Source organism: Papio anubis, chromosome 2 (assembly GCF_008728515.1).
Source record: "Papio anubis isolate 15944 chromosome 2, Panubis1.0, whole genome shotgun sequence".
Lineage (NCBI taxonomy): Eukaryota > Metazoa > Chordata > Mammalia > Primates > Cercopithecidae > Papio > Papio anubis.
In genome coordinates, this window is record NC_044977.1 from 122,096,116 (window position 1) to 122,168,204 (window position 72,089).

A 72,089-nucleotide genomic window follows, 5' to 3' on the forward strand; every position below is an offset into this window, starting at 1 on the left:
ACGTGTCCCCAGGAGTCTCTCATTGTGCGCCAACCCACGCAGTTTTCTGGTTGTATCACATCAGACAGATGTGACTTATTGGGGGAATATTCTAACCTCTTGACAGGTCACAGTGTCCTGGGCCTTCCAGTTTGAACCCTGCTTCCTACATTATAGAATTTCTTTTAAGATGAACAAACCCTAGACTGTATTCGTCTCATACATTTGAGAAGTGACTATAGAAAATATTACCAATGGGCAACAAGATGATATCTAGAAACACAATGGAGTGGTTTCAAGTCCCCTATCTTTGAACCTGTCTGCTCAGTCATGCATTCCATAGACATGATTAAGTAACCATAGGACCCAGGTACTCAAAGTCTGAATTTAAACTGTTTATTCTTCCCCCAAATGATTCACACATCACCTATCACTGCAGAGTTGCCAAACTCTATGGTTTTCTTGTCACACATAAATTCAATAGCTGACCACAGCCAGGGACAGAGATTTCTTATAAATCAAATAACTACAAACATTAGAGAGAGAGGGAGGGGACTCACTGCTACATTTCAGTCAATCAAAAATATGTGTAATGAGAGTCTACTTTGTTTAAGGTGCTGTGCTTGGTGCTATGAGAATATTTAATAAAATATGACTGGCCCTAACTTTGAAGCAAGGGAAATATCTACCTCACATTGGTGCTATGAGGATTATATGCAATTACCCAGCCCAGTGCCTAGCACATAGTTGGTGACAGGTAAATGGCCACTATTATCTTTTCTAGTAATGTTATATTTAGGCAATATTTAAAAAATAAAAGAGATGCCCAAAATGGAAGAGATAATGGATTACAAAATAGTTGACCAAGACACTGATTGTTTCGAGATCAGAAAAAAAAGGAAAATTCTTGGAATCGAAATAGGTTTGCTTCATGCAAATTATATTTTAGCCCTAATTACAATTTACCATTTTGGGAAGCTCAATAAGTTCCAGATGCTAGGCTGAGCTCTTGACAATTTCATTTCTTTCTGACTTTCACAACCAAATGATGTAGATATGATCACTCCTATTTTACAGATGAGAAAATGGGGCTCAGAGAAGCTTAGTCACAAAGGTCTGACACTGATGCACACGGTTTTTCCACCTAATCAAACTGTCTCCATCACAGAATTATAGTCTATTAGAGCTAGAAGGAAATGCAGAGGCCAGCTTCTTCTAATTGCTAACTTGACAGGTAAAGAAGGAGAGGTCCAGAGAAGAAAAGTGATTTGCACAAATTCACACATTTAGTGACATAACTGAAATTAGAAACCAAGGCTTTTGGTTCCCAGTTGGTGTCATTTTCAATATTTTCACATTTTTTTCCCAATGAATCTTAAATCAATAGCACTTATAAAATGCAAATATAAAAAGACTGTGCTGAGAAAAATCTTTGTGCTTCATGTCAATTTTACATGACCTGTCTTCTTGTCTGGGTAAATACTTAATGATTTCCTATTTCTGAGAAATCATTCTCTACCTCACAATCCACTCCATTTCACCAGCAGCACACCCCCAACACTCACAAGACACACGCCCTATTTTAATTCAGAAGGTAAAATGCAGGCTAAATTTATATCCCAGCATGTGGGGCTTCTTTTTAAGCCCAGGCTTAATTGAACCATTCCCTGCCCAAACTCACTTTTCTTCGGGATTTGGAGCTAATCTGTTTACTAAGAACTCAGCAACCTAGGACAAGTATGAAAAATATCTACTAACAGATATTAATAATTGATCACAGAATCCTTTTACCCTTCTCTCATGAATGGTCCCAAACTCAGTCAGAATATCAGTCAATCAGATTGTCAAGTGAGATGAAAACTTTTTGTTCTCCCTAATCCTTTTCCTTGGTCTCAAATAATTATACTGCTTTGTTCCTCTTTTGTTTCTGTTATAGTGCTCTACCATTTTCTAAAGTTTCCTTAAGCACAAAAGCAAATCCAAAAATCAGTAGTTGATTTGCTTTATCTTATCTTTCAGTTCTTGAATTCAATCCTTTTTTTACTTTTAGGAAAGTGCAAATGTTTGTCAGAAAGCAAACACCTGTGTAACCCTCAAGACTAGCAAATAAAATATTGTCAGTGTCCTTTGTGTCCCCTCTCAATCATGGGCCTCTCAAAGTTACCATTACTGTGAATGGTAGGCAATTGCTTTTGTTTATACCATCTAAGCTGGCATTGTTAAACATTTCATTTTGTCCTGTTTTTGAACTAGATTTAAATTGAGTCTTACTATACATATACATATATACACACACACATAAACAGATGCACACGTGCGCGCACACACACACACACATATATATGGCTTCATGCACTCAACATTATTCCATGCACTCATGGATATTCCCCATGTTTAAAAATTCTACTATTAAAGACATTGAGTAGTTTCTAGTTTTGACTATGGTAAGAAACGCTGCTATGAACATTTTTATGCGTATCTCCTAATATAAATGTTTTGCATTATCTTAGGTATATATTAAAGAGTAGAATTATGAGGTCATAACCTACGTGTATTTTCAGCTTTAGTAGACACATTTTTTCCAAAGTGGTGTAGCAGTATACAACCTGATCTCCCTAATATTGATTAGTGGTATTTTAAAATTTAGGCTTTTTGTATAGGCGGTTTTCATTGGCAGTTTCCTCATTACTAATGAGGTTGAATATCTTTTCCTATATTCTGTGTCTTTACTCCATATTTGTCTATCATTCTGTGTGTGTGTGTGTGTATGTGTATGTGTGTGTGTGTGTGTGTGTGTGTGTTTAGTGCCTTTTCAGTTGTCTTGTCCTTTTTTCTATTGGGTTGTCTGCCTCCTTGCTATTCACATATGGAGTTCTTTATATAATCAGGAAACAAGTTCTTTGCCGGCAATATGTGTTGAAAGTATGTTTTCCCTCTTAGTATTTTTGCCTTTTCACTTTTTTATTTGCGCGGTGGCACAATTTCAGCTCGCCGAAATTTCTACCTGTTGGGTTCAAGTAATTCTCCTGCCTCAGCCTTCTGTGTAGCTGGGACTACAAGCATGCACCACCATGCCTGGGTAAGTTTTGTATTTTTAGTAGAGATGGGGTTTCGGATGTTGACCAGGCTGGTCTCAAACTCCTGATCTCAGGTGATCTGCCCGCCTCGGCCTCCCAAAGTGTTGGGATTACAGGCGTGAGCCACCACACCCGGCCTCCTTTCACTTTTTTAATGGTATGTTTCAACGAACAGAAATGTCCAGTTTTTATACATGAGCTGATTTATCAATCTTTCTCTTAAAGTTAATAATTTTGCTTCCCATTTAATAAATTTTTTGCCTGTAGAGATATTATGACTATATATTACTATATTATCTCTTAGATGCTTTGTTATTTTCCTTTGCATATTTAAATTTTTGATACATATGGAATTGATGTTTGGGTATTATGTAAAGCAGGGATCAAGCTTCTGTCATTTGTCTCTTTGCATTGTAAGTTTTCCCAGTACATTGTTAAAAACACCACCACACCACCATATCCCTAATATTATAGTATCACTACTGTTGTAAATCACTTGTCTCTCTCTCTGTGTATATGTGTGTGTGTGTGTGTGTGTGTGTGTGTGTATCAGTCTGTGGATGGGTTATTGATCGTATTAATTTGATTATTTATATCTTTATAAACCAACACCATGCCCTTTCAATTACTGTAGCATTTTAAGTTTTGACATACAGTAGAGCAATGCCAACCATTAATGGTTAGTTAAGGTGGAGATGAGTCTGCAGAAAATACAAAGAAAGAACATCAGAGAAAGAATGAAATATCCAGGGCTCAATCCTTGGACCACTTCTCTTTTATGCCTACACATTTTCTAGGTCATCTCATCTAGTCTCATGGTTTGAAATGTCATCTGTATACTAATGGATCAAAACTTTATTCCTGGACTTCTCTGTATTCTGGACTCAACTCTCCCAGAGCCTAAATAGCCACTTGGAAATCCAAGAGTCATCTCAAATTTAACATGTATCAAACTGCCTCCTCATGTCTACCTCTCTCTAATAAACTTTTAGCTCTTTGGCAGTCATTTCCATCTCAGTTAAATAACAATTCAATTATTCCATAAATCTTGGTGTCATTTTAAACTCTCTCTTTCTCACAGTCCACACCCATTGCATCAGCAACTTCTTTTTGTTGTGCATGAAATTATATCCCAAATTAACGACTTCTTCCTACTCCTACTGCTGACACTGTGGTCTAAACCACCATTTTCTTTTGCCATCTTCTAGCTGGTCTCTCTGCCTCTGCCTGGAGAGAAGTCTCCCATAATCTATTCTCTACGCAGAAAACCTAATTATTATTGCATTATTGTTCCTTTTGAAAATAGCTTAATGAATTTTACTTAGAGTAAAAGCCAAAATACTCATTACGTTAAACAACCACCTAAATAATCTGATTCTCTGATATCTCTTTGATTTCATGTATTAACATTTGTCCTCTTACTCTCTCATTTCCAGCTACCTTGGCCTCAGACATTCCACGCATGTTCCCTTCTTGGTGCTTTCACTTGAGTTGTTCCCTCTGCCTGGAACATCATCAGTTGTCTCCCTGCAGATAGCTATGTATCTGAATTCCTTATTCTGTTTTGTCCTTTACTCTAAAGTTATCTTCTCAGCAAGACCATTCCTGGATACCCTATCTAAAATTTCACAGTCTGACATCCTTTCATATTTATTTCTATGCCCTATTTTTCTCCCAAACACTTGTGACATTTAACATATTCTCTAACATGCATATTTTACTTATTTATAATACTTATGACCAGGAGGGGAATATGGTAAATGTCCATCATAAGTGAGTTTATGAATCTGGTTGGTTGAGAAGTCCATAATCTACTCGATAGAATGTGCCTAGATGCTGCTACATAGTGTCTCCAAAAGGTATGGCTGGGAAGACCAAATTTCTTTGAACTAGGTTTTGAAAGAATTATTCCTGATTGTTCACTTCTGTGCTTTATGAACGTATTTGGACACTTTGTCTTTTAAATATAGTTGAAAGTGGGGACGATGAAGAGGTAGAACAGGGACAAGAAGATAAAAATATGCATATGCAAGTCCAATGTAAGCTCACTTAAGCTTAAAAATTCTTGGCAATTTAAGAAGTAGTTGAAAGTTATATCTATAGATTTAGTTATGATGGTGTCAGTGCAAATGTAGTAAAGCCTGAAATCTGATTGGCTTTATAAAAGGCCCAGATAGTTAATTCCAGGTCACTCGCAGTAAATATAAGTTACAGTGTTGTTAGAAAATATTAGCACTATCCAAGCACTACCACTCTCCTATGAGGCACTCAATGAGTGAGGTGACTTTCTAGATGAACAAATGGACATTTTGGATTCAAAGACTGTCTGTTACGGATTAAGTAATGTCTCCCCACCAAAGATGTTGAAAGTATTATCCCATTACCTGTGACTGTGACCTTTATTTGGGAATTGGGTCTTTGCAGGTGATCAAGTTAAGAGAAGGTCATTAGAGTAGAGCCTAATCCAATGTGACTGGTATCTTTATAAAAAGGAAATTTGGACACAGACTGACATGCACATGGGAGAATGCCATATGAAGATGAAAACAGTGATCAGGGTGATGAATCTACAAGCCAAGGAATGTCAAAGATTGCCAGCGAACCACAAGAAGTGAGGCAAGAGGCATGGAACAGACTCTTTCTCACAGCCCTCAGAAAGAACCAACCCTGCCAACACTTTGATCTCATACTTCTATCCTCCAGAATGGTGAGACAATAAATTTCTGGTGTTTAAGCCACCCAGTTTGTGTTACTTTATTATGGCAGCCCTAGGAAACTGATACAGTCCCTATTCTATTATAGGACAACTTGAGTAAATAACATTTGACGTGACCATGTTCAAAGGAATATAATTTTCATCAAGTAAGATTGCCAAGCATTGAAGAGTCATTATTTTAAAAATAAACTTTCTTTTGTAGAACAGTTTTAGATTTAGATAAAGATTGCAGGCTGGACACGATGGAGTGCACCATTGCACTCCAGCCGGGTCAACAGGGCAAGACTCTGTCTCAAAAAAAAAAAAAAAAAACTTGCAGAGATACTACAGAGAATTCCCATGTCCCCCTAACCACATAAACACATACATTCGCCTATTATTACCATCTTACATTAGTATGGTATATTTGTTATGACTAATGAACAAATATTGACACATTATTATTTACCCTTATGAATGGATTAGTGCCTTAAGAGCTGTAGGCAAGTAGTTTAGGCTCTTTTTGCTCTTTTGCTCTTCTAAGAGCATGGCATTCCTCGCCTCCAGAGAGCGCAGCATCTTGGAAGCAGAGAGCAGTCTTCGCCCAGCATGCAACCTGCTGGTGGCTTTAATCTTGGACTTACTAGCCTCCAGAACTGTGTGAAATAAATATTTTGTTACACCAGCACAAATGGACCAAGATATCATGTTACATTTAGTTGTCATGTCTTTTTAAGCTCCTTTTGGCTATGACAGTTCTTGACTTTTCTTGGTTTTGATGACCTTCACCATTTAAAGGAGTACTGATCAGGTATTCTGCAGAATGACTCTCTATTGTGATTTGGCTGTTGTTTTTCTCGTGATTAAACTGAGGATTAGTCTTTTGGGAACAATCACGGAAGTATGTCACCCTTTTCATCACATTGTATAAAGGGTACATACTATCAACATGCTGACATAATTGTTGATGTTATTCTTGATCACCTAGCTGAAGGAATATTTATAAGAGTTCTTCACTGTAAAGTTACTCTCTTCATTCCCTCTTTCCATACTGTATTATTTGGAAAGATGTCACAATGAGCAGCTCATACTTCAGTAATGGAAAGTTATGCTTCACTTCATTTAGGGTGGAGAATATACATAAATTATTTAGAATTTATCTGAATGATAAATTTATCTCTTTTAGTCCACTTATTTATTTATTTAACAATGTCTTATATCAGTGTAGACTCATGGATGAACATTCATGAGTATATTACACAACATTATTATAGTTCAGTATATTATAGTTTGAATATATTATAGTTCAGTCATAATTCAACACTGGTGATTTTATTGTTGAAATTGTTACACCTTTAGTCATTGGAAATCCTTTCAGTTGCCTTCTGTGTTCTTTTGACTATTAAAATTATCTCTTTCTTCTTCAATGAACTTATCTCTTTCTTCTTTAGTTTTTGCCTTTCAAAAAAACGGTCCATTGAATCTAAGTTATCAAATTTGTGGGCATAGAGTTGTTTGTAGTATTTTTTCATTATTCTTTTAATGTCAGTAGGAACAGTAGTAGTTGTGACCCCTCTTTCATTTCTCATATTGTTAATTTTTGTCTTTTTTTCTTGATTAGATTACTTAAAGGTATAGCAAAGTTATTGATCATTTCAAACATTTGTGCCCTAATTTCTATTATTTCATTCTATTTGCTTTAGGCTTAAATTGCTCTTTCTGTATTTTCCTAAGTCAGAAGTTTGATTATTTATTTGGGATCCTTCTTTTTTTCTAATTATTTGCATTTTATGCTATAAATGTCACTCTAGGCCGGGCACTGTGGCTCACACCTGTAATCCTAGCACTTTGGGAGGCTGAGGCGAATGGATCACTTGTTGCCCAGGCGAGACCAGCCTGGGCAACATGGCAAAATCCCGTCTCTACAAAAATTACAAAAAATAGTCAGGCATGATAGTGGGCACCCGTAATCTCAGCTACTCAGGAAGCTGTGGTGAGAAGATCATCTGAGCCTGGGAGGTCAAGGTTATGGTGAGCTGTGATCATGCCACTGTATTCCAGCCTGGGTGACAGAGTGAGACCCCGTTTAAAATAAATCAATAAATCAATATCAATAAAGTCATTCTAAGCACTGCTTGTTTTGTATCCCATCCTTTTTAATATTTTATTTTCATTTTTATTCAGTTCAGGATATTTTTTATTGCCCTTAAGACTTCTTTGATCTATGTGTTATTTAAAAGTGTGTTGTTTAATTTCCAAATACATTGGCATATTCCATCTGTCTTTCTTTTATTGATTTCTAGCTTAATTCCACTGTGATCTCAGAGCATCCTTATATGATTTCTGTTATTTTAAATTTATTAAGATGTGTTTTGTAACACAGAATATGGTCTATCTTGGTGAATTTTCCAAGTAAGCTTGAAAAGAATGTTTATTCTGCTGCTGTTGGATGAAGTATTCTATCAATGTCAATTAGATGCAGTTGATTGATGCTGTCAAGTTAACTATGTCCTTACTTTCTGGCCTGTTTGATTTATCAATTACTGAAAGTGGTGTGGTAAAATCTTCTATTCTAAGAGTAGATTGTCTATTTCTCCTTGCAGTTCCATAAATTTTTGCCACGTGTATTTTTATACTCTGTTGTTAATTGTATACACATCAAAGATTGTTATATCTTATTGGAAAATCACCCCCTTTACCATTATTTAAGGCCTTTCTTTATCTCTGACATGTTTTCTTGTTCTGAAGTCTGCTTAGTTTGAAATTAGTATAGCGACTTCAGCATTCTTTTGATTAGTGTAATGACATATCTTTCTCCATCTCTTTAGTTTTAACCAATCTGTGCCATTATATTTAAAGTGGCTTTCCTGTAGACAACATATGGTAGTGTTTGCAAAAAAATCCACTCTGACAATCTCTGTCCTTTAAGTGGTGTATTCAGATAATTCATATTTATTTATTTATTTTAATTTTTGCTTTTTTTTTGGTAACTTTTATTTTAAATTCAGAGGGTGCATGTGCAGGTTTGTTATCTGAGTATATTGTGTGATGCTGAGGTTTGGGGTACAAATGATCCCATCACCTGGGTACTAAGCATAGTACCCAAGAGCCTTACAACTCTCATCCGCCGTTTCCCATCTAGTAGTCCCTGGTCTACTGTTACCATCTTTATGTCCATGAGTACCCAAAGTTTAACTCCCATTTATAAGTGAGAACGTGCAGCATTTCAGATCATTTACATTTAAAGAGAGTATTGATGAAGCTAGATTAGTATCTACCATGTTGTAACTGTCTTCTATTATTTGTATTATTGTTATTTGTTCCCACTCATTTTATTTTGTGCTTTCTCTAATTTAATTGAGAATTTTATTTAGCTCCATTTTATTTCCTCTCTTTTCTTGAAAAAAAAAGTCAGCGGTTACCCTAGAGTTTGCAATATATATTTTTAATGACTCTAAGTTTAACATAAAATAGTACTCTACCATTTCACTTGTAGGGGAAGTACCTTGTAAGAGATTATTCCCAATTCCTCTTCCCATTTTCAATGACATTGCTATCATTCATTTCACTTATTTATATGCTATAATCATTCAGTAATTTATTACTATAATTGCTTTAAACAATTATCTTTTAGATAAATTAAGGATAAGAAAGATAAAAGATTTTATCTTACCTTCATTTATTTCTCCTCCAGTGTTTTTCCTTTATTGATGTAGTTCCAAGTTTCTGGACCAATGTAATTTTCCTTTTTATTTGTCTGAGAATGTGCTTATGTCTCCCTCACTTTTGAAGAATGATTCTGGTGGATACAGAATTCAAAGTCGGTGGTTTTATTTTTTCAAAACTTTATAAATATTTCACTCCACTCTACTCTTGTTTGCATGGTTTCTGATAAAAAGTGCATTATAATTCTTATCCTTGCTCCTCTCTAAGCAAGGGTATATTTCCCCCCTCTGGCTTCTTTTTCTGTATTTTTTTAATAGAGTGTTGCTCTGTTGCCTAGGCTGGAGTACAATGGCCCGATAATAGCTCATTACAACCTCCAGCCCCCGGGTTCAAGTGATTTTCATGCCTCAGCCTCCTGAGTAGCTGAGATTACGGCATGCACCACCACGCCTGGCTAATTTATGTATTTTTAGTAGAGATGGGGTTTCACCATGTTGGCCAGGCTAGTCTCAAACTCTGGCATCAAGTGATCTGCTAGCCTCGACCTCCCAAAGTGCTGGGATTATAGGCGTGAATCACAGTACCTGGCCCCCTCTGGCTTCTTTCAAGATTTTCTTCTTGTCCTCAGTTTTTTACAGCTCAAATATAATATGTAAAGTTATATATTTGCTGTTATTTATCCTGCTTAGTGTTCTCTAAACTGTGTCTGCCATTCATTTTGTAAAATTTTCAGCGATTTTTACTTAAAATATTTCTTCACTTAAGCTTCTTTTTTTTCCCTTCTGGTCTTAAAATTACCTATACATTATACCTTTTAAAATTGTTTCACAGGGCCAGGCGCGGTGGCTCAAGCCTGTAATCTCAGCACTTTGGGAGGCCGAGACGGGCGGATCACGAGGTCAGGAGATCGAGACCATCCTGGCTGACACGGTGAAACCCCGTCTCTACTAAAAAATACAAAAACTTAGCCGGGCGAGGTGGCGGGCGCCTGTAGTCCCAGCTACTCGGGAGGCTGAGGCAGGAGAATGGCGTAAACCCAGGAGGTGGAGCTTGCAGTGAGCTGAGATCCGGCCACTGCACTCCAGCCTGGGCGACAGAGCGAGACTCCGTCTCAAAAAAAAAAAAAAAAAAAAAAAATTGTTTCACAGTATTTGGATGTTCTTTTCTAATTTATTTTTCTATCTTCAAGTTCACTGATTCTTTTCTCAGCTGTTCTTGGTCTGTTCATGAGTTCATCAAAGGCATTCTTCATTTCTGTTAGTGTTTCTGCTTTCTAGGATTTCCTTTTGATGATTTCTTAGGGTTTTATCCCTCTGCTTGCTTTATCCATGTGTTTCTGAACATTGTCAACTTTTTGCATTATAGCCCTTTTGTATTATTTATAGTTGTTTTAAAGTTCTCTGTCTGGTACAGGTTGAGCATCCCAAATCTGAAAATTCAAAATACCCCAAAATTCAAATCTTTTGAGTGCTGATATGATGTTCAAAGGAAATGCTCATTGGAGCATTTTAGATCTGGAATTTTCAGATTTGGGATGCTTAACTGGTAAACATAGTGCAAATATTCCAAAATCTAAAAATATTTCTGCCCTAAGCATTTTGGTTAAGGATATTCAAAAATCTATGCCATACTCGAGTCAGATTTTTGATGTTTTTCTTGTCTGTTCAGATTGTACTTTTTCCTGCCTTTCAGCATGACTTGTAATGTTTCTTTTTTTTTAAAAAAAAAAAAAAAAAAAAAAAAAAGGTGTGTCAGGTAATGGAAAGTAAGGTGAGTATGTTTTAGTGTGAGGATTTATATTAGTCCAGCTAGGAGTTGGGCTTTATTTAATATTTGCTATGGCTGTGCATTCCAGAGGCTTAAAACTTTTATAGTGTCGTTTTTTTGTCTCCCCTATTTTCTTTGGACTTTTCTTAAGAAATTCTTTGATAGAGTCTGCATCTTGCAGTTATTTCAGCTATAACCCACTGTTATTAAACGGAGTCCTGTTGGTATGGTTGTAAAATACTGAAGAGGGGAAGCTTTCTATAATCTTATGATTACATTTCGGTTCTTTTAGTGGGCCTGTATCCCTGGCCTGTGTCCTTCACAACTGTTTCTTAGCTTTTCACATCCCTTAAGCGACACAGGAAGGCTGGGGATAAGGGGGTAGGCTAGGAGCAGGGGGTAGGCTGGGTTGGAGTCAGGAAAATGCTTTTCCCTCAGGTGATTTTGGCAGAGGTTTTGGCAGACTATTTTCATCCGAAAAGTAGGCTTTTGTTATGGAGAACACTCAGAGCATATTTCACGATGATTACTTTTCACCTCAAATTCCCAGAACCACAAAGTGATCTTTCTTGGCTCTTTACCATGAGAACCTGGTGGAATTCCTAGAGGTCAAACCCACTACAGTGTTGAGGCCCTCATAGGACAGCGATTGCCCCAGGAGAGAGAAGCTAGCAGCCATAGTTTAAATACAAACACTCCTTGACTTACAATGAGTTGAGCTCTATTGTAAGTTGAAGATATCATAAGTCAAAGATGTATTTAACACACCTAATCTACCAGATGTCATAGATTAGCTTAGCCTACCTTAAACATGCTCAGAACACTTCCATTACCCTACATTATGGGAAAAATCTAACACAAAACCATAACAGAACTACTGTTCACACTGAATGCATATCACTTTTGCACCATTGTAAAGTCAAAAAATTGCATGTTGAACCATCATAAGTTGGGGACTATCTGTATTCCTAAGGGTAAATTCAGTGGAAAATAGAGTTTCAATCCCCACCAGGACTCAGACAAAGCCCCTAGGTTGATCTGTTCTAGAAATTACAACTCTGTCTCAGGAACATAATTGGGCAATTGTTCTATTATGTGGTATGGGTTTGGTGCCCTATTCTAAGATATTCGTATTTAATTTGCAGATATCTTTCACAAGCTATCATGCATAATTAAAGATTCAAATCAAATCAAAATGTGAAAGCCATCATTTAAAATTTCATAAATCTGTACAAGTAACATCTATTGTTATTTGGTATTACCTACTCCATGATCTTTGAATACAAATAAAGACTCAATGCAAATAAAGATTCATTTCTTTTATTTCTCAATCCTTACCATTCTTCCCTTACCAGATTAATTCTTAGAAGCAATGATCCATCTTTTCTTCTTGAAACTCTCTCTCCTTCTTGCTGCTGTTGTTTTAATAGGTGTTATATTTTAGAGCAGTTCACAGAGAAATTTAGTGAAAGGTACAGAGTTCCCATATACTCCTTGCCCCCACACATACATAGTCTCTCCTACTATCATCATCCCATATCAGAATGGTTCATTTGTTACAACTGATCAACTTACATTAATACATCATCAGTCTTTATCTATAGTTTACATTAGGGTTCACTCCTAGTATACATTTTATGGATTTCACAGATGTAGGATGACATGTATCCATTAATATAATATCATAAAGAATAAAGAATAGTTCCACTGGCCTAAAAAGTACTCCTCTAATTCATCCCTCCTTCCCCACATTCCCCGACAACCACTGATTTTTTTACTGCCTCCATAGTTTGCTTTTTCCAGAATGTCATGTAGTTGTAATCATACAATATTTAGGGTTTTCAGACTGGCTTCTTCCACTCAGTAATATGCATTTCGGGTTTCTCCATGTGTTTTAATGGCTTGATGGTTCATTTCTTTTAGTGTTCAATGATATTCTATTATGAAAATGTACCACCATTTACTTATTCCTTCACTCTACTGAAGGATATCTTGTTTGCTTCCTAGTTTTGGCAATTATGGATAAAGCTGCTATAAATATCTGTGTGAAGCTTTTTGTGTGGATGTAAGTTTTCAATGTTTTGGGTAAATACCAAGAAACTCACTTGCTGGGTCATATGGTAAGACTACTATAGCTTTATTGTAAGTCTTAGAGTTGGGTATTACTAGTCCTTCAACTTTGTTCTCTTTCAACATTGTGTTGGCAAGTCTCTTGTTGTCTCTCCACATAAACTTTAGACATAGTTTACCAAAATTCACAGAATGATTTGCTGGAATTTTAACTGGGATTACACTGAATATAGATCAAGGCGGGAAGAACATCTTGACAATATTATATTTGTCCTAATGAATGTGGAATATCCATTTATTTAATTCATTGATTTCTTTCAGCAGGATGTTTTATGTTTCATCATATAGATCTTGTACAAAATGTTGTCGGATTTATTCCTAAGTGCATACCTAAGGTATATTTAAGGCATAACTTGTTTTATTGTGTTTCACTTTATTGCACTTCACAGATACTGTATTTTTTACAGTTAAATATTCATGGCAATCTTGCATCAAGCATGTCTATTGGTGCCATTTTTGCAACAGCATGTGCTCACTTCACGTCTCTCTGTCATGTTTTGGTAATTTTCACAATATCTCAAACTTTTTCATTATTATTATGTCTGTTTTCGTTATCTGTGATCCGTGATCTTTAATGTTACTATTGTGATTGTTTTGGTGTGCCACAAACTGTTCATATGAGATGGTTAACTTAATCAATGAATGTTGTGTGTGTTCTGACTGCCCCATCATCCAGCCATTTCCTTGTCTCTCTCCCTTGTCTTGGCCTCTCTATGCCCTGAAACACAAAAATATTAAAATTAGGTCAATAAATAACCCTACAACGGCCTGTAAGTATTCAAGTGAAGGGAGAGTCACATGTTTCTCACTTATTTTTTTTTTTAACTCTTAAGTTTGGGGTATATGTGCAGATTTGTTACATAGGCAAACTTGTATCATGGTGACTTTTGTACAGATTTTTTCATCATCCATGTAGTAAGCTGTTTCTCACTTTAAATCAAAAATTAGAAATGATTAAGTTTGGTGAGGAAAGCATGTCAGAAGCTAAGATAGGCCAAAAGCAAGGGCTCTTCTGGAAAAGATTCAATTGTCCACAATTTTCCTTTGCATTGTGAACTCTCTTTAATTCTATAAAGATTGAGAGAGGTAAGGAAGCTACAGAAGAAATGTGTGAAGCAAGCAGAAGTTTGTTCATGAGGTTTAAGGAAAGAAGTTCTCTCCATAACATAATGGTGGAGGGTGAAGCTTCAAATGCTGATGTAGAAGTGACAGCAAGTTATCCAGAAGATCAAGCTAAAATAATTGATGAAGGTGGCTACACAGAAGAACATATTTTCAATGTAGACAAAATAGTCTTATATTGGAAGAAGATGTCATCTAAGACTTTCATAGATAGACAGAAGTAAGTGCCTAGTTTCAAAGCTTCAAAACATAGGCTGACTCTCTTGTTAGGGGCTAATGCCATTGGTGACTTTAAGTTGAAGTCAATGTTCATTTACCATTTTAAAAATCCTCGGGCTCTTAACAATCATTCCCAATCTATTTTGCTTGTGCCCTATAAATGGAACAACCAAGACTGGATGAGAGAGCATGTCTGTTTACTGCATGGTTTATTGAATATTTTAAGACCACTGTTGAGACCTACTGCTCAGAAAGAAAAGATTCCTCTCAAAATATTATTATTCATTGAAAACACACCTGGTCACCCAAGAGCTCTGATGGAGATGCACAGGAGATTAATGTTGTTTTCATGCTTGTTAACACAGCATCCATTCTGCAGTTCATGGATCAAGAAGCAGTTTTGACTTTCAAGTCTTATTATTTAACAAATACATTTCATAAAGCTATGGTTTGCATAGATAGTGATTTCTCTGATGCATGTGTGAAAAGTAAATTGAAAAGATTTACTGTTCTCGATGCCATTAAGAACATTTATAATTCATGAAAGACGTCAGCATATTAATATAAACAGGAGTTGGGAAGAAATTGATTTCAACAAACATGGATGACTTTGAGAAGTTCAAGACCTCAATGGAGGAAGTAACTGCAGGTGTGGTAGAAATAACAAGAGAACTAGAATTAGGAGTGGAGCCTGGAGATGTGACTGAATTGCTGTAATCTCATGATAAAACTTGAATGGGTGAGAAGTTGCTTTTTATAGATGACAAGGAAAGTGATTTCTTGAGGTGAGATCTATTCCTACTGAGGATTCTTTGAACATTGTTGAAATTACAAGACAGGATTCAGAATATTACATAAACATAATTAATAAAGGAACAGCAAGTTTTGAGAGCATTGACTCCAATTCTTAAGGAAATTCTACTGGGGGTAAAATATCATTAAATAGCATCTCACATTACAGAAAAATCTTTGGTGAGTAAAAGAGTCAATCAAGGCAGCAAACTTCATTGTTGTATCATTTTAAGAAATTGTCATAGCCATCCCAATCTTTTCTAAACATTACTTGGATCAGTCCACAACCATCAACTTCGAGGCAAGATTCTCCACAAGCAAAAAGATTATAACTTACTGAAGTCTCAGATGACTGTTAGCATTTGGAAGCAACACTGAATTTTTAAATTAAGGGACATATATTGCTTTTTAGACATAATGCTATTGCATACTTAATAGACTACATATAATGTAAACATAACTTTTGTATGCATTGGGAAACCAAAACATTTGTGTGACTTGCTTTATTGCAATATTTGCTTTATTGCAGTGGTCTTTACCTGAACCCTCAATATCAAGATGTTGAGATATTTTATTTTTTAGGGTGCTAATGTAAATGGTATTGTGTTGTTAATTTCAAATTACACTTACTCATTGCTGATGTATAAGAAAGTGATAGACTTCCGTATATCAATCTTGTATCCTGAAACCTTTTAATATTTGCTTATTAGTATCAGGAGGTTTTTTGTTGGCTCTTTCAGGTTTTCTACATAGACAATTATGTCACTTGTGAATAAAGACAGCTTCATTTCTACCTCCCTCTTGGTTTTGAGACCTCTTTCTCTTGGTTTTGTCCTTTTGTCTTCTTGATCTCTTCTCTTAGCAAAATTTATTGTCTAGAACATATGTAATTCATGTACAGTAGTAATGCTCTCTCTACCAAGATTTCTTTCCTATGCACTCAACTTAGTCATGTATTGACTTCCAATTAAAAAAGCCTGAAACCCACACGGGTATTACAAATAATCTTAGACCATTTTCTCTTGCTTTCATACATTTAACTTATATACAATATGAAAAAGAATTTATTCAAACCACAGCCAAGAGTGTTTCTGATTAAAAAATAAAATTTTTAAAACTCATTTTCAGATATCCATGGTAATTCAACATATTTTATGGCTCCAAGTAATCAATGAAATAATCTGGATTATAATTACCTGGAATAGGCTAGGCACAGTGGCTCATGCCTGTAATCTTAGTACTTTGGGAGGCTGAGGTGGGCGGATTGCCTGAGCTCAGGAGTTCGAGACCAGCCTGGGCAACACAGTGAAACCCTGTGTCTACTAAAAATACAAACAAAACAAAACAAAACAAAACAAAAAATTAGCCGGGCATGGCAGCATGCACCTGTAGTCCCAGCTACTCAGGAGGCTGAGCCAGGAGAATTGCTTGAAGTTGTGAGACGGAGGTTACAGTGAGCTGAGATCACGCCACTGCACTCTAGCCTGAGTGACGGAGCAAGACTCTGTTAAAAAAAAAAACAAAAAAACCCTGGAATTCCATTAAAATGGAATAACCATTTTAATACCCTGAAAATAAGAAAACTATTAAGAAAGAATAATTCAAAATGTTTACTGTATAATTTCTCTTCAACACAAAACAAAACAATATCAGCATTTTATTTATAACAGAGAAAATATCTTGCAAAATAATAGCAATATATATTATTATTATATGTATATTATTATACAAATAATAATAACTATATATATTAAAAGGCTTCCTTTGATCATACAATATGAATTTTTCTCTAATTCTCAACATGTATTCTCAATTATCAAGAACATAAAAATGGATACTTCCTGATAGGCAAAAAACAAAACCCCCCAAAAAAACCCTTAGATTCTTAGATACAACAATGGTGTTTGATTTTCAAAGGGCTAAATAATTTAAAGAGATACAGATTAGACCTGTGGTATTAACATTTCTCGGAGGAGCAATTATGAAGAAAATATCCAAAGGGGTGTCTTAGTGCGGCAATACTGGATAAAAGATTGAGAAAAATTACTTGAGGATTATCTCAGATGCAATTTGTTATGAGTTGAATAACGTCTTCTCCCAAAAGATATGTTGAAGTTCTAACCCCCAGTACTTCAGAATGTGACTTTATTGGAAATGGACTGATTGCAGATGCAATTAATTAAGATAAAGTCATACATACTAGAGTAGGTTGGATCCCTAACTAAATCTGATTGATGTCTTTATAGGAAGATACCCATGGAATGAGATAGAGACACAACATGAATGTCGTGCTAGCCATGCTATGCATCTGCATCGTAAGGCAGGTCAAAGATTAACAGCACACCACCAAAAGCTAGAAAAAAGATTCTTCCCTATAGGTTTCAGAGGGAACATGGGCCTGCTAACACCTTAGTTTTAAATTTTCATCATACAAAACTGTGAGACAATAAATTTTTGTCTTTTTGAACCACCCAGTTTGTGGTACTTTGCTATGGCAACCCTAGGTAACTGATACACATTCTTTCATGCATTTATTCATATGCTAATCCACAAACATGTTGCCTTCTCTTCACCTCCATCTTCTCATTAGCTTATTCCTTTCAGTACACCTCCTCTTCCCTTCCAATGCAAGAAGCAGCATCATTGCTAGCCATCTTGAGGTGTTTGAACACCTGGAGTATTTTGGGTCACAAAGCAGTTGATATGGTTTGGCTCTGTGTTCCCACCCAAATCTCATGTTGAATTGTACTCCCATAATTCCCACATGCTGTGGGAGGGACCTGGTGGGAGATATTTGAATCATGGGGGTGGTTCCCCTGTACTGTTCTTGTGGTAGCGAATAAGTCTCACGAGATCTGATGGTTTTATCAGGGGTTTCCACTTTTGCGTCTTCCTCATTTTCTCTTGCTGCCCCATGCAAGAAGTTCCTTTCACCTCCCACTGTCAGGCCGCTGAGCCAAAGCCTGCACATATATATCCAGATGGCCTGAAGCAACTGAAGAATCACAAAAGAAGTGAAAATTGCCAGTTCCTGCCTTAACTGATGACATTACCTTGTGAAATTCCTTCTCCTGGCTCAGAAGCTCCCCCACCCAGCACCTTGTGAGCCCCGCCTCTGCCCACAAGAGAACAACCTCCTGTGACTGTAATTTTCCACTACTACCCAAATCCTATGAAACTGCTCCACCCCATCTCCCTTTGCTGACTCTCTTTTCAGACTCAGCCCACCTGCACCCAGGAGATTAAAAAGCTTTATTGCTCATACAAAGCCTGTTGGTGGTCTCTTCACACAGATGCACGTGACATTTGGTCCAGAAACGAATTTTCCCCTGCCCGGGACTGGCAAACTGACTTTACTCCCATGCCCCAAGTCAGGAAGCTAAAACACCTCTTGTCTGGAAAGATACTTTCACTGGATACGTGGAAGCCTTTCCCACAGGGTCTGAGAAGGCCATTGTGGTCATTTCTTCCCTTCTGTCAGACATAATTCACTTTCTTGCTCAGCCCCAACTTCGTCCCAGACAGCAGCCCCCTAGGTGACTATCTTCCAGTCCTCCAGCAGGCTAGACAGGAATTTCGCCAGGCTGCTAATCTTCTCTTGCCTACTCCAGATTCCCAGGCATATAAAGACACCCTAGCTGGACAACCAGTTCTCATTAAGAATCTGACCCTTCAAACTCTACAATCTCAATGGACTGGACCGTACTTAGTCATCTATAATACCCCAACTGCCGTTTGCCTGCAGGACGCTCCCCATTGGGTTCACCATTCCAGAATAAAGCTGTGTCCGTCAGCCAGCCAGTCTGATATCTTCTCTTCCTCCTAGAAGTTGCAAGTACTCACTCCTACTTCCCTTAAACTCACCCACATTTCTAAAGAACAGTAGTAAGCCTTATGAACCTAATACATCCTTTCCCTTTGTTAGGTCTATTCATCCTTACCCTACTCTGCAACAGGGCTTTACGCAGTCACCCCCACTACTTAGACTGCATCCTAAAAACTTTTCATCCCTGCTATCTTGTGTCTAGTAATACTGTTATTATTTGTTCTTACCTATCCATAAGTGCCCTGCCCTTGTCTACACTACTGGCTTATATTTTTTCTCCAAACCATCATAGCTGGCCCTGGTCTTATCCCCTAACCACTACTCTTAACTCCCCCTTAGAGTGGATAAATGACCTTTGCTGAAAAAACACACTGCAATTCTTTCACCCACTTTACATTTCCAGTTTTGCCTTACACAAGGTCTCTTCTTCCTCTGTGGCTCCTCCACCTACGTGTGTCTACCTGTTAATTAGACAGGCACATGTACACTAGTTTTCCTTACCCCCAAAAATCAATTTGCAAACATGACCAAACAGCTTTCCATTCTTTACCAACACTTTATCACTATCTTGTTTTGTTTTTCTTATTATTAATATAATAAGACAGGAATAGGCCTTGATTTACTGCTGAAAAAGGAGGACTCTGTATATTTTTAAATGAAGAATGTTTTTACCTAAATCAACCTGGTCTGGTATATGACAACATAAAAAAACTCAAGGATAGAGCTCAAAAACTCACCAACCAAGCAAATAATCATGCCGAACCCCCTTGGGCACTCTCTTAATTGGATGTCCTGGGTCCTCCCAATTCTTAGTCCTTTAATACCTGTTTTTCTCCTTCTCTTATTAGGACCTTGTGTCTTCCCTTTAGTTTCTCAATTGATACAAAACCATATCCAGGCCATCACTGATCATTCTACATGACAAATGCTCCTTCTAACAACCCCACAATATCACCCCTTACCACAAAATCTTCCTTCCGCTTAATCTCTCCCACTGTAGTTTCCCATGCTGCCACCAATCCCACTTGAAGCAGCCCTCAGAAACACCACCCATTGTCTCTTCATACCATCCCCAAAAATTTTCGCAGCCCCAACACTTCACCACTATCTTGTTTTGCTTTTCTTACCAATATAAGAGGACAGGAATGTCAGACCTCTGAGCCCAAGCCTGCACATATACATCCAGATGGCCTGAAGCAACTGAAGAATCACAAAACAAGTGAAAATGACTGGTTCCTGCCTTAACTGATGACATTACCTTGTGAAATTCCTTCTCCTGGCTCAGAAGCTCTCCCACTGAGGACCTTGTGACCCCTGTCCCTGCCCGCCAGAGAATAACCCCCTTTGACTGTAATTTTCCACTACCTGCCCAAATCCTATAAAACTACCCCACCCCTAACTCCCTTTGCTGACTCTTTTTGGACTCAGCCCACCTGCACCCGGGTGATTAAAAAGATTACTCACACAAAGCCTGTTGAAATTCTTTTCACATAGACATGCATGACATGATTCTGAGGCCTCCCAGCCATGTGGAACTGTAAGTCCAATGAAATCTCTTTTTCTTCCTAGTCTTGGGTATGTCTTTATCAGCAGCATAAAAATGGCCTAATACAGTAAATTGGTACCAATAGAGTGGGGTGTAGCTGAAAAGATACCTGAAAATGTAGAAGCGACTTTAGAATAGGGTAACAGGCAGTGGTTGGAACAGTTTGGAAGGCTCAGAAGAAGACAGGAAAGTGTGGGAAAGTTTGGTACTTCCTAGGGACTTGTTGAATGGCTTTGACCAAAACCCTGATAGTGACATGGAAAATAAGGTCCAGGCTGAGGTAGTTTCAGATGGAGATGAGGGACTTGCTGGAAACTGGAGCAAAGGTGACTGTTGTTATGTTTTAGCAAAGAGACTGGCAGTATTTTGCCCCTGCCCTAGAGATTTGTGGAACCTTGAATTTGAGAGAGATGATTTAGGGTATCTGATGGAAGAAATTTCTAAGCAGCAAAGCATTCAAGAGGTGACTTGGGTGCTATTAAAGACACTCAATTTTATAAGGGAAGCAGAGCATAAAAGTTTGGAAAATTTGCAGACTGACAATGTAAGAAAAACCCATTTTCTGGGAGAAATTCAAGCCGGCTGCAGAAATTTGCATAAGTAACTTGGAACTGAATGTTAATCACCAAGACAATGGGGAAAATGTCTCCAGGGCGTGTCAGAGGTTTTCACAGCAGGCCCTCCCATCACGGGTCAGGAGGCCTAGGAGGAAATGTTTAGCGGTCCAGGTCCAGGGTCCCAGTGCTGTGTGCAGCCTAGGGACTTAGTGGTCTGTGTCCCAGCTGCTCCAGCCGTGGCTGATGGAGCTTGGGCCATGGCTTCAGAGGGTGCAAGCCCCAAGTCTTGGCAGCTTCCACGTGGTGTTGAGCCTGCGAGTGCAGAGAAGTCAGGAATTGAGGTTTGGGAACCTCAGCCTAGATTTCAGAAGATGTGTGGAAAAGCCTGGATGCCCAGGCATAAGTACACTGCAGGGGCGGGGCTCTCATGGAGAACCTCTGCTAGGGCAGTGCAGAGGGAAATGTGGAATCCGAGTCCCTCCTGGGTCCCTGCTGGTCACCCCCCTACCCGGAGGGGCCACAGAGTCCTTGATGGGGCACCACCTAATGGAGCTGAGAGAAAAGGGCCACCGTCCTCCAGACCCCAAAATGTTAGATCCGCTGACAGCTTGCACCATTCACCTGGAAAAGCTGCAGACAGTGCCAGCCCATGAAAGAAGCTGGGAGGGAAACTGTACCCTGCAAAGCCACAGGGGTGGAGCTGCCCAAGACCACGGGAACCCAACTCTTGCATCAGCGTGACCTGGATGTGAGAATTGAAGTCAAAAGAGATCATTTTGGAGCTTTAGAATTTGACTTCCCCCCTACATTTTAGACTTTCATGGGACCTGTAACCCCCTTTATTTGGACAATTTCTCTCAGTTCGAATGGCTGTATTTACCCAATACCTGTACCCCCATTGTATCTAGGAAGTAACTAGCTTACTTTTGATTTTATAGGCTCATAGACAGAAGGGACTTGTCTTGTCTCAGATGAGACTTTGGACTGTGGACTTTTGGGTTAATGCTGAAATGAGTTAAGTCTTTGGAGACTGCTGGGAAGGCATGATTGTTTTTGAAATGTGAGGACATGAGACTTGGAGGGGCCAGGGTGGAATGATATAGTTTGCCTCTGTGTCGCCACCCAAATCTCATCTTGAATTGTACTCCCATAATTCCTATGTGTTGTGGGAGGGACCCAGTGGGAGATAATTTAAATCATGGGGGCAGTTTTCCCCATACTGTTCTTGTGGTAGTGAATAAGTCTCACAAGATCTGACAGTTTTATCAGGGGTTTCTGTTTTTGCATCTTCCTCATTTTCTCCTACTGCACCATGTAAGAAGTGCTTTTCACCTCCTACCATGATTTTGGGGCCTCCCCAGCCATGTGGAACTGTAAGTCCAATTAAACCTTTTTTTCCTCTCAGCCTCGGATATGTCTTTATCAGCAGTATGAAAATGGACTAATACAATAGTAAAGTTGGTAGGAATATTTAAGGTCATTTAATTTAAGTGTATTTTTACCTGTGGTGAAGCTGAACCTCAAACAGATTATGATAATTTATCATAATGTCCATGATAATTTTAAGACAAAAAGTTGTACTAGAACATGGAGCTCCAGACTACAGGTTGGTTTTTTGTTTGTTTGTTATTCACAATATGCTGGTTTTACAGTAATTGTGAATTTAATCTAACTTTATTCACTTCAGCAAAGGCAATTTATTATTTGTTTTACGTGTATTTATTTGATAGTATGCTTTTATTATAAATACATTTCCAAATGTATTTGGAAATAACTGCTTTGTCAGTACTTTTACACAGATTTCAAAGGATCGGACTAGATTAATATAACTATAATACACTCCCTTCTGATCTTATTATTTTACCCTGAATGTTACATTCAGCATCAAATCACTTTTGGCAGTGCTTAGAATAAAGGGGGAGTATCTTCCATGAAATATTATTTCCACAATACATTTACCCAGGATCTTCATTCATTCATTTTCAGTTGTAATAATGCATTTTCTTTCCTTATCCTCAAGGAAACAGTCAAGTTGAAAAAGTCTCTATACTCTTCTCAAGGAGACAAATAGTTCTTCCCAATCACAATATTTATTATGGGAACACAAAATGTTTTAACTTCTATTGTCACATAAAAGGTTTCATATCCTTGCTCATCACCCAATACTGCCCTTGGTTTATGTTTATACTCTTCCTGAGGTGGAATAGAGGTTGGGGTGAGAGGGAGAAAGTCTCAAGCTTAATCCAAGAGGGTAGGCTATGTCACTAACTATGGGTATGAGTCAAGTCAGATATTCTAGATTTTGCCTTCCAAAGCATGGAGTTGCACTTCTCACCTTTTTTTCTCAGACAAAACTGATAAAGTGGTATTATGGAAAAGTTCATGCTTCAGGGAACATAACACAGCACATTTAATGCATCAGTTTTATTCATTCAGCAAACGTTTATGGAAGGCCAGCCATGTGCAAAGCACTATGCATGGTCCTGAGGAAACAGCACTAGGAAAGCATAGATAGTTTACTTTGACATAGTTTTAAACTTGGTGAAAAAGACAAGAATTGAGTAAGAATTTAAAATGTGCTGAGTCAAATAAAATTAGCGTGCTAAGAGGACTTAAAATGTGATCAGGGAGTGTGTTGGTAGCATGGCTGCTTTGGTGCAGAGAAACAGAAGGCTTCTCTGAGAAAATTGTGTCCAAGTAAAATTTCCTGGATGCACAGGACCCGAGTAAGCATCTAGAGTCTATTTGGGGAAGATTATCATATTAAATTATATAGGCCTGCTTTCAGTGAGAGTTAAGTTCCTCTTGCTCCACAAGGCAATAAAAAATTTCAGAAAAAGTCTTTAATAAGGCTAAGACTGATGTTTAGAATGTTTTTGAAAACTAAGTTAAAAACGTCTTAATGCTGAAAATTTATTATAAACAATTAGGAACAACTCACACTATTATTCCTTCTTCAAAAATGGAAATAGCAATGAGAGAGTGCTTTTTACAATGATAGAGTTGTTTACTGTAGTCAGTGCTCAATGCAAATGATAAAATTGTGTGGTTGTTAGAATATTTGCTACAAAGCGGAAAATAAAAAATCTGAGGCAGCAGTTTCTTTTAATGTGGTAACAGCCTAGTCATAAAAGAACATCCTACTTCATTGTCATGAATATATGAATGATTCCCGTATTTTACCATGAAACTTCATTGTCATGAATATATGAATGATTCCCATATTTTACCATGAATATTTTCACCGTTTACAAGAAAACAGCTGCTACAACTAGAAGAATGATTTACTGCTAAATACACAACAATTTTCTTTTTAGGATTGCTTTCCAAAGTACCCCCATTTCACCCTTCACTTCATTCAGGTGTATGCATATTGATATAAGAGGGCATTTCCAGAATTTTCTGGATTAAGTAGAAGTAAATTCTTAAGTCCATAAGGTAAAGTTTCTGCTACGCTCAGAATTTGAGCATTTCATTGAATTTACTCCATCCCATTTTCAAAGAGTAAAACCCTTCTCCCACCCTCCATAACATATCTTCAAGGTTAATGTTTAAGAATTAGTTAAGTCTAACCACCTCTTAAGAGATACGTAAGTAAATAGGCTAGTCACGATAACAAGGTTTCCAAGAGTAGACATAAAGGAATGTTAATGCATCTTTCATAATGGAAACAATAGCTTTATAATCTTAGACTTAAAGTAACTATGGTTACAAAGCCTTGTGCTGCTTTACCTTCACTTGATTCCTTTCACTGGAGATGCACCTCTGTCATCAGGAGAGAGTCTCCTTGTGCTAATGGCTCTCCGTTTGTCATCATGAGAATATAAACATTAAATACCTTATGAACTGAGGGTGTAAATTTCTTTATCTGCTTAAGAAATGTCTTTTCAAGAAGGAAGACTTAGTCAACAAAGAAGAAAGTGTTCTCAGTTTAAGCTAACTTTTCAAATAGAAAGCATTGGCTTTCTGTTGTACCTGAAGTGTTTTGTTATCAATGATTACCAGGCCAGCTCTTCAAGTCTTTGTAGCCATCTTCCTGATGTTGACTAACTACTTTAAAAAGAATCTTTGCAGATACTTAGGGTGAAGAGGTCAAGAAGAAGGTATTATCAGAAGAGAATACTGGATATAGGATGAATTGCTGATGACATCTTCTAAAAGAGCGTTAAAGGCATAGAAAATTGTTGGAACCATAACATTGGAAACAAAGCAGGACTCAAAATTATTTAAATAACCTATTTTTTAAAATGATATAAAATACATAAAGAAAAGCACATGAAAATGTAAACAGTGGTTACTTCAGGGTGGAATTATGAATGATTCAGCGTAATATACATGTATTACTTACATAATTTAAAAAATTAGGTTCTAGATAATGTATTTTAAACCACAGCCCCATAGCTTTGGAAATTACAAAAAGGACTTACTGTGTATCTTCAGAGGAGGTTGGTTAACAATATCAGGAGCTATTAAAGCACTGATTTTTTTACTTGGAGAAAAAGTAATGAAACATGAAAGTTACCTTCATCTATTAGAAGAATTGTCAAGTAGAGGATTGTCAAGACTAGAGGTTCTATGAAGACAGCACTTGTCTTAAGAAAGACATTTCTAGCAACAAAGGAACACACTGATACTCAAGAATTATGGATGGCATTCAAGAAGAGGTGGGGTGGGGGGTGGATATCAGACATATGGTTATAAAAATGATTGCTGCACTCCGTGAGAACTAAAACTGAGGTTTTCTTGAAAGATCCCTTTCAACCTTGGATTCTATTATACATTGCCAACATATTTGCCCCACATTCTACAGGTCAGAGGTGTTGGTTTTTCTTTTCTTCTCTATTTTTAACCCACCTGACTCCCACCTTCTTCCTGTATTGCCAGAAGGTGCTGACTTTCTACGCAAAGAATCACTGGGGCAAGTTGCCCTTGAGAACAATGCTAAAGAGTGGCAAATTGCTCGTGATAAAGTCTCTGATTTAGGTAGAATCAGAAGTGACAGAAAATAGTGATTTGTTTAATTTACCACAATGTGTTAATTATGTACAATAAACGGTGGGGCTGGGCGCTTGACTTGGGGCTCGTGGGGGCTTGAGACAAATCACAGAGGATAAGATGGGTTCTGATTCCGACAATTCATCTAATCACACAGACATAACCCATGCTATCCGTTCCTTCCTCCATCCCCATTACTCTCTATACTATCTCACTCAGAAATGGTCAAAAACATTCTCTGAACAATCTTCCTAAACATCCAAGTCCCCTAGTCCAGGGTATTCTTTGGGTGGTCCCCAATGAGTGTGATACCCTTACCTCTCACTGACTGTGAGTAGGAAGCAAACATTTTTATAACACTATACTTTTAGGAAACAACCAAAGAGTCCTAGAAACTTTTCTTTCAAATACCCATGACCAATTATCTTCTAACAAAAAGAACTTCATAAAGATATTTAGAATTTTAGGCAACTTAGATATTTAGAAAACCTATTCTACTCAAACGTGTAAATACTAGAGGGATAATTCAGCTGTTTGGGTATGTTTCTTTGATAATATTAAAAATGTAGATTTCTTTTACTTTGATTCTGAAATACAAATACATGCCATAGACAGGAGAACTGTAACATCCAGGGTTTAGACCAGCTTTCTGCACTCGGCAATGAAGAGGAGATAAGGTAACATATTTTCTTCAACCCATCACAAGGTTCATAGCTGAGACCCCTGTAATGAAAAACAGAATAACAAAAGGAAAACATAATAAATTTATTTAACCATAGTTCTACATGACACAGAAGCTGTCAGAAACGAAGAGCCAAACACGCAGGGAAACTGTGTATTTCATGAATAGTTGTGCAGAAGAAGTATGATTGGAGGACAAAAGTGTATGATCTAATGGTAATAAACTGGAAGGAACATAGCAAGGTCTGTCTGTCCAGATTCTTCTTAGCCTCTCTAAGAAGTGTGACACTTCTTCTCTTCGCATTCAGGGCAGAACACCTGTCACATTAGGGTCTTCAGGGGAGAAGGGAGGGAGGTCAGAGAGTAACTTCCTGCTTCTGTGATTTTTTCAGGTCCCTTCAACTTAAAATACTCAGTACACTAAGGTGCCACCTTTTGGGTTATTATGTTCTGAGCCCCAACATTAAGAATGTGAAATCTGTGTGCCATTATTATTGTTGTTAATGGTATTACTATTAACAGGTGGAAAACTTACATTCTGTAGCTCAGATTCAACTTACATTTATCATCTATATGTTCCAGATGATGGGCTTTTTGCTTTCATTTAAAACACTATAACTTTGAGTGAGGAACTTTGTTCCTCTTTGTTCAGATGAATAAATGAAGTTCAAAAGATTAAGTGTGCTTGACTCACACAGCTGCCCAGAGGTAGAGCTGGGATGCAAACTAAGGTTTCCTGAGTCCAAGACTGAGGCAAATAATTTACAAAATGCCTTTACCTGATTCATATCTAATTCCCCAAACGACCTGTACTGCTTAATCATAATATGAAAATATTCACATTAACCCATAAGGTAGATATAACACCATTATTCCCTTCCTGAGGCAGATGTGTTAAACTAGTGGCCAAGACCACTCAATTGGTACAGGACGCATATTGGATTCAAAGTCACGTTTCTGTGAAATTCTTCCTTCTGTTGTGAAGAAAAGCATTGTGAAGCATAATGGTGCTCAAGGAGAACAACAGATATTAACAGTGACAAGCCCTAAAAACCTCTGTTTGTCTGCAATGTCTTGGTCTTTACATAACACACATTATAATAATTATTTCTCAATATAGAAGCTCTTTCTTTGCTAACCATCTAATTCCTATGGATGAGTTGTATTTCAAATGATTCTATTGGTAGATTAGGGGAAAAAACTGTCAAAATTGAAGTCGTAAAATGGAGCTAGAAGATGTGGCCAAAACGGGTGAAAGAACAGGTGTCTGCCTTTATTCTACACTACTTCCGACTGGACTATGAAAGAGCAACACTCTTACTGGGGATATGTGCTAAAGAAAATAAAAAAAACAAAGTCGAGTTGTTCAGTGAGTCTCATGAATATATGGAGACATGTTTGCTTGTCTTGAATTGAAAATTGAATTCTAGTCTTCTGAGACTGTGAGCTATATTTTAGAAGAAGAGGCCAACAAAAGCCTGCTTGTATTATCTAATCATTCTCTCTTTTGGGAACACTCTAATTTTGCTAAAACCAGGATCTCAATTTGGCCTAGCTATAAATTAAAAGAATACTACATGGTTATGTAACTCTGCTCAAAAGTTTATTTGCCCTTACATTAAAAAATAACTCAAGTTACTCTCAATGGATTCATTAAAAACCTGATTTTTCCACTTTATAGCTATTTTGCCTGACAGATGGGATCTGGTTTTTCCCTTATGCTGCATTTTTTGAACCAAGTATATATGGTGGGAGAGCAGCACATTCTTCCACCAACAAAAAAGCCACATTCATATTTCAATAAAATTGCATTATTTGGCATCTACTGTTCACATATGTTCATTTGGCTATTGCTAGTCCCAGTCAATGATAGCACAAGTGGAGTGGATATTTGAAGTTTAAACAAGGAGCTTTAAATTTTGTAAGAGAGAAGAGGCCTCCTGACAGGTAGATCAGTCTATAATTCATTTTTAATGCAGTTGAGAATTCTATAAATCATTTGTTTTTCTCCCATTACATACTATCTCCTGTGCTATAGAAGCCTTAAAAGAAACTTTCTGTATAGTTTTGGGTAGGGTTTGAGGGGTAGGTAAGACTCTTTGAAGGAGCCTTTAAGGATGAATAACTTTGCCATGCAGGAGACATAAAGTATTGCAAGCAGAGAAAATGTATGGAGTTGTGATGAGTTCAGGACTAGGTCAAGCTCTGCTTACGTAGCTGAGGGTACATAGTGAAGAGGTGTAGACACAATGGTAGAAAAGGTAGAATTTTTGCTATAAAGTGCCATTATCAAATGTTTTTGAGTGAAGAATGTACGCTCTATCACTGTGAATGCTGAGAAATGGAGTATTACATTCCACAAAATGTGAAAAGAAAACTAGCAAAGAATGTCTATGCCATAGGTCTGAAGTTAACTGGACAGGCAACTAGGGACAACATGTATTTCAAAATATTGTTATGAAGCTAAGAATAAAAGTATGCAATACTATAGTCAGCTTAACAACAAAAAAAATTTTTTTTCCATTCTGATTTTTAAGAATTTGATTGGGGTTTGGGAGAGAACATGGTAGAGATGGAATTACTGTGAATGTTTTTTGGTTAAAGTTAAGGTCATTCAGAGATACTGTTTGTTTAACCACTGCTTATAATACATGTCAAAAGAAAACACTCAAAAGACAAAATGCACTCACAGGTTTTTTTTTAATGCATCAAAAATAAAGGTGGTTGAAACTATGACTACCTATGTATGTCTTGATTAGCAACTGGAGTATGAACTCATTCTAATTTGAATTCATCAAAATTTTATCACTTTCCAAAATTTACAGGTATAGATTTTCATCCTAGATGGTAGTGTTTTTTAATTGCATGCATGCTATAGTTGAAAACGTGGCCTCTGCAATGAGGCAAACCTGAGTTCTGCTCCACTTAGGAGCCATATGATCTGAGCAAGTTATTAGATTCAACTGTTAAAAAGGAAAATCAGACACTTAATCATATGTACCAAATAGCTATAATGAAGATTAAGTAAAATGTTGTAAACATGCTTATTATACTGTCTGGTATATACTAATAACTTGATACAAGTTATTAGTCAATTATGTAATTATTATTACCACCCAAAGATCAATGCGCATAATCAGTTTGAGGAAAAATCTGTAAAAACAACTTTATCTATACACTGGAGCCAATTGATTCACTGCATTTTGCCTGATTAAATCATGAACAAAAGGGTAATAATATGAGCATATAAAATACTTTATTGCAGGGATGTCCAATCTTTTGGCTTAACTGGGCCATACTGGAAGAAGAAGAATTGTCTTGGGCCACACATAAAATACACTAACACTGATGATAGCTTATGAGAAAAAAAAAATCACACAAAAAAACTCAATGTTTTAAGAAGGTTTATCAATTTGTGTTGGGCTGCATTCAAAGCTGTCCTGGGTCACACATTGGTCAAGCTTGCTTTAGTGCTTAAGAAGTATTCTCTCACAAACAAATAATTTGGTTTTTGTACCAACCCTGCGAGTTAGAAAATATAAAATATTCTTATGGTTTACAAAGAAGAAGAAGAAAAAAGAAAAAGAAAAAAGTATCAAACAGCCAAAAGAAAAATACAATAAATTCATTCCAGAATAGATCAACAAGACAAAGGAAAAAGACCGGTTCTTTCAAATAACTAGGGTGGAAAAATATGATGTCAACTAGTGAATTGATATTGTCAAGTTAAATGAGGAAGATCTAATAAATATCAGATTTTTTTAGCCTTTGTAAATAGCTGGCTATTAATTTCTCAAGTGTAGATGATTCACCCCAACAGTAGTGTTTCAGTTATAATTCTTTTTTTTTTTTTCTTTTGAAACAGTGTCTTGCTCTGTTGCCAGGCTGGAGTGCAGTGGTGCGATCTCAGCTCACTGCAACCTCCGCCTCCTGGGTTCAAGAGATTTTCTGCCTCAGCATCCCGAGCAGCTGGGATTACAGGCACACACCATCACACCCAGCTAATTTTTGTATTTTTAATAGAGACGGGGTTTCAGCATGTTGTCCAGGATGTTCTCTCTCTCCTGACCTCGTGATCTTCCCGCCTCTGCCTCCTAAAGTGCTGGGATTACAGGCATGAGCCACCGCTCACGGCCTCAGTTACAATTCTTAACACATACATTATCACAAAGAAAACATATTATAAAAACATCTATTTAAAATAAATGTCATAATATGACACACGTTTATTTTTAAAAAGTACATTATTGCATAAAGTTTTCATTTATTTCAAAAAATTATATGTATATAGATCAAAAAACAGATGCCATGTTTACCTTTCAATCAGCAAACTATAATACAGACTTTGAATTAATAGTCCTCAAACTACGCAACTTGGGAAAAGGGTTCCATTGCTTAGTTGAATATGACCAATCTTTCTTCAAGTTTGCATTTGATTAGATTTTCTTATTTAACATTTTCACCAATAAGAGTTTCTTTAAAAAAAAATTTGATGCCAAATAATTATTGAGTCTGGCAAAGTGAATGTCCAAGTAATATAAAATATATTGATGAAATTTCTCAGAAAAGTGATTGTATCTAACTAAAGAGTTAGGAAAATTTTGTGGCCCTATATGTGCATGTTTCAGATTTTTATATAATATGCATATAATATAGTTTCCCTAAGAAATATTGATTCCGGCTCATATATTAGTCAATATTTTAATAACTCATGTACTACCTTGAGTATAATGATATTCGGATGTTCTACCTCCCGATCAAGTTGGAGAAATACTGTTTTAGAAGGACACATATCCAGATTATTCATTTCTAGTTAATTGTCTTAAATTTCCTTGAATATGTCTTGATTGAGTAAGTAAAATATAAGCCAGCAAACTTGGTTAGTCAAATGTAAGGGGAATAAACTCATTAATATTTTATGGGGTTCCTATCACAAGAGTTCCTAAACTAATGAACAGCAACAACAACAAAATAAAGAGAATGCAACTGTTCCTTATGGTTACAAATGAGGCACTCACCAATGATGCTTCTTAGAGGCTTATTTGGCACTTAGATAATGAACTTAAAAAAAAAATGTCATGTTTGTGTGAATTAATTCTGAGAATTGTGTTTATCATTAATTACAGAAATTGTTAAGCTGTGTCAATTGAAGGTATTCTTAAAACCTGTTGACAAAATAGTGTTTAAAATATAAGATTTGAATAACATATGCCAAATAAGATATAAAAACCATTAATATTTAAATTACTTTCCTTAAATGATGATGAAATCATTATAGGACCATGAATCTCTCATTGGTTTTAATTTCTTGTATTTGTATTTAACTACTTCTCCCGCATACAGTATGGAATCAAATAAATGGTGACAACTCAAGTTTGAAAGGTCTGTAACACTAAAGCTGGAATTCAAAGGGATTTCTGTAAAGTAAGACTCACTGACCCTCCTTGCCAAAATAACGTCTCACATCTCAGAAAGGGGAATTGTGCTGCAATAAACACATGCATCCGTGTGTATTTATGGTAGAATGATTTATACTCCTTTAAGTATATACTCAGCAATGGCATTGCTGATCGAATGGTAGTTCTTCGCTCTTTGAGGAATTGCCATTCTACTTTCCACAATGCTTGAACTAATTTACACTCCCACCAAAAAGGGAAAAGTGTTCCCTTTTCTCTGCAACCTTGCCAGCATCTGTTATTTTTTGACTTTTCAATACTAGCCATTCTGCTTGATGTGAGATGGTATCTCACTGTGGTTTTGATTGGCATTTCTCTAATGATCAGCTTTTTTTCATAAGTGGGAGCTAAATGATGAGAACTCATGGACACGAAGAGGGGAACAACAGATACTCGGGCCTACTTGAGGGTGGACGAGGGGGAGGAGAGAGAGGAGTAAAAAAAAAACTGCCAGGTACTCGGCTTAGTACCTGGGTGAGAAAACAATCTGTACAACAAACCACTGTGACATGAATTTACCCATATAACAAACCTACATATGTACCCCTGAACCTAAAATAAAAGTTTAAAAAAACAAAACAAAACCGAAAGGAAATAATCAAAAGACATAAGATGAGAGACATGAGAAAACAGAGAGAAGAGATGAGAAAGTCTTGGTGCTGTGATTTTTTTCACTATAGGATTGAATTCTCTGAGTAGTCTCAGTTTTCTTGCTTATGAACCAAAAGGACCGGGGAAGTTTTAAAGTCTCTTTAAATTCTGCACTTTAGTGATTGCAAGCATATAAGATTCTCTGCTCCATAATTGTTGCCCCTTTGTTTTCTTTGGTTATCCAACACATAATATAGCGAGGATAAATATTTCAAAGTATGAATAGAGTTTGTATTTTAGCCTGACAAATTGAGGTTTATTTCCTCATTTTATTAATTTTTAAATTTAAATAGATGTCTGTAAAAATCATGTTGAATTGCAGGTATCTATAAGTGAGAAAGATTTTTCTCATTACTAAAGCGTATACATCTATTTGTAAAAATTTGAAATTTTAATGTCATTTTAACAGAAGATGTCTTAAATATATAATCCTAAAAGAAACTCCCAAAATCATAGATAGGTCTATGTGTATGTGTATGTTTGTGGAGAGCTGTGGGATAATTCATGTTCAATATTTTATTTAATAAATAATATCAAATTCAGTAGCTAAAAATACTTAACTCTAGCATTATTAGAATTCTCACACTTCAATCACGGCATGCCAGCCACCACTCAGTGATTCTCAAAACGGATTTAATGCAATGTGCTACTTGACATTCTCTCTTTGGAATTTCGATGCATTTAAATAAACCCCACGGGTAATTCAAAATAGGGTATGTAAAACTTCTATAAAATGCCCAGATGTTAGCAAAATTTTGGTCTTTTATATTTTAACACTTATTCCTATGTAACTTTTATAAAATTCAATTTTAAAAGAACACAATGTATTTTACATCTTCCTAATTGTCCTTAATGTTTTAAAAATTAATTTCTCATATTAATTGGACAGGCAAGAAAGGCAAATTTCTCTAAAAGCTTCATCAACATTTTGATTTGTATTTTCAAAGGCCCTTTTGAAAAATGTGTACTGGCTCACAGAGGATTCATGGGAAAGTAGAAAGTAATATAGGCCTTGCTTAGAATTCTCTCAGGCAATGACTAAAAACACCATGAAAATGTGTGATCAGGGCATCCAGACCAAGGATGCTTCTGAGTGCTCACTTAAGTAGATACTTATCTCTGTTTTTCACAAAAACTTTTCCTTGAGACACTAGTTTTTCCAAAACATTCCTCACAAAAAGGAACTCCTAGTTAAACAATTTGAAATTCTTTATGTACTCTATCTTCCTCCTAGAAATTCACACATCACAACATATTGGGTTCCCAACAAGTACTGCAATAAAGTGTACTATTTAGTTCTATTTAATCCAGAGTTTCCTAGTTATGGTGTTACCAAGTATAAAATCCAACCAATTCTGGCCGGGCGCGGTGGCTCAAGCCTGTAATCCCAGCACTTTGGGAGGCCGAGACGGGCGGATCACGAGGTCAGGATATCAAGACCATCCGGGCTAACACAGTGAAACCCCGTCTCTACTAAAAATACAAAAAATTAGCCGGGCGTGGTGGCGGGCGCCTGTAGTCCCAGCTATTCGGGAGGCTGAGGCAGGAGAATGGCGTAAACCCGGGAGGCGGAGCTTGCAGTGAGCTGAGATCCGGCCACTGTACTCCAGCCTGGGTGACAGAGCGAGACTCCGTCTCAAAAAAAAAAAAAAAAAATCCAACCAATTCTACCCCCTTCCCCCGGTTCTACTTTACTAAATACTATTAATTTGTAAATTTGTAACTCTATCAAATACTCATCAGGAAACACTGCTCAAGACCTCAAGGCCTTGGTATCATGACTGACTTAGGCCAGAGTGGAGCCCAGGGAGCAGATATTTAGGAAAAAGGCAAAAATCTGGGAAATGCATGAGGGTTGTTCAAAATAGAATTATGAGTTCAATTTTTATTTCATAGAGCACAATGAACGTACTGATGTTTTATGTTTTCGCATATTCAGAAACATGATAAAGTTGTGAGCTGCAACCATGATACGCTTAGTAAAAATGACTGCTCTTCTTGTCTCCAGTAAAAGTATAACTCTACTTAAATGTGCAGCATGTCTTTGTTGCAAAAATGCCTATAAATGAAAATAAATGTATAGAAAGTATATTTTCAAATAATTAAATTTTTAAAGAATGTGAAAAATTTCAGGAGTGCAGGCAGTACACAACTTATGTTATTCAGGTAGACCAGTAACTTGAGCCTGAGGACCCTGCATGTTACTCAAATGTCATCAAGAAGTTCTTCCTATATTAAAAGAAATAACCCTTGGTGAATATAGCACAACAATGTAATGCACTTAATGTCACTGAACTGTGCACTTAAAAATGGTTAAGATGGTATCTTTTATGTTATGTTCATTTTACCTTAATTTTAAAAAATCTAATCTTGTTTTGAAACCCCACTAAAATGGCAAGATTTTGTTAATGTTTGTCAGAATTACTTGCCTAGTAATAAAATCAGATTTCAAAAAAATGCCTAAAAACCCTCCTCTATCATTAGGAAACATTCATCTCTGTTAAAAGAGAAGGTATCATGGATGCTGAAAAGGATGAAACAGTTGTCAGAACACAGGGAATATTCTCTTCTTTTTCTCTACTTCCACTATGTAAATCCTCATAACAGTAGGGCTTCAACAACAGCTCTGAGAGTGAACTTTCCTTTTACATTGCAAAGAATCATACTTCTTTCTATAAATGTGAAATGGTATTTCATGAGTTTTTTTTTTTTTTAATTTAATTCTTATCACAGCACTAAGAGCAAAACCTGCTACATGAATTTAAGGTTAGGTAAAATATATTTGATTTATCGAAGTGTGCATTAACATAGGAGAATTAACAAATTTGTGAGAAATACACTTAGGAAAGGATTAATGAACTATAAAAGGATTGATGAACTATAAAACTGACTGCACAGCTAGAAATATTTAAAAACGTTGCTCTTGTTGGCTATCATAGTCTCTTGACTGCAAGTTTATGAGGGCAGAGAACACATCCATCTTGTTCACTACTACCTTTTTCATGCCGAAAACAGTACCTAGTGTAGTAGGCACTACAGATTTTAAAATTATTTAGTGAATTCAAGATAGAGTTAAAATGCAGAAAATTTCTTTGTAAGCAATGGTTGAAAATTGACACGAATGAAAGCGTTTTTCAATTAATAAGCTATTTCAAATATTACCACTTGACCATTTAGATATCTAATCTGTCATGGGTTCCACTGTTCATCAAACACACGTTGAATGCTCTCTTCCAAATTCATCCAAATCTCACATATGGAATTTTATTCACAAGCAAATACTCTATGTTTCAAGAGACCAATATTATCAACACTTAAGCACTAAACATCCAATTCTGAATCGTTTTGTCTGTTGAACTATTGCTGAATTTTTCTCATGAAGTCTGGGCAAAGAAATTACATTGAATACATTTTCTTATAACTTTTTAAAGTGGAGGCATTAATATTAAAACATTTTATATATTTTTAAGACTTCTGTTGGAAGAAAAACACCTAATTTGTTAATATATGTTATTTGAATTAATTAATATTCTTCAAAATTAGAGCTGTTTGCACACAAACATCAAAATGAAGAATTATTAAATGATGCTTCATGTAATCCTGATATAAGATTTAGAGATAGAAGTCTGTAAATATTTGGAGGAATATAAAAGAGGCATCTATCACTTTTAAATGCATATCTTAGACTTTATTTTTATTTAAGTTTTTTTATTTAGAAAAAGTAAAATATAAGCAGGAAAAGTAGAACATAGCTTTTACATAATTAGCTAAAAGAGACAAAGCTTTGGAATGTCTTTTAAATCTATTTTAAAAGCTCAGCTACTTTGATTTTTTTTCTGTTACAGACTCAAGAAAAGTTATTTCAACTGAATCACATACATAACTCCTAGAGTGTAGACAGTTGCTATTATTTGTTCACTTCATCAAATGCTCTTTTAAATTCTTGCTACATCTGTATTACCAGGTCCTAGAGAAACCAAGGTGAAAGAGGCCCAGGAGAGGCCAAACACTCTTTGCAATTTCTAACAAAGGAAATGCCATTCTTGCCACTAACTCTTGGAATGATTTCCAAGTTCTCGAAAAATAATTTAACCTGTGTCAAGTAGCTGTCTTATCTGGAAAACTCAATAAACGAATGTAGAAGTTAGAAAGAGTAGGGGAAAGTTAGGTGTTATACTGAAATGGTTTATCCCAGGCAGGTTGAATTGAGACTCCAAATTAGCCAGCATACTTCCATACATCTGCTCACTTTTCTTTAAACTTGAGCTATATTATTGCAGAAAAGCATGATAATCCCCACTCTGATCTTGTATATCAAATGAAGGAGGTTGAAACATCATAGCACATGCACCTTTCTAGGTCAGTTAAATATTATGAGTGGATACATTTCCTTTGGGGATCAGTATTTTTACATTTAAGGACAGATTAAACAGGGAGAAAAAGTAGAGGAGAAATATATAAAATATTTGTATCCAATGACAAGGATTCCGATTTTACATTAAACTTTAGCTTAAAGAGGACATGCCTATTAGAGTATACTTCACTTAATAGTTGGATCCTTTAACATTTTGTGCAAATTATTTCTCGGTAGCCAAATCCTACTTCACTGTACCTGAATAGTGGTTCACATGTAAAAACCTCAGGCAAAGGCTCATGTAGTGCCAAAGTGAACAGTATCCTTTATTTATTTGTTTAAAAAGGTGAGGTCTTTGTACACTATTTTCTTAATTTGAAGCGGTTTTAATGTGGCAGTTATAAAAAATAAAATTTTAAATTATATTACATAAGTTTTCAAGGAAATTATATTTCATAATTTTCCAGCTGTAGAATTATTTAATATGAATGTTTATTATATGTTGGTTCATGCATGAAATATTTCTTATAATAATTTTAAGGACATCTGCTAGTGTTCTCAAGCAGAAGAACTGAGGTATTTTTAGGAGGGATCACTCTGCATTGCTTATCAATATTTTTCAAGAAAACCAAAAGTACAATGGAAACATTCTACAATTTAAACATTTTCTCATTTTCATTTTTTAATATGAAAGACAACTTATAAAAATTTTTATAAAGAAAAGGGGCTACAGTAAATTGCACTTGTTCATGCTGACTGGTATAAGAATGAATATTCAATTTGTCTAAAGGGTCCTGGGATGGCACAAATACAGGTTCATGCTCTGACTTTGCTTTCCCGGTCCCACAATTTGCTTTAGTGTTGGCTGGAAAGGGGATGAAAGGAGATAATATATGAAACATCTGCCATTTGCCAAGAACCTTGTTTAACATTTTACATATGGTTTCTCACTTATAAAAAGTAACATAAAATCAAAAAGAACAGCCAAAATAAATCCCTTATTTTTCTTCCTATCAAATCTAGATTTTTCTCATCTGTCTGAATAGAAATACAGTCTCTAGTAAGGAAGAAAAGCCTGATTTCTTTCTCTTTTCCCTGTTTGTAGTCACAATTTTTAAAGAGTCATGAAATAAATAAGATCCAGAGGGGGCTGGCAGCCCAAGAGAGAATGCTGCTTTCATTTACCTTATTCTCTCTGAAGGTTAGATGGTGATAGTTGAGAGAAACTGGACAAATAGCAGGTAAAGAAAATGGGCAAACGTTCAGAATAAAGAATAGTTTTCAGCTGATTTGAAATAACAGATTATTAATGACTGATTTAAAATGGTTAAAATGCACTGAAATGTAAATCTTTAAGTCCAAATACTGGGGGGATAAAGGTAATTTATTTAATCTCATTTAAGACTAACTAAATTTATAATCTCTTGGAGAAGCCAGGAGTGGTGGCTCACATGTGTAATCTCAGTGTTTTGGATGGTTGAGGCAGGAGGATAATTTTAGGCCTGGAGTTCAAGGCCAGCCTGGGTGACATAGGGAGACCTTCGTTTCTACAAATTTCTAAAAATCAGATGGACATGATGGTGCATGTCTGTAGTTCCAGCTACTCATGGAGGGCTGAGGTGGGAGGATTCCTTGCGCCCAAGAGTCTGAGGCTGCAGTGAGCTATGATCATGCCACTGCACCCAAGTCTGGGCAACAAAGGGAGACTCTATCCCTAGAAAAATAAAAAGTATACGCCGGGCGCGGTGGCTCACGCCTGTAATCCCAGTACTTTGGGAGGCCGAGGTGGGTGGATCACGAGGTCAGGAGATTGAGACCATCCTGGCTAACACAGTGAAACCCCATCTCTACTAAAAATACAAAAAATTAGGCAGGTATGGTGGAGGGCGCCTATAGTCCCAGCTACTCGGGAGGCTGAGGTCGGAGAATGGCGTTAACCCAGGAGGCGGAGCTTGCAGTGAGCCGAGATTGTGCCATTGCACTCCAGCCTGGGCGACAGAATGAGACTCCGTCTCAAAATAAATAAATATAAATAAATAAATAAAAATAAAATAAAAAGTACAAATTTTTTTTGGAAAGTGATTTCATTAACTCCCTTATATCATTTAATAACATTAAATTTGGCATGGCTTGTCATTATAGGTAGCTATATCTCAGCTCTGCTAAAAGTGATGAGATTTAGAAAGATAATCGTTAAGATGAGAAACTGTACTGAATTGATAAAAGTATTTTTATAAATCCTTCAGTCAATACTATCCTAAATCTGTTTTGATTTAAAAGCCATCCATACATATTGTATAAATCAAATTTTCAGTCATATAATTGTAATATTCTCTATTTTTATCCCAATAAAGCATGGGTAACATGGGAAACAACATTTCCAATCAAGAAAGTTTTGTTTGCTGATGTAAATTAACCAGTAGTCTGAAAAATTTAAGTGCTTATAAACTACTTGAGAGCAAAAATAAAATAGTATTTACTGCTGTCTTTCTTGGCTTATCACAGCACTCACCTTAGGCTCATAAATGGCTATATAGTTGTCCTAAATGATAAACAATTTGAATCAAGATTACCACTGTGAATTAAAAGCTGGATTACAAGTAGATCTTGATTTATAGGAAATTTGTGTCCCCCTGAGTAGGCTAAGCCCTGGCCTCGGTCACTGCTACCCACATTTTTCCTGTCTGCTGGCCAGTGACAGAGAAAACACACTAAACATTTTGATGTTTCACTATAAAAGTGCATGTCATTATGTGGCTAAAGTCTTTATAGTCTCCCACACCAAAGTCATGTTTGAAACACAATACATGAGCAATCCCGAGCAGAGTTTGTTATGAAGAAGGATACTGAGAATAAATAGATGAAATTCTAGACATTTCTAAAGAGGATCCAGCTATTTAATGGCCACTGAAGTCTTCAATGAATAGGTGTGAATATTTCAGTGTAGTCCAACCTGAACTGAAAAGCAGTTCTTACGTCCAAATTTAAATACCTCCTGTGCATATAAAAAAGGTCCACTTATTAGCCCAAACATTACTATGATTGGGATCCTGAAATAACATTCTCTTATTATTGGGTATATTATTCAGCAAAAAACCGTTGGGAAGGCTAGGCTAGAGACTGAGACTTGTGCTTGGAGATGACAAAGTTGAGACATCCTGGTATTTACCCCACAACAGGTCGGGATGGGCTGAAGATGGCTGAGTAAGTACATTTCTCTGTTAAAGTTAAAATAATAAACCATGGATGAAAGTCTGCAAAATTCTATTCACCAACTGAAAAGTTGTTAGTATTTGGATATTGAGGATCATCTGAACCACTTTCCTCATAGGTTGGATCCATTGTCTTAAAAACGCAAGTGCAGCTCCCACTGAGAGGGCTGCAGTGAGCTACGTGACCACACTGACACTTGAGAGCACAGTTTGGTCCATACAGGCCCGGCCTGCATTCTATGAGGGAGAAAATAAAAATAAAAGCAATTCAGATATGCTTTCAAAAACACACTGTGTTCTTACTATTACTTCTTGGCATTCAATAAGATAATTATACGTTTGTAAAGTATTCTTTTTTACCATGGAGTATCTTCCCATGCTAGAATGCTATGTGATAAAAGTAAGAACGCCGATGGAAAACAGGAGAAGGCTGGGAGTGTCAAGGAAATTAGTGGTAACACTGAAAAGAGAAGTCAGGACAGCTACTTACATTTTTAAGGTGCCTTCTCAGAATCAGAGTATTCAGTAGAGCTTTAGTGGTTGCATTGTGAAGGACACAGGGAAAGTTGGCTAGTTGTCTTGAGGTCAGAGAAAGGCAACACTCACGCTGAATGCCCAATACAGGAGACTTACCTTTAGGATGAAAACACAATTATTTGTACTTATGTTATTGAAAATAAAATGGCTTTAATTTCAACTGTTTCATTTCTTAAAATATGTCAGAAGGTCCATAGATCCCCTGATCTATGTCCTACAGGACTCTAACTATCTTTAAATTGAATTGCATTGTGCTTGCAACTGAAAGAGAAATGATGGAAGATTATAGAAAGTGTTAGCTTTATTAAAACAACCAAATGTTGACCAAAAAGGCCGAGCCTGGGTGTTTGCTCTTAGCCTAATTTCCATCAGAGAATTAACAAGTTCTGTTTCTGAAGAATTACGAGGATAAGGAGAAAGCCCTGCCCAGCTCATGGAAACAGAAAATAGATTCATATTTCCCACTCAGTCAGGCAGGACTGGGAAGAAACTCAGTTTATCAATGTTCAAGGATCAGAGAAACTCAACTGTTCAATCCTAATAGTCACCTATCCTTGTGGAGTTTACAAAGTGTGTCTCTAATACATTATCTCTGTTGGTTCTAATACCTGTGAGGTGGGCAAGGCAGTGAGTTAAGCTCTCACATTCTACAGAGAAATAAACTGAGGTTTGGTATGGCTTAAAATATCTCAATTACTACAATATATCTCTGATAAACAGCAGAGCTGGGTTTTAGAATTCCTACCTAGTGCTCTTTCCCCATTTTACACTACTATATGAGTGGATACAAGGTGTGAAGCATATGCAGAAGAAAGCCCTAATAAAAAAGTAAAAAGCAGGAAAGTGAGAATTTGGGAAATGTCAGTAAATATGAAGATATAGTCCCTGGGGCAAATTCTGAAATTTTGGGCAAATTTTGTTTAAAACTTCTTTATTGACTCACTATCCTTTGTGCTGGGTTAGAGATGAGCAGCTGGATGTAATTTTTTTATTCTTTTGCATTATGAACGTAGGTTAAGATGTGGCCTAGCTCTCTTGCCTTAATTAACTAATTGGATTAGAAATATAAGGTAAATAGAAACATAAACCAATTTTGCAATTAATTATTTTCACAAGGGTTCAACATCAGCAAACAGTAATTCAATCCCTTCCTAAATGAAGCAGAAACAGGTTCCTTTAGGAAGAAGCTTTGGAGGCAATGGAAATGCTGCTCTAAATCTTTAAACCATGAAACTTTGTGAAAAATTAAAAAAATCCTGTATCATTTTAAATGAAGTTCAACCCAGATACTTCTGCCCAGTGTGTGGGAGGATTACTTAGTTTGGTGGCAAGATTGAGTGTTCTTACTAGAAAAAGTTGTGAGTCAGGCTCTCTCCTGAGCACTCCAGAATCTGATTTTAATTTATAAAAATACCACATTTTCATGTTAATAATGATGTATATTTAAGACATCTGTCTGAATGTCTGCAAATGTTAATTTACCAATGGGGGAAAAATAATCCAATAAAAAGTTGTTATATTCTTTTATGAATTAATATTATGGGTGTTTAATAGCTCCTTTACCAGAGTTCAGGTTAAAATGAGGTCTTTTATCTTTATGGTGCCTGCATAGACACAGCTGTTCACACTTAATATCACAGATGAACTGTGCTTAATTGAAAATAAAAATGAAAATAAAAGACCCTGTAGGACATCTGTGTAGGCCATGACTTTATTTAGAAATAACCCTTCTTTTAGAAATGAAGCTTCAACCCTTCTCTTTTGCAGATGAGAAAAGTAAATTCTGAGATTAAACCCTCTATTTTGGGAAATATCTGTGGCAGGGTCAGTCCTTCAGGTCTATTGTGAATTATATAAAACTTTTCATCTGATAATCATCCATTAAATCTAGTAGCAAGTGATTAGTTCAAAATTACTCAATCTACTTTCTCTTCTTCTTAAGACAGTCCCTGAAGAATTAGAACTTTATATTTTAGGTCATTCTCTCTCTGAGTCAAAAGAAAAATGAAATATACATTTCAATTCCCAAAGAGTAGCCTGAAGCTTAGGTCCAAAGAATACCATCTGGAGGGACCACACCTTAATTGCCCTAATTCTAGTGATTTCTATGAATCGCCTTTGTGATGGGGCATTTAACTGTGTCCCTTTAAATACTTACCATGTTACCATGTGTCCTCCGACAGCTATAGTGTTGTTTGAGCTGCCTGTGATGTAACAGTTACAAATCCTGCTCATCATACTAAGGGCAAAGTCTCAAGCAATTCTGGGCAATGCTCTTTCCACTTCTAGTAGGAAAATGTCTACAGATATCTTATAACCATGGGTCAGGGGGGAGTCCTTAGGTGCTTTGGGTCTTACCAGCATCACATCGGACTCAGTTCTCCCAGGGGGGCAGAGGCATTTTTCAGTTTTTGGGTGGCAGAAGTTTTCTCCTTCACAGTCACAAAGTTGATGGCAATCATCTCCAAACATGCCAGGTGAACACTGACCAAAAAAGGAGAAATGCTGAAAAATTAACACCTTGCACTTTCATTAATGCATCTTAATTAAAATTAGATATAAAATTTCCTCAAGATTGAGTTCCAAATAGTAAAGTGGGATGATACTGGAATTTGCTGGTAAAAAGAAGAGAGAAACGTTTTGGAATGTCAGAATGAAGGTCCATTCTATAACTGATTTGACTTGCAAGTCTTAAAGTTGATTTACTTTAACACTAGTATATATCTTTAGAATGCAAATAAAATTTTTGAAGGTAGGAGCTTTAGGAAGGGAACCAAGTCTACAAGCCTATTGTTTTACCTTTAATATTTCCCCTTAAAGTGTTTTTATTATTCATTTCTCTAGAAGACAATAAACTCCATGTTTTCCACTATATTTCCAGAATTTAACACAGGGCCTGCTACTTGTCATGTGGTAGTATACCAGAGTCAGGTTAGAATTTGTTATCTTATTGCTACCACAGATACATAATGGGTGACATTTTATTGAATCACTAAATAATACATGAATAATGAAGGATGTACAAAAAGATTTGTGAGTCAGTATCTCTCCTGAGTACTCCAGAATCTGATTTTAATTTATAACCAATGACTTCTTCTGATGTGCAGCCAGAAAAATATTGATCTTCTCCAGTCTTGGAGGTAAAATCTCCAAGAGGTTTAAGTCCTCCGTATTGGACTTACTAAGAGACAATTCTGTATTACACTTGATTGGCCACCTAAGGAAATGTTTCAAAGATTAAATTTTAGACTTTAAAACCTAACTTCCTTGTAAGATATTTACCTACCGTATATGCATCATATTCTTTCACACTCTTTCTTCCTTCTTCTCTTCCTCCTTCCTTGGTCTCAGACCCATGTTTGTCATTTACTCCCAGGATTCAAATATAAAAAACTATATGATATCACCTTCCACAGATACCCTCTTATTTATTTACATAATTTAATTTAAAAATCATTCTCACTAAATTTAGCCTGGATTTGAACATATTGCTTCTTTATGTCTTATTTATGATTGTGCCACTGCAGCCAGAAAAATATTGATATTTTTCTTTATAGTGACATCTGGGAACGTAGTATGAGACTAATATACAGATCCTTTTTAAAGGCCACAGACAATAACTTTGACTACCATTATCATCATACTATAATTATAATAGTCATGATTGTTGTAACTATATGCACAAGACTGTACATAATATAGGCCAAAACAGGACTTTGTGTTGTTTACTGAGTTTGTGGCTTTTAGGGCTTTATAATATTTTATTTCAAACTGAGTAGCCCAAATTCTCACCTTTACATCTTTATCTCCACTCATGGCTATGATTACTTTCTAGTGGTAAATGCCTAATTCACGTCTTTAAATATTTTCATAAATTCCTTGTATCTCTTTCAATGCCATTGAACTCAATACATAGGTCACATTTGTTAAAAGCATTTAATGAAATATTTATTCTCATTCAGAGGTAGAATCCTTGTCCATCAAAGACTATCATTTTTAGTGGTGTTTTGAAATATCTCACAACTTTATATAAAGGAAACTAAGATTTTGACCAATCAGCCACAAAATCAGAAGGACTCATTATATTGGCCATTGAGTGAATTCCTACCACTTTAATGTGCAAGTTGAATGGTTAAGTAATTGTTGCGTATTTTCAGTTTCATTACACGTTTGTGACCAGATGAGAAGATCTCACAGTTACACAGAATTCTCACATTTATTTCCTTAAAAATGCTCTGGCAATACCTTTTTCACATCGGCTGCTGTGGACACCTGCTGGGCAAATGCACTGTTCCCTTGCTGCATCACAACTAGCTCCATTTTTTGCAGTCATAGATGTGAGCATAATTCAAGCCATAAAATCCAGGAGGGCACACTAGGAAATGGAAATGTCAAAATGCTATTACTTTAAAAGTAAATAAAAGGAAAATTAAAATTTTATTTACTTTAAAAGTAAATAAAAGGAAAACTAGAATATGTTCAATTCATTTGTTTCCCAATACCAAATAAAGAGATGAGACAATTGGAATGAAAGAAAAAATTATACAGAGAAGCATATTGACGATAATTTGGTCATACAAATAAGTGAATATACAGGTGCCAGTCTCTATAACTAGTCTAGAAAAATGAATGAGGAAATTGAAATAGCTTTAAGTAGATCATGCTTATGTCTTATGATGTGCACATAAACATTTGGTCAAAGCCTTTCCTAAAATCCTTCAATACTGGCTGGGCGCGGTGGCTCACGCCTGTAATCCCAGGACTTTGGGAGGCCAAGGCGGGTGGTTCACGGGGTCAGGAGTTCGAGACTAGCCTGACCAACATGGTGAAACCCCGTCTCTACCAAAAATATAAAAATTAGCCAGGCATGGTGATGCATGTCTGTAATCCCTACTCAGGAGGCTGAGGCATGAGAATCGCTTGAACCTGAGAGGTAGAGGTTGCAGTGAGCCGAGTTTGTGCCACTCCAGCCTAGGTGATGGGTGACAGAGTGAGACTCCATCTCAGAAAAACAAATAAATAAAAAATAAAAAAAATCCTTCAATACCTTAAAGACATAAAGAAGCAATGTGTTCAAATCCAGGCTAAATTTAGTGAGAATGATTTTTAAGTTAAATTATTTAAATAAATAAGAGTATCTGTGGAAGGTGATATCATATAGTTTTTGGTATTTGAAGCCCTGGGAGTAAATGATGGGTGTGAGAGAGATGATCTTTCTCTCATTTCTTTTGATATTTGATCATTTTGATATTTGAAGTCCTGATATTTTGATATTTGATCATTTTGATATTTGAAGTCCTGGGAGTAAATGATGGGTATGAGAGATGGGTGTGAGAGAAAGGAAGGAGGAAGAGAAGAAGGAAGAAAGAGGGCAAAAGAATATGATGCATATATGGTAGGTAAATATCTTACAAGGAAGTTAGGTGTTAAAAGTGTAAAATTTAGTCTTTGAAACATTTCCTTAGGTGGCCAATCAAGTACAATACAGAATTGTCTCTTAGTAAGTCCAATATGGAGGACTTAAAACGTCTTGGAGGTTTTACCTCCAAGACTGGAGAATATCAATATTCTTCTGGCTGCACATCAGAAGAAGTCATTGGTTTGTATTTAGAAATCATGTAGTCTAAGCAAATACCCTTATTTGAAAGCTAAAATTGTCATCTGCCTGGGGAGATGCTCATTCTGAAGAGGTGTGGGAGAGCTTGACTGTGGACAAAGGATTTCCATTTCTTTTCTTGAATTTTCTCTGGGGCTATGCTTACCACTCACCCGTGGAATACAATTTCCTCACTTTTTATTTATTACCTCCTTTTGCCTTTGTTTTTCTCTCTTCTCGCTTTCTCTCTCTGATCCCCCTCTGCCCTCTTAACAGATACGTAGAGTTGAATTTGACTAGGCTTGATGTGGATGATACTTCTCCAGTATGCATGAAGTTACCCACGACAGATTTATCATTAGGAAGCACTGACATTCAAGGAGCAGAAAAAAGAAGTAAAACTGAAAGAAGATAAAGGAATGAATAGTATACTATATATTCTTTCATTTACTGTCCTCACACAATACTTAAAATTAAGAGATCCGTGCATAGTTTTCTTCTGTTTGTTCCTATTAATCAATTTTTTATCGAGAATACTTAGCAATATCAGATTTCCTTTATCTCCCTTACTTTATATATAAAACTGAGATACACCGTGGCTCACACCTGTAATCCCCGCACTTTGGGAGGCCGAGGCAGGCGGATCACCTGAGGCCGGGAGTTTGAGACCAGCCCGACAAACATGGAGAAACCGCATCCCTACTAAAAACACAAAATTAGCCGGGCGTGGGGGCGCCTGTCTGTAATCCCAGCTACTCGGGAGGCTGAGGCAGGAGAATCACTTGAACCTGGGCAGGGGCAGGAGCCGAGATCGCGCCATTGCACTTCTGCCTGGGCAACAAGAGCAAAACTCCATCTCAAAACAACAACAACAACAACAACAACAACAAACGAGATAATAAAGGTTGCCACACTTGATGTCTCCATTTTGCTAAATAATACTATCATTCTTCCAAGTTCCCTCCCTGGCTTGGAATTTTGGAGCCATCTTTGATTCCTCCATTTTCCTTATCTTTATCTCCAATACTTTGGGATGCCGAGACAGGTGGATGGACTGAGGTCAGGAGTTCGAGACCAGCCTGGCCCATATAGTGAAACACCATCTCTACTAAAAATACAAAAATTAGCTAGGCACGGTGGCAGGTGTCTGTAATCCCAGCTACTCGGGAGGCTGAGGCAGGAGAATCGCTTGAACCCAGGAGGCGGAGGTTGCAGTGAGCTGAGATCATGCCATTGCACTCCAGCCTGGGCAACAAAAACGAAACTCTATCTCAAAAAAAAAAAAAAAAAAAAAATTAGCTAACCCAAGCAAGATAAAATTGATAAAATGCAAATATATGACAAAGATTTTTTAAGGTGGAGGGAATGACCATCAAATGAGATAAATATAAAATTATAATATGAATAAATTTAAAAAACTGAATGAAATGAAAAATGTTATAGAAAATAACTCACCAAAATTATCCCAATTTGAGGCAGAAAATCTAGACAAGGCAATTAAGTTAGAAAAACAATATAGAAAACAGTAAAATAGCCCCTGCATTAAAAGAACAAACAAAAACAACAAAACCCAGCAGTTTCAGGTTCACAGAAAAATTTTATAAAGCTTTACCAATCAGATCATCACCTTACTACTTACACTGTTACAGAGCATTATAAGAAAGGAAAATCTCAACTACATTGAGCTGAGTGCATATAACATCAATTTCAAAATCTGACAAAAGTTACATTAAAAACTAAAGCTCAGTTTCACTCATGAATATCAATGTCAAAATCATAAAAAAAAGTAAGTATACAGGATCTAACAGCACATTACAGAGTATAAATCACAGCAAAGTAGTATTTATTCCTAGATGTAAAGTCATTCATTATAAGAAAGTTCATTAATACAACACATGATATTTATCAGCCTAAAGAGAGAATCTTATCACTAATTGTGTAGGTAAAGAAAAGACATTTGCAAGAGAGTCACTATAAATTTGGTATAAAAATATTGAATAAATTAGAAAATTAATAGCTATATATTAATATGAATATTAAAAGCTAACATCTTTTTTTTTTTTTTGAGACAGGGTCTTGCTCTGTCACCCAGGCTGACGTGCAGTGGCATACCTTGCTGCAGCCTTGACTTCCTGTACTCAAGCGATCCTACCACCTCAGACTCCCAAGTAGCCAGGAGAACAGGCATGTGCTACCATGCCTGGCTATTTTTTTAAAAAAAAGGGTTTGTAGACATGGGGTCTCCCTATGTTGCCCAGGCTTGCCTCAAACTCTTGGGCTCAAGTGATTTTCCCACTTTAGCCTTCCAAAGTGCTGGGATTACAGGCATGAGCCACTGGCCCAGCCCAATATCTTATTTAATAGGAAACAAAATGTTTAAACAAATGCAAAAACGCACCATGTTTGTTCTTGGAGAGTTAATATAAATATGTCAGTTCTCCCTGAGAGAAAGTAGGCACAACATAATCTTTGGATGATGCTGTGAGAACAGACATTTCATATATTGCTTATGACAATGCAAAATGATACAACTCCACAACGGAGAAGAACTTCTTGTACGTCACAGAATTACATTTTAATTTACCCAAAGATGCAGAACTCACTGATATTGCTAGAGAAGGAGAATTGGCAAAAATATTAAACAATATATGCACACAAAAATTTTGTATATTGATACAAAATTTATAATACCAAAAGCTTAGAAACAACCTAAATATCTGTTATTAGGAGACTGGTTGAATAAATTATGCTGCATTCACAGTGAAGCACCATTCAGCTATGAAAGGGAGTGAAAAATAGCTTCACGTACTATTATAGAGCAATCTCTTGGATACATGTTTATGTTCCATAATATCCTTGAAATTATAAAACTATAAAGATAACATCGTATTAGTTACTGCCAGAAGTGGATTTGGGGATGAAATGGGGGTGGGTGCAAATATATAATGAAGAGACAGTATGAAGTAGTTTTTGTGGAAATAGAACTATTCTATATCTTGATTTTGGTGGTAATTACACAAATCTATACAACTGCATAGAACTACACACACACACACACACACACACACACAGATATGCACATACAGATGAATGTAGGTAAAAACTATATTAGTTCTGTAGTCTAGTTAACAGTAATGTACCAATATCAATTTCTTGGTTTTAATATTGTACCATAGTTATATAATATACCACTGTTCGAAGAAGATGGGTGACAGATACAAGGGACTCCTACTTTTGTAACTTCTTGTGACTCTATAATTATTTCAAAATAAAGAGCATTTAACAAGGCAAAGTGGAAAATTGCATGCTATCAAATTATAAGAAAGGGAGATAGGAATACATATGTCTATTTTCTTACATTAAAAAATTGAATAGTATGCCATACAAACTTTTTTTTAAAAGGCCATTTATATTTGGGAGCAGGGAATAGAGTGGAAACAGCAAGAAAGAAGCTAGACTTCTCTGATTATAGCATTTTTCAGATATTTAAATATTTTATGTTACTGTAAATAATAATTAAAATCAATGAAATGAACCTAACTATGATTGAATTGGTGGCAAAACTATGTAGCAAAGAACTGTTTCAAATAACTTCAAAACACAGTAATTGGACAACATGTGTCTAGTGGAAAGTGTAAGAAAAAAACTACAAAAAATTTAAATATTTAAAATATGTATTAATGATTTAAATAGTAAATTTAATTAAATTATTAAACTGATCAACTTAAAATTAATTAAACCAAAATTACTTTTTAAATTATTTAAAATAGTTTTATATTTAATTGAGATAGTTAATATTTAAACTAATTTTCAGAATTATACTGATGTTAGTAGTGTTGCTGTTTTGAGATTTGACTGTACTATGGAATAAAGCAAATGAGAAATTATATTGATGTTGTTCAGAATCAAGAATTTTAAAGTGGGAGAAAGAAAATGCATATGTAAGAACAAAGAGGGTATGTAAAATTTCTGTGGTCCTCAGTTTGAACTGCATTTGTATGAACTCATTATATAGTTGATATGTAATAAAAAGGCATTTCATAGCTCTGTTCAGAGAAAGTCTTAGAAAAAAATTACTGTCCCAGTTGCAGTGAGCACAGCCAAATTTTGGTTTCTATACACCATTTCCAACTAAAAGAAACCAGAGCACTTTGGAAGAAGTGGATTATTTCAGATTTGGAAATGCATATGTAGAATTAAGCATAGAACAAGCACCTAGTTATCTCAGATAACAAGGAATGGATCATATTACTGGGGTTGTGCAATTAGAACTCAAGAGCCAATTGTAAGAGGCTCCCTCTGTCCAATGATAGAAAAGTGTGACATCAGTAAGTATACTAACTGTATGAATTTAAGTGTATCAACATGTTTGACCTCCATGATTTCATAATAGTGCTGCCAAAATGTAGTTTTTGTTCATCTTGGAAGGATACTAGTAAATCAACTATCTTGTAAATTGATAAATAAGTGGAAAGTAGAAAGCATTTATCTTGCCTTTTTCATGTGAACCATGCCTCAAAATAACCAAATATGTGATCAGAGAAAACTTCTCTACATAGACCTATTCTAACTAACAAGTAAAGAAAAATTTATGGACTTAGAATATCAATCTTCTGTAAGCTTTAATGAATTCATGGATCAGGGCAATAATGATCATTGACTGCTAGTATAACAAAAAGATAGGCAAGCCTGACATGTGCCTTATTGTGGAAGACACATCACCCATGAAGTGTTCTCATCAATATATCAAGCCTGAATCTGATCAAGACTTCATCTACCCAGGGAAGGCAGAAGACAGAGAAACGTGTGATTATAATACCAAAATACACAAAGGGCAAAATGAGAAACTTGACAACAGCAGCAACCTAATTTTTTCAACATGTATCTTACAAGGGGGAGAAAGAAAAAGAAGGAACTTCTAATTGTTAAAAGATATTAAAGAAACTTATATCAAGGACTGAATTTTAGAGGTAGTATTTGAATCTTGAGTCAATAAATGTATTAAAAAATCATAATGCTTGAAGACTATTTGACTATAAAAAGAAACTAGTATTTTTGATATGAAAATTGTATCATAGTTACATTTTAAAAACAAATTCTTATCTTTTAAAGATATATACTATGAGAATGTTTGGATAAAATGAAACGATGCTTAGGATTTGTTTCAAAATAATTAGGAGAGAGGAACAGAACTAGCCATGAGTTTCTAATTATTGTGACTGGGTGACAGGTACATTAGGATTCATATATTATTCTCTAGATTTGCAGAGGATTAAAATTTTCATTAAAAAGAAAATCCTATACTTTTATTAAAGACATATTTTGATTGGTTCTGTTTAGATTAAACAATAAGATAATTAAAATTAAAAGTTTTTTAAATGATTAGATATGGTGAAGTATTGTGGGTATATTTTTAAAAGAATACTACTAATACTTATCAATATTATGACCATGATCTGCTTCTAAATAAAACCATAGAGGTACAGAGTGAAGGATTGGGTGAAAGTATAGATGACATAAGATTAATCATAAATTGATAATTGTTGAAGGTGAATGACAGATCTATGGAGATTCATTATACCATTATATCATTCTCTTAACTCTTGTATGTGTTTGAAATGTTACATAATAAAAAGTTTAAATGATAGAATCAATGGTAAAAATATCCCACATACTAAATGCCAGAAAATTACTCAATTTACAATCAAAAAGAGCATGGACATGACAGTTCTGTCTGTTTTTAAAAAGTTGATGTTTTAATCTCAAATCACAAAACTGGTAAGGGCCATCTCCCATGAATTAGGGAGGATATCCATCTTGTCAAAATCCCATGAAAAATGGCCTTGAATCTTAGATTTGGAAGGACTGTCAGGTATTATTCAGCTCAGTACCCTCATATTCAGATGGGATAATTAAATCACAATGAGGATGTGAACTGCCCAAAGGCAGACCACATGGTGTTAGCAGAGCCAGGGTTAGGATTCATGTTTATCCATGCCCATTGCAATGTGGTTTCTTCTGCACCATGTTGCTGAATTTCTTTCATGACAGTTGAATTAGTAGTGACAGATGGTAGATAATCACACTCATTGTCACCAGGTCTAAAGAATCACACCACCCGTAGTTGCAACCATCTAGGTAAACGTACACTGTGAATTTTTTTCTACTCTGAGTGCCTCAAGTTTAGGCCTCCAGCACAAAGTTCTCACCATACTTTGCCAGAACCTTTGCTCTGTAATCTGCCAAAATACAGTGTCTCCTACAATAATGTGCTCTAAATAAAGCACATGCTTTCCAGTGTTGTACAAAATAATAAATTGTGGTTCAGGAAAACAAACATTAGAACAACTATCAATATTCATTTTATCCATTTTTATCACTTTAAACATTTATCTACATTTTATAATATACTTATTAGTCAAGAAGTGCAAGAATGTCATTTATAAATAAAAATGCATATATAGTGGTATAGCAGGTCCCCCCATCCATGGAGAATACATTCCAAGACTCCCAGTGGATGTCTGAAAACTCAGATAGTATTGAACCCTATATACACTATGTTTTCCACTATACATACATAGCAATAATAAAGTTTAATTCATAAATTAGGCACAATAAGGCATTCACAATAACTAATAAAATAGAAAATTACATCAATATACTTAATTAGAGTTTTGCCAATCTTACAAAAATCTTATTGTACTGTACCACAGGTAAACCACAGGCAAAGGGGGACCACTGTACTAATCAAATTTTTCCTGATGAAATAAATTTTGGAAACTTTTAGGAAGCCCTCTTCCCTCCTTGTAGCTGTGCCTACTCTTACTCAGGTGATCTGGCTTCTCCCAGAGCCCTGTATCCTCCACCTTACCTGCCTCAAAGCCTCAGGGGTGTTGGAGATTCTTCAGCTTCATGCCTAGAAACTCAAGACTTAGTAGATTCACTGTCCACAAAGCCTTTGGGTTTAAAAAGTGGCTGGTAGGGGAGTTAAATTTAGGTCTCAGAGGAGCTCTTTCACATTAATACTACTTCGGTTACTTAAGGAATTTAGGAGTTTTCATGTGATATTTCAGTAACAAGGGAATATATCAATCATATTTACATAACAATTTTATTGGAAATTCAATTGTAGTTATAAAACAGAACAGATTGTGAAACACAGGAAGATAAGCTTCCTTTATATACTACTAACATATATACAGGAAGCTTCTGTATATTTTATCAACCAAAGACAGTATTCTCAAAAGCAGATCTTTTTTTTTTTTTTTTTTTGAGACAGAGTCTTGCTCTGTTGCCTGGCTGGAGTGCAGTGGCTCAATCTCAGCTCACTGCAACCTCTGCCTCCAGGGATTCAACCCAGATTCTCATGTCTCAGTCTCAGAATAGCTAGGACTCACAAAACATATACAGCATACGGCTAATTTTTGTATTTTTAGTAGAGACGGGGTTTCACCATGTTGACCAGGATGGTCTGGATCTCTTGACCTCGTGATCCGCCCGCCTCGGCCTCCCAAAGCGCTGGGATTACAGGTGTGAGCCACTGCGTCCGGCCTAAAGTAGATCTTTATTGAGGGAAAAAAGGCAGTGAATCAACTTGCTTGTTTCACAATAATTTCCTGTCCACCCAAGGCCACAGATAGACCTTCCATCTGCAGAATTGTAAAGGCCACCATTTTTGCAAGTACATTTTAGCTGATAATTGAGGCCATATCTTACATGGGGACAACCTGTAATAAAACTTTTAAAAAATAAAATAATAAGGCCGGGTGCCGTGGCTCACACCTGTAGTCCCAGAACTTTGGGAGGCGGATCACGAGGTCAGGAGATCCAGACCATCCTGGCTAACATGGTGAAACCCCGTCTCTATTAAAAATACAAAAAATTAGCTGGGCGTGGTGGAGGGCGCCTGTTGTCCCAGCTACTGGGGAGGTTGAAGCAGGAGAATGGCGTGAACTCAGGAGGCGGAGTTTGCAGTGAGCCAAGATCGTGCCACTGCACTCCAGCCTGGGCGACAGAGCAAGACTCCATCTCAAAAATAAAATAAAATAAAATCAATCAATCAATCAATCAATCAATCAATATAATAAAAATAAATAAAATAAAAGAATAAAAACAACTTCCTTCCTTTTTTTTTTTTTTTTTTTTGGGCGGAGTCTTGCTCTGTCACCCAGGTTGGAGTGCAGTGGTGTGATCTTGGCTCACTGCAACCTCTGCCTCCCAGGTTCAAGCAATTCTCCTGCCTCAGCCTCCTGAGTAGCTGGGATTACCGGTACACGCCACCACACCTGGCTAATTTTTGTATTCTTAGTAGAGACAGTGTTTCGCCTTGCTGATCTCAAATTCCTGACCTCAGGTGATCCGCCAACCTTGCCCTCCCAAAGTGCTGGGATTACAGGCGTGAGTCATTGTGCCCTGCTGGAAAAACAACATTTTTCTCTACTTCAGATACAGTAACCTATCTAGATAGCAAAAGCATAAGAAATGTTAAAATTAAAACAAAGAACTACTCACATGTTATCTGTAAGGTAGCAAATACATCACTTTCATTCATTCATTCATTCATTTTTTCATTCACTCCATAAATATTGATTAATACTGTGTGTTTGTTATATTGGGAACTGCGGAGACCCTTGTGAAGAAATAGCAGTCCATCCCAGATGGCGAGGGAAAAGATTTTATATATTTAGTCTTATAACTGATAAAGAAGAAAAATGAGCAGTTTGTTTTCAAGTTACTAAAATGGTAAAAGTATTTCAACTTACAGAGGCTGGTGACACAAACTAAAATGCACTACGAGGAATTAAGACACAAGTGGCCCTGGCGTGGTGGCTCACGCCTGTACTCCCAGCACTTTGGGAGGCCGGGGCAGGCGGATCACGAGGTCAAGAGATCAAGACCACCCAGGCCAACAGGTGAAGCCCCGTCTCTACTAAAAATACAAAAATTAGCTGGGTGTGGTGGCAGGTGCCTGTAGTCCCAGCTCTTCTGGAGGCTGAGGCAGAAGAATCGCTTGAACTTGGGAGGTGGAGGTTGCAGTGAGCCAAGATGGTGCCATTGCACTCCAGCCTGGCTACAGAGAGTCCATCTCAAAAAACAAACAAAACAAACAAACAAACAAACAAAACCGCACAAGTGAATGAAACTAACCAGACAAGGAAAACTGAGCCTCTCTTTCTTCAGTATCAGGAAGATAACTGAATGATGGGAAGTGCAATTGATGGTGAGCCCCTCCAAGGTGAGAATTAGACTTGCATTTTGCTGCTTCAGATATGAAGAATGCAAACCCAATATTGCTAGCTAATATGAGTTTTTAAGGAAAACTCAAAAATCCATATTTTATATGTAATTAACAAATCTTTGAAAGTTGATGACTAATTAAAGTTGTTTTACAGTACTGCTAAAAGCCAAAACTATGACAGCCAATTCAAACATATTTGTGGCTACATTTGGCCAGCAGCCTGCCATTTTATGACCTGCAGTTTATAGTATTTTTACATAATAATATTTTCCACATGGATTATCTCATTTAATACTAAAAAATACCCCTGTGATGTGGGTAGCAGTATTCTTATTTTACTCTTGAGAAAATTGAAGCTCTGAGTCTGAAGTCTTGCTCAACCTTAGACACCCTGTAAGGATAAGAACAATATTCAAATCTAGAATATCTGACTTCCAGTCAAATTATTTCTATTCCAACTAGCAGAAGCAACCTTAGAGTAATTTTTTAAATTCCAGCTAGCAGGAGAAACATTAGAGACATTTTTATATTCCAGCAAGCAGGAAAAAAAAAAAGTTAGAGAAGCTTTTTGTTTTTTTAACTTGACCCGAGGCATTGGTCAATACATAGCAGAACAGGTACAGGAATTCAATCTGCATGATACTTTCTTTATTGCTTTTATTTGAGTGACTAGCTGCACTGAATTCCGGTACCAAATGAAAAAAAAAAGTTTTGATTTTGTTATTTAAATAACAGTTATATTTGTACAATTAATGGTTGAATCATCATTACATGTGTAATAGACTACCTTGAATTAAATCCATTTTACCTTTTGCCTATAGGGCAAATTAAGCAGCATCAATATCAGGTCTTATTAAAACAAACTTTTGTCTGTTTCCCTTCTACCCTCCTAAAACAACCCTGTCCTCGTCAGCCAGGAGACCCATTCATCTACCAGCCTATACGTTGAAATGGCTTGATGAAATCAATGAATCTGTGAAAATACAGGACTTCTACTAAGCCAAGATAAGACTTAACACATAATTGGGAAAAGAAAAAAACCATAACTGGAAAAGTGAGAAGAACTTCGAAATATTTCTTTCCACAGGTCTAAGTCTTATGACAATATTGACGCAGAATTGTGTAAATGACTTTATGCCTTTCTAAACTTTATATAATCACATTAATTATTTCAAACAATATACAAAGACATATTACCAAAAAAAGTATTCCACTCCTGTGTTCCAGTATTCTCAGTTCCCTTCTTAAAAACATCATCAAAAATATCATCATTACCAGCTATTTTCTGTATCATAGATTTCACTTCTTTCAATAAAACTCACCGAGTACTCTAAATTTTCAACCCACCCTGCACTCTCCAGCCCTATTTCATGTTCTTTTTCCTCTTACCACAGATTTTACTCCCTCTAGAGCACACACACACACACACACGCACGCAGACACACATGTTACTCTTAAGAAAATGAAGCTCAGAGTCTCAAGTCTTGCTCAGACTTCAACACCCTTTAAGGATAAGAATATATGTATGTTAGAGGGATATAAATAACATATAAAAATTTATGAATTTCCTTATTATTTATATTTATTGTTTATTATCTCAGTCACTAGAAAGTAAGTTGCATGAGCACTTGGATAGTCTGTATTTTAACCATATACTTTATGTGCTTGAAACAGGCATTGTCATTCAATAAATATTTTTTGAATTAAGTGGATAAATGGCTGGATATATCCAGAAATATCCTATGGCTAGTAAGGCATAGTATGTCTATGTCCTGTATTCCTTAATGCTTTTCTACCCAAAGGTTAATGTGTATGTATGTGTGTGTGTATATATAATATATATAATATATAATAAATAATATTGTAAATGTTGCTTTATTTTACATAAAATTTCCCAAGATTTTTCCAAATTAGTAAATATAGATTAGCAATGTACTAAATTAGTACATGTACATAAAATTTGTACAGTACATAAATTAGTACACAAAGTATTATCTTTCAATACCTTAAGTTTTCCAAATTAGTACATTAGTACATATATGCCTCATTCTTTTTTAACAGCTGCATAGGAATTTATTGTACTTTACAAAATTTATTTTGGCATTCCAGATTGTTTAAAATAATTTGTTACTACAAACAATGCTGTAATGAATATCCTTATGTAAATCTTTGCTCTTATATAATATAGTATAATATCATAATATAATAACTGTAGAGTAAGTTCCTCAAATAAAATACGTGCTTTTTAAGTAGTAATGAACACTGTCAAATTTCCCTACAAACAGATTTTCCAATTTACGAAGGATTATTAATGTGCCCATTTGTCAATCTTTAGCCAATATGGCATGCCATGATAATCTGATAGGTGAAGATGGTACAAAGTGCAACTTAAATTTGGATTTGTCACACTATAAATGATGCTTGTGATCTTTTATAAGGTCCATTGGGTGTTGTAGAGCCTCTTCTTATTGATATATGAAAGAAATCTCTTTGCTTATTAAGAAAATTAGTCCAGATACAGTGGCTTACACTTGTAATCTCAGCACTTTGTAAGGCCGAGGTAGGAAGATCACTGGAGCCCAGGACTTGAGATCAGCCTGGGAAATATAGTGAGACTCTGTCTTCATGAGAAATAAAAAAATTAGCTGAGCATGGTGGTACATGCATGTAGTCCCAGCTGCTCAGCAGCCTGAGGTGAGAGGATCACTTGGGCCCAGGAGTGAGAGGTTGCAGTTAGATATGATAGGGTCCCTTCATTCCACCCTGGGTAATAGAATGACACCCTGTTTCAAAAAAATGAAAACAACAACAAAAACCCCCCACAGATCTTAAAGCTTAATCTCCCATTCCAGCAGTGTAGCTTAAAAAAGAGAAAAGTAAAAGAAATACAAGAAAATTAGTGTGTTTTGTTGGTCTTTCTTCATCCAGCTTATTTATACATTTTTTTGTGTGTGTTTTATACCTTTAAGAAAGTTTTTATTTTCTTTAAGTCAAAAAGACTATGGGTTTCTTTTCTAAAAAATGGGTTATGAGTTTTTGTCATGGCCATACAAAATAATTTTTTTATCCCCATGTTAATTTTGGTACTTGTATAATTTTCATGATTATCTTTAAATACTTTACGCATCTGGAAGTAATTTGGGTGAACAAAATAATGTAGGAATACAATTTTATCTTTTTCTAGATTGCTGTAATTTCTCTTAATGGAACTCATAAGGTCAGTCATATTTTACCTTTTACTTAGTAATTCCTCATTTCCATTTAAGTTAATTTTATTGTTTTTATTGTTCTTTATTTTCATCCCTTCTTATTACTAAATATTTACATAAATATTTTGGAAGATAAATTCAGTCTTTCATCACTAATTATGATGCCATAAGCTTTATATAAATGCAAATTATCAAGCTGAGGAAATTCCCTTTATTTTTAGTTTTCTGGGTTCTTTAAAATCATGAATAATACTGAATTTTGTCAAATGCTCTTTTTGCATCAATTGGTATGATACTCCTAAATTTCATCTTTAGTCCATTAATATGGTAAAATTGATTGTCAAACATTGAACCAGCCTCACATCCCTAGAATGAACCACACTTGTTGGTGGTGTATAATTATTTTTTAAACTAATTTTTAAACTCTTGACATATTTTCTAATTTTTGTTAAACATTTTTGCTATGTTCATGAAGGACATTATTCCGTAGTTTCTTTTTTGGTAATACTTTTGGTTTTGGTATCAGAATAAAATGAATTGGGTTCCTTTTTCTTATATTTTAGAAAGAGACTGTGTAGAATGTTAATTCATCTTTGAACATTTTATAGAATTCTCTAGTCAAATCATGTGGAACTGGAAATTTCTAACTTATATTTATAGGGCTATTCAAATTATCTATTTCATATTGGATTAGTTATTGTTTATGCTCTTCAAGGAACGAGTTCCTTCTATCTAATTAGTCAAATTAATATGTGTAGAACTATTTATAGTATGCCCTTATTATTCATTTCATGCCAGCAGCGTCTATAATGATATCCCCTGTGATATGGTTTGGCTGTATGTCCTCACTGAAATCTCATCTTGAATTGCAATCCCCACAGTTTGAGGGAGTGACCTAGTGGGAAGTGTCTGTATCATGAGGGTAGTTTCCCCATGCTGTTCTCATGATAATGAGTGAGATCTCATGAGATCTGATGGTTTAAAAGGTTTTGGCAGTTTCCCCCAGCTCTCTCTCTCTCTCTTCTGTCACCACATGAGGAAGGTCCTTGCTTCTCCTTCAACTTCCATCATGATTGTTAGTTTCCTGAGCCCTCCACAGTCATGCAGAACTATGAGTCAATTAAACCTCTCTTCTTCATAAATTACTCAGTCTCAGGTAGTTCTTTATAGCAGTGTAAAAATGGACTAATGTAGGAGAGTGGTACTGGCAGAGTGGGACACTGCTATAAAGATAGCTGAAAACGTGGAAATGACTTTGGAACTGGGTAGCGAGGAGAAGTAGAAAGAATTTAGAGGACTCAGAAGAAGAGAGGAAGATGTGGGAAAGTTTGAAACTTCCTAGAGACTTGTTGAGCAGTTTTGACCAAAATGCTGATAGTGTTATGGACAAGGAAGCCCAGGCTGAGTGGGCTCAGATGGAAATGAGGAACTTATTGGGAACTGGAGCAAAGGTCACTCTTGCTATGTTTTAGCAAAGAGACTCATGGCATTTTGATCCAGCCCTAAAGATCTATGAAACTTTGAACTTGAGAGAGATAATTTAGAGTATCTGGCAGAGAAAATTTCTAAGCAGTGAAGCATTCAATATGTGACCTGGCTTTTTCTGAATGGATACAGTCATATGCACTCACAAGGAGATGGTTTGAAATTGGAACTTACATTTAAAAGGGAAGCAGACTGTAAAAGCTTGGAAAATTTGCAGCCTGACCATGTGGTAGAAAAGAAAAACCAACTTTCTGTGAAGAAATTCAGGCCAGCTGGAGAAATTTACATAAATAATGAGGAACTGGATGTTAATAGCCAAGACAAAGGGGAAAAGGTCTCCAGGGCATTTCAGAAATCTTCATGTCAGCACCTCCCATCACAGGCCTGGAGGCCTAGGAGGGAATAATGGTTTCACGGGCTAAGACCAAGGTTTTGCTGCTCTGTGGAGCCTTGAAACATACACCCTGCATTCCAGCCACTCCAGCTCCAGGCATGGATAAAAGGGGGCCAAGGTACAGCTCAGTCCATTGCTTCAGAGGGTGCAAGCCCCAAGCCTTGGCAGCTTCCATGTGGTGTTGGGCCTGTGGGTGCACAGAAGACAAAAGTTCAGCTTTGTGAGCCTCTTCATAGACTTCAGAGGATGTATGAAAACACCTGGATGTCCAGGCAGAAGTCTGTGGCAGGGGAGGAGGTCTCATGGAGGTTCTCCATGAGGAGAACCGGCTTCCAAGGGCAATGCAGAGGGGAAATGTTGAGTTGGAGCCGCCACACAGAGTCCCCACTGGAGCACTGCCTAGTGGAGCTGTGAGAAGAGGGCCACCATCCTTCAGACCCCAGAATGATAGATCCACTGACAGCTTGCACTGTGCACCTGGAAAAGCAGCAGACATTCAATGCCATCCTGTGAAAGCAGCTATGGGGCCTGTATCTTGCAGCACCACAGAGGCAGAGCTGCTCAAGGCTTTAAGAGCCAACCTCTTGCATCAGTGTGAACTGGATATGAGACACGGACTCAAAGGAAATTATTTGGGGGCTTTACGATTTAATGACTGCCCTGCTGGATTTCATACTTGCATGGGGCCTGTGGTCGTTTTGTTTTGGCCAATTTCTCCCATTTGGAACAGGAACATTTACCCAAGGCCTGTACCTGTACCCTCATTGTATTTCGAAAGTAACTAACTTCTTAAAAAAATTTTATAGGCTCATAGGCAAAAGGGACTTGCTTTGTCTCAGATGAGACTTTGTACTTGGACTTTTGAGTTAATGCTGGAATAAGTTAAGACTTTGGGGGATTCTTGGGAAGGCATGATTGGTTTTGAAATGTGAGGACATGAGATTTGGGAGGCACTAGAGGTTAAATGATATAGTTGGCTCTGTGTCCCCACCCAAGTCTCATCTCTAATTTTACTCCGCATGTGTTGAGAAAAGGACCTCATGTGAGGTGAATGGATCAAGGGGGCAGGTTCCCCCATGCTGTTCTCACGCTAGTGAGTAAATTCTCACAAGATCTGATGGTTTAAAAGTGTTTGGCAGTTTTCTCCTTGCTCTCTTTCCTGCTGCAGTGTGAAGAAGGTCCTTGCTTCCCCTTTGCCTTCCACCGTGATTGTATGTTTCCCAAAGTCTCCCCAGCCATGCAGAACTGTGAGTCAATTAAACTTCTTTCCTTTATAAATTACTCAGCCTTAAGTAACTCTTTATAGCAATATGAACATGGACTAATACACCCTGTTTCATTTCTAATATTGGTAATTTGTGTCTTGCCTCTTTTTTCTGTCAGCCTTGCTGGAGATTTGCCATATTTATTGATCTTTATTCATTTATTAAGGCAGAGCCTTCATGGCCTAATCACCTCCCATTAGGCCTCATCTCCCAACATTTTTGCATTGGGTATGAAGTTTCCAACACATACATTTGGATGAGACATATTCAAACCATAGCAACGCTATGTACAATTTTAATTATTTTAAGTTTGTTAAGGTTTGTTTTACAGCAAAGAATACAGTTTATTTTGGGATATGTTCTATGGGCCCTTGAAATGAATGTGTATTCTGCTGTTACTGGGTGGAACATTCTGTAATTGTTGATTAGATAATACTGGTTGAATTTTTCTATAGACTTGCTGAATTCCTGTTTAGTTGTTCTATTAATTGTTGAGAGAGGAGTACTAAAGTCTGCAACTGTAATTATAAATTTGTTTATTTCTGTTTTTAGAACTACCAGCCTTTTCTGTAGATATTTGACAGCTGTGTTTTTTGATGCATATAAATTTAGGATTGCTATGTCTTCTTAGTGAATTAACCCTCTTAAAATTATATAATGCTCCTCTCTGGCATTAGTAATTTTCTTTGCTTTGAAATTTATGTTATTTAATAATAATATAGCTAATCCTCCTTTTTTGTAATTAAATAATCCATGGTCTTTTTCCATTCAACCAATTTATATGAATTTTAAATATTGGTATATTTAGGCTATTTACATTTAATGCAATTGGTAGTATGTTAAATCTGCTGTTTTCTTTTTTGATTTCAATTTGTTGCATTTTTCTTTCTCTTTTTGCAGATTTAGTTTGTATTACTTTAACATTTTTAATACAATTTTGATTTAGCTGTAGTGTTTGCCAGCATATCCTTTTATATAGATTTTTTGGTACTTCTTTAGGTATCATGTTATACACACCTGACTTACAGTCTACAGAGTCAATATTTTACCAGCTTGAATGATGTGTGGCAACCTAATCTCCTTTCTGTCCCTTTACTCTCCTCATTTATAATAAATTATCAAATATTTTTTCTATATACATTGAGAACTATATCAGTGTCATAGTTTTTGCTTCATCTGCCAAGTATAATCTAGAAAACTCAAGCAGAAAAGAAAAATAGTTTGTGCTGCTACATTTTTACTCTTTCCTTTATGCATTCTAATTTTCCTGATGTTCCAATATTCTTTCTTGGTCATTTTCTTTTGGTTTCCAGAAGTTCCTTTAGCCATTCCTTTAGGTTAAGTCCGCTAGCAACAAATTCTCTGCTTTCCTTCATCTGAGAATTTTTTTAAAATCTCCTTTCCATTCTTGAAGGATTTTTTTTGCTGGATATATGATTCTGGTTTGATGGTTTGTTTGGTTTTTTTTCCACCACTTCAGATATGTTGCATCCCTTCCATGACTTTTGATGAGAAATCTGCTGTCATTCTATTTGTATTTCTTCTATAGCTGAGGTGTTGTTGTTTCTCTCTCAACACCTATCTATAAAAGAAATATCAACATCAAGCTTCTGAAAATGAAATATATATTAATGTATTTGATATATATAATATATAAATTATTCATTATATTAAAATTAATATAGTTTATTCATTAGTTGAATTAAAATATAGATTATCTTTAATATACCAATTGATTTGATATATTATTTAACACATATTAATATATATTAGTTAAATTAATGTATATTTAATTTTCAGAAGTTTGATGTTGATATGACTTTTGTAAATTCCTTTGAGTTTATCTTGTTTGGCATTAACACAGCTTCTTCAAACTGTAGGTTTATGTTTCTTGTCACATTCAGAAAATTCTCAGCCATTATTCCTTTAAATATTTTTTCATCTCCACCCTCTTTTTCCTCTTCTGGGACTCAGATGACATAATGGTAGATATTTTCTTATAGTACTACAGGTCTCTGAGGCTGTGTGTGCGTGTTTGTTGGTTGCTATTTTTTTCTCTCTTTGTTGTTCAGGTTGGGTAATTTCCATCATTCCTTCAAGTTCATTGGTTTGTTCCTCTGTCCACTCCATTCTGCTGTTGAACTCATCCATTGAGCTTTTTATTTTGGTAATTTTATTTTCCAGGTCTAAAATTTCCATTTGGTTCTTCTGAATGTCTTTTATCCTTTGCTGAGCCTTTTAACTTTTTATTTGTTTTAATTATATCTGTAGTTGCTCATTGAGGCATTTTTATGACAAATGCTTTAAAATTCTTGTCAGATAAATTTAACATTAGTGTCCTCTCTGTGTTGGCATCTGTTGATTGTCTCCTCTTCCGTAAGCTGAAATTCTCCAAGTTGTTGGTTGATGAATTTTAAAATATTGAAACTTGGAAATTTTGAATATTATGATACCAGAACATGGATCTCATTTAAATTTTCCATTTTAGCAAGCCTCCTCCTTCTATATTACACTGGTGAGAATAGGGGTTCACCAGGTAGAGGTTCAAGTTCCCTAGATGGCCACCAAGTAGGAGGTTGGATAAATGGGGCCCCATCCTGCTGGGCAGGATGGGAATTCAGCTCCTCACTATGCCTCTGCTATACCAATGTCACTGCTAGGGTTAGAGGTGCATCCTATGGCTCCCACCTGGTCTCCACTGACACTACATTCATTACCACTTGGTGGTTGTGGGAGTCCTGACTCTACTAGACCTCCTCTGATACCACCAAAAGGGAGGAATAATGTCTCTCTGCTGTCTGGTGGAGGTGAAAGTCCACACTCTTCACATCACATGGTCTCCTTGGACTAACTGCATAGGTAGAGGCTTGTTACTAACTGGTAGGGACGAAAGTCCAAACTCCCCACGATGCCTTCTCTTACATAGTCCTGGTGTGCGGGGTAAAGAGGGGTACCTTCTCATATCAGGATGGGGTTTGAAGTGTACACTCCTCATTTGGCCCTTGCTCATGGGATTGGGATTGAGGATACAGCTTCATTTTGTAGTGTTTGCCTGAAGAAGACCAGTTATTTTCTAAAAGTTTTCTGTATTGCTAGACCGTCCCATTTCCTGTCCTTTGACTAGAGAAATCAATTGTATCTTAGACCTTTGTCTGCCCCCATTGGCCTACCTGGGTTGTAGGTTTCTCCAGCACTTAATCTGGGATATATGAGACAAAAAACAAAACAAAACAAAAACAAAATAACACAAAACAAAACAAAACAAAATGAAACCAGGGAACTCACCATCATGTTGCTTCCTAGATTTCTAAGGTTCTTATCCAATCTGCTTTCTTTTCTTCATATTTCACAGACTTATGTTTGTTTTCTACATTATGTGGAATGTTTACTATGTTGAAAGGTAGCAATAGGAAAAGGTATGTGTACTCCATTGTTCCCTACATGAGCCTTATAAATATACTCTTACATAATTTAGGGAACCTTGTTTAGAGAGTGCAGATATTATATAATATAGTAAATTTATTTATTTAGTACATTTTAATTCAGTATAAATGGTAATGAAGTTAATACTATTCTGCTTTCTCTTATTTTTTTTCATTTCGTTCCTCCATCTGCTTTTAGTTGGATGTATTTTTATTCTTAACATCTCAGTTGAAGTATTCTAAATTCTAGAATGTACCTTTACACACTTAAACACACTTACTGTATTATTATATTTAAATAATATGTTTTGACACAGATCTCTCCCATGTACCCCACAACCTTTAATGAGGAAATAAGACCAGTATACCTATACTCCTTTGCTTTCTCTGTCTTTCCAGTTTATGCCTTGTTAGCACTGTTAAAATCTCTACAATTGTTATAATTTACAATATTTATCTTCTGTCATGGAGGCATAATTCCCACAACTGTTTTAAACTTAGCCTTAACTAAGATGAATGTAATGTTTACTAATAGTCTTTTTATCAGATATTTCCCATTTATTATTTGGCTGCTTAAATTTATCTTGCAATTGTTCCTTTAAAGTATTTTAAGGCTACTATATTTCCGGCAACAACTTTTAAAAAAGTGGTTAATTTGCCACCATATTATATTTGAATAACAGCTAATAGTGTATAAAATACATGTCACATTTTTTCCTCATGAACTTAATAGGCATTGATTAGCCATATGTTGGCAATGAATACTGCTATAAGGTAAAAAGTCAGACTGATTTTTCTCATTCTTAAATAAGCTCATATTTTTCCTTATATCTTCAATGGAGTTTCCCCTTGCCTTTGAGCCACTGTAACTATTATTTCCTGAGATAAAATATATTCATTCAATATGTAACATCAGATCTTTTGTTTCAAAGGAAAAATCTTGAACATTATATCTGAACATTTTCCTCTTCCAATTATACTTTTCTCTCTCATTTCTTTTCCATTTCATTATTTTAACTTTCCTCATTTTTGTTTAACCTGGCTGTACTATCAGCAGATTCTGTCCTTCCTTTACCTGCTCCCAATGTGGCCTTCATTTATATGATGTGAGGTTTAATTTTCATTTCCACTTCTTTTTTGAGCTCTGCCAGCTTACTTTTTCATTTCCTTTTGTTGTCTTTTCATTTATTGCATGAACCCTTGTATCTCTGCATTGCACTCACGTTTTATAGAGAACACTTTTTCATTACATCCTTTGAATTCTTGGAAGAGATTCTGGTTAATATCTTCATGTGCTCCATAGCAAAACTTTTCTGCTCTTGTTTCATCTGCCTTTTCTTTTTCATATTCCTTTACTCCTTTTTCCTTCTTACAGAATTTGCACTAAAAAAGCAAGGGAAGCTTTGAACAGTTTCAGTTTTTGTTTGTAAAATGAGAGAAGTATTTTATCTACAAGCTTCATTTTTCAATGCACCAGATATTTCTGGAAGGATAGTGTTGAGTTAGGGTTAGAAAAATGATCTCAGCTAGAAGAAAGCCTTCTTCATCCAGCGTGCAGCTCCATATAACACAAGGTGTGGAATGTATGTGTGTGTGTGTGTGTGTGTGTGTGTGTGTGTGTGTGTGTGATATGTGTGGGCTGAGCTTTTCTTTAGTTGCAAGGCTGCTAAACTACCCACAGATTCCTTTCTGTCCTAGTGCAGAGTTAAAAACATGGTATGTCTGTGTAATTCCTGTTTTGTTTTGTTCAGTTTTCCTCCACTCTAAGATGTTCAGTGGGATTCAGAGAAGTTTCAATAGCCCTCCTATTCACCCAATCCTTATTTTTCAGGAAACTGTCCTTAGTTTTGCTCTCTGTGTGTGCCATGGAGAAGTGGCCGCTCTGCTGACCCTACTTAAGATCTGTAGGGGCCCAGTATTCTCCCGAAAAATCCCTGTTTTCTGAAACTTGACAGCTCTTCTCTCCTTATGACAGTAATAACAAATACTACAATTAGGATAAGAAAATTTTGCAGTTTTCAACAAAGATTGTGTTTTTCTCCTTGTCTCCCATTTTTCTTATAGATTTCAGGGGGCCTCTTCAGGTTCAACCTTCTGATTGAAGGGGATATAAAATTATTTAGTTCTTATAATTAGACATCTCCAACACACAATTTTTGGCAGTTTTATAAAAGTTATCAAATGTTGTCTGAAAATTTCTTCCCTGTCAAGAGCATGCATAAGTTATTCTTTGCTTTTGTTTCCAATTTGTGCTTATCTTCCAGTAAGCTATTTTCTATATAGCGCTATGGTAGCATTTTTGTTTGTTTGTTTCTTTTTTAATTTTTGTTTTTGTTTTTGAGACGGAGTCTCGCTCTGTCGCCCAGGCTGGAGTGCAGTGGCGCGATCCCGGCTCCCTGCAAGCTCCGCCTCCCGGGTTCACGCCATTCTCCTGCCTCAGCCTCCTGAGTAGCTGGGACTACAGGTGCCCACCACCAAGCCCCGCTAATTTTTTATATTTTTAGTAGAGGCAGGGTTTCACCGTGTTAGCCAGGATGGTCTCGATATACTGACTTCGTGATCCGCCCTCCCCAGCCTCCCAAAGTGCTGGGATTTCAGGCGTGAGTCACTGCGCCGGGCCCGGGAGCATGTACTTTCATGTTATTTGAAAGCCACAATAAAAGAAGAAATTCTTGTAAGTATTGCGCATATAATTATCTTCGTTGGCACCAAATCTACTTTTGCAGCATAGCTAAATTAGTGCTTGGACAGAGAAGGTGACCTTGCCATCATTGTTACCTTCCTGACACCTGGTTCCCATTCGGCCAGGTGGACACTGACACACTCCAGTCACTGGGTCACCTTGTCCTGGGCCACAGGAAACCGTTGAACACAGTTCTGCCCACAGTGATCTTCAGGACAAGCTGCAAGTAAGAGCAAAATAAAGCAGAGCAAAACAAAACCAGATTTTTCTTATTAAACATTTTGCCAGACAAGATTTTTTAAAAGTTGTGAAATAGATGACATTTTCATTTAATCAAATAGGTTTTACTGACTTGCTTTTAGTTTGATTTTCAATCTGAAAGGTTAGTTAGAAATAAACAAAGCAAAACAAGGGACTGTTTAAATTGCTGCTTACATAGAGCCATTTTAGTTGGCGTTAGGAATTTTCAACTGAATATCTAGTGTCAAAAACTTACATATAATATGAATGTCTCTTACAAATTAGGGACCTCAACTGTTCCCAATTTGGATTGTTTTTCTTTGCCATGTGTCTCTGTCTTAGCAAGTATAAGAGTGTGTGTGTGTGTGTGTCTCTCTCTCTCTATATATGTATGCATATGTATATTACATATATTATGTTATATAATATATGTAGGTATATTATGTGTACATATATGTTATATAACACATATAGCAATATTATGTGTACATATATTATGTTATATAATATATGTGCATATAATATATATACAAAATATATATTTGTAATAATCTTGAGTATATAAAGCCCATTCTAGAATATTAGCTAAAGTTCCTGTACATAAATATGAGATTCATTATGCTCATATCTTCAAATATTCATTTGTATATTTATTAATTTGTTTGGTTATTTTTTGCAACTTCATTCCACAAATTCGAGATGCTTACCAAAATATACATAAATACACAAAGATAAAATAAATATCTGTTGAGAATCACGTAGAAGGGAAAATATGGTAATAATATAAAATAAATATCATATTTTTTGGAACATTTAAGAAGTGAGTTGCAAATTTGGCTCTACCCTACTAAGCTGTCAAAGCAAATGGAAAGTGCTTTGGTACAAGATCACAACTTTCTTAAGACCAAAGTACCCCCAGTGTTCAGAGAAATCACAGCTTTGAAAATGCTTTGGCAGGAGGACATTTCTTCCACTTACTCTCTTTCAAGAACAAATAGAAAGGAACCAGACAGAACCTTGCTTAAGAAATGTTTATAGGTTGGCCTTAACTGAAAGATAATTTGCCAATCGAGGCCTCAGGAGGTACTATCCACTAGGTGTCAGTTGTCTGCTACCTGGAGCCAGGTTTTGTCTTGTCGTTTATTCTCAATATAGCAGAGAGCTGAGGCCTGCAGGGCACTTAAACAGAAAAATTACCCTCCTACAAAGCAGACAAAGCAACTGACTGACCAGGAAACATAAGCATTTTGGGTGTCTTTAGCACATAACAGTGTAGTACCCTGTCTAGTTACAAACTTAGCTATCATTCATCCAAATGAAGGAATCTCAAATGAAGGTATTTCACAATCTAGTTCACTCATGTTGAGGTGTGTGTTAAGGCAGTACTTCCATCTTTATTTTAAGATCTGTTGGAGGTACTTTTTTAATTCATAAGATTACAGGATAAAGCACAAAAACACAAATGTGCAGTTCAATGGACGATCACAAATCCTCATTCATAACACCCATGTCAAAAATACAGTGTTGCCAGGACTGACTTCCCCACAATGCACTCTCCTGCTCATTGCCTCTTTTACCTTCCCTAGAAATTATCATAACCATGGCTTCACATGTGAGGGTTTCATCCTGAGTAACTCTCACCTGAAGCATCAGAGGAGTCAGAGTATATGACTATGGGTCGAGTTATTTGGGTTAAGCAAAACTATATAAATATTTTTAAAATGGCAGATCTGAAAAAAGAAAAAACAAAATATACTTGGTAACCATATCCTCAGAGTGTCTAAGTCTGTGCATTTGTAAGGGCTCTTCAATCTAGTGCCTTAAACTTCATGTCAATAGTTGTTTTTGTGATAAGTAGTTAATTTAAGGTCTTTGGCTTTTAGGAAACTGTTTACTTTTTGGTGAGCAGGAAAACCACTTACTTTTGAGATAGGAAATTGCTGAGCATAAATGAAATTGTGGAACTTTAGACAATGAGTTTGACACTGTGAACACAGTAATCTCAAGTCTGCTCTGATCTTGGCAAACTATTTTCTAATACTGACTTGAGTCTAGCGTTGCTGGGGCAAGGGGGGTTATCACCAAAAAGATCTCTTTGGCTACTTTCACTGTCTTTAGCTGTCATCCAAACTCCTACATAAATATTTTTCAACCTAGAATTTAGATCAGTTTGTGTTTGCTGTTAGTACTATAAATTAGGAAGTAAAATAATTGCAACATTTACTCTTTAATTGCAGTTCTTAAAAACTCCAGTTCTCAGCTTTAGTACTTTTGCTACCAGTATTGGGCCTTGGAATGATCAGCATATCCACTCCATAATAGGCGATAATAACTTACTTTGACTTCAGTCGGCCCCAGTGAAGCTATGAGGGCAGATACAGGTGCCAATCATGGTGTCACAGATGCCACGATTCAGGCACTTACACATCTTTTGGCAATATGGACTATACGTGCCTTTTGGGTATCCTGTTAAAGGAGAACAAAACCATATGTGGTATTGTAACTTACAGCAATCAGTGTTTAAATTCACACCAGTAGACATGTGGTTAACTCAACATTCCAATTTGTACTGGTATTTTCTTTTTTTTTTTTTTTTTTTTTTTGAGACGGAGTCTCGCTCTGCCGCCCAGGCTGGAGTGCAGTGGCCGGATCTCAGCTCACTGCAAGCTCCGCCTCCCGGGTTCACGCCATTCTCCGGCCTCAGCCTCCCGAGTAGTTGGGACTACAGGCGCCCGCCACCGCGCCCGGCTAGTTTTTTGTATTTTTTAGTAGAGACGGGGTTTCACCGTGTTAGCCAGGATGGTCTCGATCTCCTGACCTCGTGATCCGCCCGTCTCGGCCTCCCAAAGTGCTGGGATTACAGGCTTGAGCCACCGCGCCCGGCCTCTACTGGGTCAAGGCATGGAGCTATCTGAGGATAACTGAGATGATACAGATAATTATTAGTATTTGATGCTGCCTGTTAATAAGGTATGACTTAACTTTGCGCTTCCTTGGGAATCTACCTACTTTTAAAAAGTGCTTAGACAATTCACTGAACAAGGTTATCTGATTTCTACCTAGATAAGTTCATTATTTTACATATTTAAGTGCTATAGCTTGTCTTGTCTGGAATTATCTGGGTTTAATACATGTAATAATTGAAAACGAAACCAAATATAGAGGATGCCTCTTCATTTTCTGTTAGTTTTCCAATTTTCTACTTTCATATCCAGGGAGGTACGGCCTACCATGATGATACTGTGTAAGAGATAAATAATGGCCAAAGAATGCTTTTTGTTGAGATTCGAAATTT

General features: G+C 36.3%; 1 long non-coding RNA gene across 1 annotated transcript; it reads right to left on the reverse strand.

Annotated features, from left to right (window-relative positions):
- Positions 1-22,757: 22,757 nt before the first annotated feature.
- On the reverse strand, positions 22,758-47,495 carry LOC110742618. Its single transcript, XR_002520480.2, has 5 exons — positions 47,068-47,495; positions 45,508-45,637; positions 43,621-43,746; positions 41,216-41,358; positions 22,758-27,094 (listed from the first exon to the last, which is right to left on the reverse strand). It is a non-coding gene; the product is annotated as an uncharacterized LOC110742618 (long non-coding RNA).
- Positions 47,496-72,089: the final 24,594 nt, after the last annotated feature.